Source organism: Rana temporaria, chromosome 3, assembly GCF_905171775.1.
Source record: "Rana temporaria chromosome 3, aRanTem1.1, whole genome shotgun sequence".
NCBI classification, from domain to species: Eukaryota; Metazoa; Chordata; class Amphibia; order Anura; family Ranidae; genus Rana; species Rana temporaria.
The window spans coordinates 450,568,500-450,629,447 of record NC_053491.1 but is presented as its reverse complement, the minus strand read 5'-3'; the positions used below and the strand labels follow the sequence as shown (position 1 = coordinate 450,629,447).

Here is a 60,948-nt window from a genome sequence, read left to right as displayed (position 1 = left end):
TAGGGGGCGTGTTTCATTTAAATGAAGCGCGTCTCTGCGCCGAACGAACTGCGCATGCCCCGTCCGTCAAAAGTCCCAGGGTGCATTGCTCCAAATGACGTCGCAAGGACGTCATTGGTTTTGACGTGAACATAAATGGCGTCCAGCCCCTTTTACGGACGACTTACGCAAACAAAATAAAAAATTCCCAAGGTGGGGCTTTAACGGTAACAATTGATTCAAATGGCGTAAATAATTACAATAAAAATATGTTTATTTAATACAAAAACTATAAAAACAAATTGTTTAAGAACAAAGGGCCAGATTCAGGTAGAATAACGTAACGTATCCCATTTATGTTACACCGCCACAGGTTTACAGCGTAAGTGCCTGATTCACAAAGCTCTTACCTGTAAACTTGCAGCGGTGTAACGTAAATCCGCTTGGCGCAAGCCCACCTAATTGAAATGGGGTGGGCACCATTTAAATTAGGCGCGCCGAACGTTCTGCGCATGCTCCGTTAGGAAATTTCCCGACGTGCTTTGCGCGAAATTACGGCGCCCCAATGTTTTTTTTGAACGGCGACGTGCGTTACGTTGTTTCGTATTCCCGGACGTCTTACGTAAAAAAAATTGAAATTCGACACGGGAACGACGGCCATACTTTAACATGGCTGTTCTAAAGATAAGCCATGATAAAGCAGGTGTAACTTTGCGACGGGAAAAACCGACTAGCGACGACGTAAGAGATTGCGACGAACACGCGTATCTTCGTCGATCGCCGTAACTAGTCATTTGCATATTCTACGCCTACCGCAATGGAATCGCCACCTAGCGGCCGGCCTAGAATTGCATCCTAAGATCCGACGGTGTAAGTCAATTACACCTGTCGGATCTCAGGGCTATCTATGCGTAACTGATTCTATGAATCAGCCGCATAGTTAGGACAGGCGGATCACAGAGATACGACAGTGTATCAGGAGATACGCCGTCGTATCTCTTTTGTGAATCTGGCCCAAAGTACATGGGTGCGTATTGGACTCAGGCCCTACACGTTTCGGAATAAAGTCCATTCTTCAGGGGCCCGTGTCCGTGTGGGGTTGCACTGTATACAGTATAAATAGAAATTATTATTATTATTTTTATTATTATACAGGATTTATATAGCGCCAACAGTTTGCGCAGCGCTTTACATCTAGAGCAGCCTTTTTCAACCAGGCACCCTGTGGTGACTTGAGGTTTCTTCAGCCATGCCTTGGCAAAATGCCTAAAAATGTATCAAAAATTGTATACAAGCCAGCAGGTGGATCAAGCCTGTCTTTTAGTTACACAAAGCTTCTCTAGACACTGGCACCCTAACAACCAATGACATCAGTTAATAAGGAGGATGTCTGTTGCCTCCACAGCATCCTTGTTTGACCATCCTCTGCCTCTCTCCCTTAGCATTGGGGTCACATTAGCTGACTGATAGAGAGAAACCGAGGGAGAAGAGAAATATTGGAATACTAGTCAATACCAGTGCGCAAAAGTGTTTGCTTTGGAAGAATAAATCACCTCTAGCATTGGGTGTAATAGAAATAGATCTTTCCTTTCCTATTCACTAATAGGGGTGTTGGTAACAGACAATGGTCTCCCTTACAGATGTCTCCTTTGTAACTTAAAACACTATGGTCTATAAATTGAAAAAAAATTGAGTTGGCTTTACTTAAAGCGGATGTGCCATGAAAAAAAAAAAATTAAAATCCAGCAGCTACAAATACTGCAGCTGCTGACTTTTAATATTAGGACACTTACCTGTCCTGGAGTCCAGCGCCGTCCGCAGCAGAGGACGAGCGATCACTCGTCACTCTGCTGCTCCCCCCGCCATCCACGGTGAGGGAACAAGGAAGTGAAATGCTCCAGCTTCACTGCCCAGTTCCCTATGGCGCATGCGCGAGTCACGCTGCGCCTGCCGATTGGCTCCCGCTGTGTACTGGGAGCCGAGTGTTCCCAGCACACAACGGGGGGCGGCAGGAGGTGACATCATGCCCGCAGTCTGCCCGAGACTGTTGTGGCCAGAAGTGGGTGCAAATACCTGTCTTTAGACAGGTATCTTCACCCCTCTCCCCCCTGAAAGGTGTCAAATGTGACACCGGAGGGGGGGAGGGTTCCGATCAGCGTGAGTTCCACTTTAGGGTGGAGCTCCGCTTTAAAAAAGCTAAGTTGAAAACATGAAAAGCATAAAGGGAAAAAAAAGTATTTTTGCTTGAAACACAGCAGGATAATGGAAGGCAGCAGTACTTCACCTCATTCACAAGCTAAGATAAAACTCCCTTGCAAAGTGAACAGTCTTTTTGCCTTTAGCAAATCAATTCCATGGGGTTTATGTATGACATCAAGTAGGAGAAAGGATAGATCATACAGTGTTTATGCATACCAAAAAGTAGGAGAAGTGATGGTTTCTTAGTGTGTAACAATATATTTTAAATAGTTAGGAGGAAGTGTGATGGTCTGGGGTTCTTTTGCTGAATCTAGAGCAGCCTTTTTCAACCAGGCACCCTGTGGTGACTTGAGGTTTCTTCAGCCGTGCCTTGGCAAAATGCCTAAAAATGTATCAAAAATTGTATACAAGCCAGCAGGTGGATCAAGCCTGTCTTTTAGTTACACAAAGCTTCTCTAGACACTGGCACCCTAACAACCAATGACATCAGTTAATAAGGAGGATGTCTGTTGCCTCCACAGCATCCTTGTTTGACCATCCTCTGCCTCTCTCCCTTATCATTGGGGTCACATTAGCTGACTGATAGAGAGAAACTGAGGGAGAAGAGAAATATTGGAATACTAGTCAATACCAGTGCGCAAAAGTGTTTGCTTTGGAAGAATAAATCACCTCTAGCATTGGGTGTCCTATGTCTGGATGCTGCATTATATGAAAGCTTTTGGAATAGCTTTTTACATTTTAAAGTGGGTGCCTTAGGACTGTCCATCAAGGGTGCCTTGATATTATCTATAATTTAAAGGGTGTCTCAACTAAAAAAAGGTTGAGAAACACTGATCTAGAGGCAGTGACTGTCACTCTGAACATTAGGCCTAAAACAGCATTGTGAAGTCCCTATGCAATACCAGTTTGATGAGTCAAACATTTAGACTATATTATGTTCAAGGGATTCCGTGATTTCATTTTTATCACTAAATGTTGCATATATGATTACATTCATTTTTATTAACTCAAGTGGAGTTTTCCTTTTCTTTTAAAATTACTCCCTGGGGGACCTTCGAGGGGGTCAATGTTCTGTGTTTTTTTAAATAGAAGCCAATAGGGAAATTTCACTTGCTGGCAATTTTAAACAATTTTTTCTTTGGAATTGCCAGTGCGTAAAAAGGCACTGCCCCTGGCAAAATGTTATTTTTTAATTTTCTTTTTGTACTGATAAAAGTTCCCCTGGGCAGTGCCCACCTCCATGCTATTTATTTTTTATAACCCTTTGCCTATTAGCCATAAAACGGGCATTTTTGGTTTAACTGATTCAACTAATTGATTTCAGTGGAGTTCAGGTTCTGTATCAAAATACTGCTTGAACCAAACCCAGGACCAGGGTCTGTTTGGCTCATCCCTACCTGTTACATTAGGAGGAGTGGCTGTGTTTGCACAGAAGCTGCACCTTCATAGACTTACATGAGCTTCCTGCATGCAGCACCCAACAGCCCTGAAAACAGCTGGCTGCATTATCAAACAGCTGATTCACTGTGTACTGGTCGAGACATAAATTCAAGGATTATTGACCATATTTATTTTACGTACATATTTATCAATGATTTTGCCTAATATTAACCCAAAGCTGGCAGATACATTTAAGTCAAGTCACATTGCCATGAAAAGTACATTCTCAGCCATCTTGCAGAGGGAGGCATACTTTGCAGTGAAAAACTTTAATACATTTTCAGTATACACTTCGCACAGTCAACGTATTCACATAAATCGATTTGTCGGTTAGCCAAATGTTTATTCATAATATACAGTAATTACATTTTTTTTCACAGTGCCTTTGATGAACCGTTTTGTGCTAAAACAGATGTGTCTGCTGTCTAAAGCTCTGATCAAATTTGGAACATTTAGTTCCCTTTTCTTATGTGTAAGTTTTTTTTGCGCTTTTCTCCTTGACTGTAAAACATTTTTGTTTTTAACCACTTGCCTCCAGTATAACAAAGAAATGGTGAGGCAAGGTGTCACTGTTGTACCGGATCACATACTAGGGGCTAGATTCAGTAAGGAGATACGCCGTCGTATCTATGAGTTGCGGCGTCGTACCTATGCGTCTGATTCTTATGCCGCGTACACACCATCACTTTATGTGATGAAAAAAAACGACACTTTCTGTGAAGTAAAAAATGACGTTTTTGAAACTTCAATTTTCAAAGACGAAGTTGCCTACACACCATCGTTTTCTCACAATGATCTTGCAAAGTGAGGTTACGTTCCACCACGTTTTACCATTGAAGCTTGCTTCATAAGTAGCTTCTGGGCATGCGTGGATGAAAAAACGTCTTAGAAAACGAAGTTTTTTGCTACACACGGTCAATTTCTGTGAAGTAAAAAGTGCACTTTTGAAAAACGACACATAAAATTGAAGCATGCTTCAATTTTTTTGGGTCGTTTTTTACAAGACATAAAACAACGTTTTCCCCCACACACGGTCAATTAAAGTGACGTTTTTAAAAACGTCATTTTTTTTCATCACATAAAGTGATGGTGTGTACGCGGCATTAGAATCAGTTACGCATAGATTTGACTAAGATCCGACAGGCGTAAGTCTCTTACGCCGTTGTATCTTAGTTGCAATTTTACGCTGGCCGCTAGGTGGCGCTTCCGTCGATTTACGCTAGGAATATGCTAATTAGGTAGATACGCCGATTCACAAATGTACGTACGCCCGGCGCATTTTTTTACGTCGTTTAGGTTAGACTTTTTCCGGCGTAGGGTTGCTCCTGCTATATGAGGCGTACGCAATGTTAAGTATGGACGTCGTTCTCGCGTCAAATTTTGAAATTTTTGCGTCGTTTGGGTAAGTCGTTCGCGAATAGGGCTGTATGTAAGTTACGTTCACGTCTAAAGCATTGACGATTTGCGGCGGTATTTCGAGCATGCGCACTGGGATTCTTTTACGAACGGCGCATGCGCCGTTCGTAAAAACGTCAAATACGTGGGGTCACACTAAATTTATATAAAATACGCCCACATCATCCAAATTTGAATTAGGCGAGCTTATGCCGGAGCACATACCTTATGCCGCCGTAACTTAGGGCGCAAGTTCTTTCAGAATACGGAACTTGCGCCCTAATTTACGGTGGCGTAATGTATCGGAGATACGTTACGCCCACACAACATTACGCAGGGCTATCTGAATCTAGCCCTAGGTGTGTAATCCAACACTTCTGGGTCTGGGGCATGCATGCAGGTTGCTGGCAACCCACTGGTGTTGTGATTATACACAGAGGGAGCTGATCTGCGGGATACCACATAAAAACGTCATTTTTTTTCATCACATAAAGTGATGGTGTGTACGCGGCATTAGAATCAGTTACGCATAGATTTGACTAAGATCCAACAGGCGTAAGTCTCTTACGCCGTTGTATCTTAGTTGCAATTTTACGCTGGCCGCTAGGTGGCGCTTCCGTCGATTTACGCTAGGAATATGCTAATTAGGTAGATACGCCGATTCACAAACGTACGTACGCCCGGCGCATTTTTTTTACGTCGTTTAGGTTAGACTTTTTCCGGCGTAAGGTTGCTCCTGCTATATGAGGCGTACGCAATGTTAAGTATGGACGTCGTTCTCGCGTCAAATTTTGAAATTTTTACGTCGTTTGGGTAAGTCGTTCGCGAATAGGGCTGTATGTAAGTTACGTTCACGTCTAAAGCATTGACGATTTGCGGCGGTATTTCGAGCATGCGCACTGGGATTCTTTTACGAACGGCGCATGCACCGTTCGTAAAAATGTCAAATACGTGGGGTCACACTAAATTTATATAAAATACGCCCACATCATCCAAATTTGAATTAGGCGAGCTTATGCCGGAGCACATACCTTATGCCGCCGTAACTTAGGGCGCAAGTTCTTTCAGAATACGGAACTTGCGCCCTAATTTACGGTGGCGTAATGTATCGGAGATACGTTACGCCCACACAACATTACGCAGGGCTATCTGAATCTAGCCCTAGGTGTGTAATCCAACACTTCTGGGTCTGGGGCATGCATGCAGGTTGCTGGCAACCCACTGGTGTTGTGATTATACACAGAGGGAGCTGATCTGCGGGATACCACATCCTCGATGTCCGCCGGCACCCACTGATTATTAGGCACAGAGCCAGAATGGCGATTTGCCTATGTAAACAAGGTAAATTGCCATTCTGTCAGTACAGAAGGCATGCATCCTGTGTTCCTGCAAAGCAGGAACATGCATCCATGCCTTCCCCTTGTAAAAGCACCTTCCACACAGTACCCAAACACTGGTTGCGCACACAGTTAATCCCTTGATCGCCCCTGATGTTTAACCTCTTCCCAGCGAGTCTCTTTAGTACAGTGGCAGTGCATATTTTTATCACTGATCACTGTATTAGTGTCACTGGTCCTCAAAAAGTGTCAAAAGTGTTAAAAATGTCAGTTAGTTTCCCGACTTTCTGCCGCAATATCGCAGTCCCTCTATAAGTCACTGATTGCTGCCATTACTAGTAAATATAAATTAAAAAAATATCCCATAGTTGTACATGCTATAACTTTTGCGCAAACCAATCAATATATGTTTATTGGGATTTATTTTACCAAAAATATGTAGCAGAATAAGTATTGGTCTAAATTGATGAAGAAATTAGATTTTTGTTATTATTTGATATGTTTTATAGCAGAAAGTAAAAAATATTGGTTTTTCTTTCAAAAATGTTTTTTTTTTTGTATATAACGCAAAAAATAAAAGTCGCAGTGGTGATCAAACACCATCAAAAGAAATCTGTATTTGTGGAAAAAAATGTAAATGTTGTTGGGTACGGCGCCATATTACCACACAATTGTCAGTTAACCACTTAAGCCTCGGACCATTTGGCTGGCCAAAGACCAGGCTACTTTTTGCGATTTGGCACTGCATCGCTATAACTGACACTTGAACGGTCGTGCGACGTGGCTCCCAAACAAAATTTACGTCCTTTTTTCCCCACAAATAGAGCTTTCTTTTGGTGGTATTTGATCACCTCTGCAGTTTTTATTTTTTGAGCTATAAACAAAAATAGAGCGACAATTTTGAAAATAATTCAATATTTTTTACTTTTTGCTGTAATAAATATACCCAAAAAATATATCAAAACTTACTATAAAAATTACACTGGCAATGAAGGGGTTAACCTGTAGGGGGCGCTGAAGGGGTTAAGTGTGTCCTAGGGAGTCATTCTAACTGTTATGGGCCATGTCACTGATCGCTGTTCCTGATGAGTGAGAACAGACGATCAGTGACATATCACTAGGAAGTAAGGGGAGATGTTGTGTTTACACTGACATCTCCCCACTCTTCAGCTCTGTGACCCGATCGCAGGACACCGGCGGGCATCGAGTCTGCATGTCCCGCGGGCACAGTCACGGAGCTCACGACAGGGTCGGCAAATTAAAGGGAATGTATATATACGCCCATTTTCCCAGCCGTGCCATTCTGTCGACGTATAGGTTTGTGCGACGGTTGGCAAGCGGTTAGAATAACGTAGCGCTGTATCACAAAAATGGGCCTGTCAGGAAGGGGAGTAAATTTTCCAGAGGTCAAATGGTTAAGAACAAGGACACAACCTCTTTACTGTAAGTCTTTTGATCACAAGGACGTTTTTTCTATTTGTACTAAGCACCTTCTGAACATCCAAATTACTTCCCTATGTATGTCTTTTCAGGTGTTGAGTCAGATTTTACTTTAGAGAGAAGCACTTTGCATATTTTGAACATCCAAATGGCTTCTCTCCTGTGTAGACCTTCTGGGGTTCATTCAGGTTTTTTTAATACATTTTTTTTTTTCATTCAGGTTGGATTTATTTCTAAAACAGTTATTACATTAACCACTTCCCTACCGCCTTATTGTGAAATGACGGCGGCAGGAACCCCTCCTCGATTCGGGTGGACGTCATGTGACATCCTGGGCTTTGTGGGGGGATATCTGAATGATGCCTGCAGCTAGAGGCATCATCCAGATATCCATGTCTTCTGCCGGCGATTCTGCACAACGTAAGAACGATCATAGCGGCGATTCCGCCGCTAGATCGTTCTTACAGGCGGCGGGAGGGGACATCCCCCCCCCAGATGGTCACCAGTCATCTCTATGACCGTCGGAGGACCCGGGCGCGATGTGATGACGTCACGCCCGGGTCCCCGTAAGTAAACAAAGCCGCAATTGCGGCTGCTAAGCAACAGCAAGCATGAGATCTGTGAATTTTTTTTCACCGATTTCATGCTTTCCAGCCTGGAGGAGAGATGTGGGGTCTTATTGACCCCGCATCTCTCCATAAAGAGGACCTGTCACACACATTCCTATTACAAGGAATGAAAGTGATAATAAAAAAATAAAATAAAAAAAAAAGTGTAAAAAAAGAAATAAATATGTAAAAAAAAAAAAGAAATAATTTTTTTTTGTAACGCCCCTGTCCCCGGTAGCTCGCGCGCAGAAGCGAATGCACACGCAAGTCCCACCGACATATGTAAACGCAGTTTAAACCACATATGTAAGGTATCGCCACGTGCGTTAGAGTGCCAGCAACAATTCTAGCACTAGATCTCCTCTGTAAATCTAAACTGGTAACCTGTAAAAAATTTCAAAGCGTTGCCTATGGAGATTTTTAAGTACCGAAGTTTGGCGCCATTCCATGAGTGTGCGCAATTTTAAAGCGTGACATGTTAGGTATCTATTTACTCGGTGTAACATCATATTTCATATTTTACAAAAAAATTGGGCTAACTTTACTGTTTTGTTATTTTTTTAATTCATGAAACAATTTTTTCCAAAAAAAAGGCGTTTGAAAAATGATTGCGCAAATAGCGTGCAAGATAAAATGTTTCAATGACCGTCGTTTTATTCCCTAGGGTGTCTGCTAAAAAAACATATATAATGTTTGGGGGTTCTGCGTAATTTTCTAGCAAAAAAATTATGATTTGTACATGTAGGAGAGAAGTGCCAGAATAGGCCTGGTATGGATGTGTGTATAACAGCCCTGTATGGAAGTGGTTAAGGACACTGATGTGGCTTCTTTCCTGTGTGAATACTCATGTGTCGAGTAAGATGAGATATAAATGAGAAGGACTTGTTACATTCTGAACATCTGAAAGGCTTCTCTCCTGTGTGAATCCTGTGATGTTTCACAAGATTTGCTTTAGTGCTAAAATATTTATTGCATTCAGAGCATTGATGTGGCTTCTCTCCTGTGTGAATCCTCTGATGTGTATAAAGACTGTATATTACAGAAAAGCACTTGTTACATTCTGAACATCTGAAAGGCTTCTCTCCTGTGTGAATCCTCTGATGACTTGTGAGGTTTGCTTTGTTGTTGAAATATTTATCACATTCAGTACACTGATACGGCTTCACTCCTGTGTGAATCATCTTGTGTTGAGTCAATGAATTTTGTTGTGAAAATTTTTGATCACATTCAGAGCATTGATGTGGCTTCTCTCCTGTGTGAATCCTCAGATGTTTCACAAGGTTGGCTTTATTGCTAAAATATTTATTGCATTCAGAGCATTGATGTGGCTTCTCTCCTGTGTGAATCCTCTGATGTGCATAAAGACTGGATATTTCTGAGAAGCACTTGTTACATTCTGAACATCTGAAAGGCTTCTCTCCTGTGTGAACCCTCTGATGTGCATAAAGCCTGGATATTTCTGAGAAGCACTTGTTACATTCTGAACATCTGAAAGGCTTCTCTCCTGTGTGAATCCTGTGATGTTTCACAAGATTTGCTTTAGTGCTAAAATATTTATTGCATTCAGAGCATTGATGTGGCTTCTCTCCTGTGTGAATCCTCTTATGTGTATAAAGACTGGATATTACGGAGAAGCACTTGTTACATTCTGAACATCTGAAAGGCTTCTCTCCTGTGTGAATCCTCAGATGATTTGTGAGATTTGTTTTTTTGTAAAAATATTTGTCACATTCAGTACACTGGTATGGCTTAACTCCTGTGTGAATCATCTTGTGTGCAGTCAATGAACTTTCGTGTGAAAACTTTTGATCACATTTAGAACAATGGTATGGCTTCTCTCCTGTGTGAATCCTCAGATGTTGAATAAGATGATCCTTTCGTAAGAAGCTCTTGTCACATTCTGAACACATAAATGGCCTTTCCCCTGTGTGAGTCTTCTGATGCAGAATAAGATGTTCCTTTCGTGAAAAGCTCTTGTCACATTCTGAACACATAAATGGCTTTTCCTCTGTGTGAATCCTCTGATGACAAATGAAATTAGATTTTGTTTTAAAAGATCTGTCGCACTCAGTGCAAGAAAATGGCTTTTCACCTGCTCCATCCATTATACTTTGCTGTAAAGCCCTTTCACAATTTCTTCTCTTTCAGCCACCTGAAATAAATATTTATATAAATAAATTAAATGCTAGTAGAAATTTTGTAACATTTGAAAGCAGGTGTTCTGACAAAATGTCAAACCCGGCAGAATATCGAACCACTTCACTTCCTGTGACGTGGAATCAGCTGTTGCAGAAAACCACATGCACTGCGCATGGGCACTACGTCATCTGCGCATGCACAGTTCATCATCGCTGATGTCAGGACACTGCATGTCAAATTCGTCAACTGATGGCCATCTTGCTACACCCATTTGGCCGCACTGAGCCTGCAGTCAGAAGGTGGCCGTGGACATGTTTTTACACCCAAGTCTTGCATTCCACACTTATTTTTAACAGTAAACTCAGCTTATATGCTGAAAAACAGTTTTTAAAAGTCTGTGACACTGTTTTGATGTCAAATTTTAAAAGCAGCGGAAATCCTGCAGATCTCAGAGGTTTGCTGATCTGACAGAACACAGCTGCTTTTAAAATTCAACATGAAAAGAGTGATTTGAAAATACAGTATCAGGCTCAGTTTAGTGCTAAAAATAAGTATGAAATGCAAGACTTGGGTGGGTGTAAAAAGATGTCCGCTGCTGCCTTCTGCAGGGTATAGCAATATGGCAGTCAGTCGACAAATTTGACATGCAGTGTCCTGACGTCAGCGATGACACACTGTGCATGCGCATATAATGTGGTGCGTATGTGCAGTGCGTGTGGTTTTCTGCAACAGCTGAATCCACATCACAGGAAGTGATGTGGTTCAATATTCTGCCGGTTTTGACATTTTGTCAGACCACGGACATTCACAGTGTTGGGAAATGTGCAATTTCAGAAATATAGTTGGTTTCATGTTGAGTAGCTAATAAAAAATAGAAAGTGTATTTTGCTATCCACTTTTCTTTAAAAAAAAAAAGGTAGGATACAACCCAATGTAATCTGCATGCTGTTGCTTATTATTAAAATATAGGCTGCAGTTTGGAGACTCCTGTAGCTCATAGACTTTTTGCTGCTCAAAGTAGCAGAGAATGTTGCAAAACTTGACTTTGACAGGCCCCTTTCACACTTGGCAAATTTGAAATCAATGACAGAATTGCTTTGATTCTTCCTGCGATCACAAATTGTGCAGCAATTGCTGCAAAACACACAACGTGCATTTAGATGCCATTCATTCATAATGGCAACCCAAAAGCAGTGTGATTTTTCCATGACTGTCACTCAACAGAATTGTGTGGCACTGGTTTATATATTTTCCCTTTGGTGAGCTTGCAGTGCACAGGGAAGTTGAGCATGGGAGATGTGGAAAATCTTATAGGAGTAAAAAAATAAAAAAAATGATGATGTAATGATATGTAAACATAATATATGTAAACATTTTTAAGGCTCTGTTCACATATAGGAATCTTAAGTTATGGGTGGAATTGCAGCGATTCTGCCCACGATTTCAAAACGCCCTGCTAAAATGTCAAATCGCACATCAGCCTGACACCTAAAAACACGGGGCTATTCTGCCTAGATTGTCACACTGCAATTGCTCAAAAAAATCATACCATGCGTTTCACCCAAAAAAAAAATCAGGACGTTTTTTCAAGGCAACACGTGTGGCGAGATTTGGTTTGCGCGATTGCAGTGCAATTTGGAGTGCAAGAATTGTGGCAGAATTGTTTTTGGGTGCTATTGAAATGAATGGCACCTGAACGAGCTGATGTGTGATTTGACATTTTACCAGTAAAAGACAGAATCACTTTTAAAGCACTCTGTCTAACGCATAGATGTATCTATGGGAATGCTCCCCATTATCTATGCGAAAAAATAAAAGCTCATAATCCCAATCGCGTTCTGCGATCCACCTATAAAAATCTCCTCCAGATACCGAAAGCCAACTACAAGTCCAAAGGAGAAAGGAGATTCGCAGGCCAAGGGCCTAGACCAGGGATATGCAATTAGCGGACCTCCAGCTGCTGCAGAACTACAATTCCCATGAGGCATAGCAAGACTCTGACAACCACAAGCATTAAACCCAGAGGCAGAGGCATGATGGGACTTGTAGTTTTGCAACAGCTGGAGGTCCGCTAATTGCATATCCCTGGCCTAGACTATCGCTTTACCAACCAGCATTCGGTTGGAGGAGAACCACTTGGCGTTCAGGAGAAAGATCAAGACTCATCTCTTTTTATACCAAAGGAGACAGGAACAACAAGTGCCCAGAGGCGATTAAGTTTGCATGTGTTGCGCTATATAAGTTTTTATTCATTCAACGGTGCGGTTTGAAAATGCAAGCAGAATCGCAGTAATTCCGCCCCCCTCAAAATGCCTATATGTGAACTATAGGTTAAAGGGAGCCTAAGTCTAATAAAAAAAATAAGTGCACTTAAATATCAACATCTGTCATAATTACGAATGAGCTGGGTTTAGAGGGAAAACAAAATGAGGGAATGTAAATGTAAAATCCATGGTTTGCACATCATTAGCATTTATAAGAGACGATACTGTGATTGTAATATCAATGACAGAGGAAGAGGGTATACAAATACTTGCAGACATTTGTTAGGTGCCAACATTTACAACACAGGTGTATGTATTATATAAAATCACTATTAACCTCCCTGGCAGTATGATTCTGTCTGGAATTACGTACCAAAAACAGTACAATTATTTTGCAAGGAAATTTGGCGTTTTATACTGTAGGCCTGCAATTCTTAGGAATAACTCATTTAAATCTGACCAAACAAGAGTCTAGTAGGCATCCCGGGTATGAATTTTTTTAAAAAAACAAAATTATAAATTATAATATAATAAATCATTATAAATAATTATAACAAATAATAATATAATTATAAAAAAAATATTCAATAATGTAATCAACTCAAAATCACTGAAATTTGCTCAGTTGCAGAATTGTCGCTGTCATTACTTTTATTTTTTATGAGGAATTTCCCCACAAATCGCTATCGCTCAATTCTGCAAGTGATTAAAATGTATTATCGCTGTTTTCTAGCTGCTCTAAAACCATTTTTGACATAAAGGGACACTTTTGGTTGCTATGGACAATCTACAGTTTGCAGTCAGAAAGAACAGTTTTTATTATATAAAAGAACACGTAGGACACTGGGCAGACCACTAGGGACAAGGGGGGTGTATTTTTTACATCTATAAGATTAAAGTATATTGTATGTAATGTGTTTGTTTACATTTTTGAATTTGGCGCCGTTCTCCGCCCCCATGCGTCGTTACGTCGCAGGGAACGGAGATCGGCGGCACACGGGGACACTGTGATTCGAGCGAGGACCCGCTCGCTCACACAGCGGGGATGCATCGCAGGATCCAGGGACAAGGTAAGTAAACCATGCCTGTGGATGCTGCGAAAGGTAAGCCATGCCGCTGCACGCTCTGCACATCTACCCCGAGCGTGACTCGGGGATACCGATCCTAGCATGGAAAAACCACCCCGAGTCACGCTCGGGGATACCGCTAAGGAGTTTAATACACACACTTGAATTTACAAATCAGACATTTTTAAAACCAATGACAACTGGATAAATATGATACATTTGTACCCTAAAACAAACGCATGTAATGCTTTAGCCACTTGACCACCGGGCCTATTTTGGCACTTCTCTCCTTCATGTAAAAATCTCAATTTTTTTGCTAGAAAATTTATCCGAACCCCCAAACATTTTATATATTTTTTTAGCAGACATCCTAGGGAATAAAATGGCAGTCATTGCAACTTTTTTTCTCGCACGGTATTTGCGCAATAATTTTTCAAACACCTTTTTTTGGGAAAAAAAACGGTTTCATGAATTAAAAAAATAACAAAACAGTAAAGTTAGCCCAATTTTTTTGTATAATGTGAAAGATGATGTTACGCCGAGCAAATAGATACCTATCATGTCATGCTGTAAAATTGCGCACACTCATGGAATGGCGCCAAACTTTGGTACTTCAAAATCTCCACAGGCAACGCTTTAATTTTTTTACAGATTACTATTTTCGAGTTACAGAGTAGGCTAGAATTGTTGCTTACGCTCTAACGCACGCGATGATACCTCACATGTGGGGTTTGAACGGCGTTTACATATGTAGGCGGGACTTGCGTGCGTGTTCGCTTCTGCACGTGAGATACCGGGGATAGGGGTGTTTTAAAAAAAAACGTTTTCATTTTATTTTTATTTTACTTAATTTTTATATTTTTACACTTTTATTTTTTATTTTTATTTTTTTGGATCACTTTTATTCCTATTACAAGGAATGTAAACATCCCTTGTAATAGGAATCAGTGTGACAGGTCCTCTTTATGGAGAGATGTGGGGTCAATAAGACCCCACATCTCTCCTCCAGGCTTACAAGCATGAAATCGGTGAAAAAACATTCACCGATCTCACACCCACAGCCGCGATTGCGGCTTTGTTTACTTCTGGGTACCGGGCGTGAAGTCATAACGTCGCGCCCGGTCTTCCGACACTCATAGAGATGACTGTGACTGTCTGGTCACCAGTCATCTCTATGGTTCTGCAGTGAGCGCCGGCCGATTCGCTCTCCGGGCCCCCGATGGCACGGGAGAGCCCGGAGAAACACCGGATGGCGGCGGGAGGGGGGCATCCCCTCCCGCTGCCTATAAGAACGATCAAGCTGCGGAACCGCCGCTTTGATTGTTCTTATGGTGCAGAGAATCGGCGGCTGAAGACGGTAATATCTGAATGATGCCTGTAGCTGCAGGCATCATTCAGATATCACTGCTCAAAGAGAGGACGTATATTCTCGTACTGCGGTGGGCAAGTGGTTAAATTAAAGTTTCATCTGTAATTTTCCTGTTTATGAATGGTCAGCATTTGTGTTTTAACATGTTTTGCTCTTGTCCTTCATCAGCAAACCACTTATGAATGAATGCAAACCATTCCAACCGCCTTCTTGGATAAACCAGAGAGCTCAAGGGTCCAACCCAAGGGGAACCCCAAATGAATTGGTGGATCCCATGTGCCCCACCCAAAGGGAAGCACAGAGTGGACCACTGACGGAGACAATAAGGAGTTGTGTAACTTCAAAACAGGGGGGTAGAACCAAGATCACACAGGGGCACTCAAAGATGTCTATCAAATGCCAAAACCCATGGAATTTTGTTAGCATTTGGTGTCATGCATGAGTTTCCCCTGACTTCAACCTATATTTTTTTTCCATTTTGTATAGCGTAGATAATGCTAGAACCCTTATCATTTTTATCTGGTCTGATTTCCATAAGGTATATTTACTTACATACTTTTCAATCACTTCCTGTAGTAAAAATACAACAAGAAGTAGAGGCCAGATCCACGTACAGCGGGCTTAACTTAAATATTGGGATTTAAGTTACAGCGCCGCAAAATTTCTACCTAAGTGCCCGATCCACAAAGCACTTACCTAGAAATTTTCAGCGGTGTAACTTAAATCCGTCCGGCGCAAGGCGGGCTCAATCTAATGGGGCGAGTCCCATTTAAATTAGGCGCGCTCCCGCGCCGGACGTACTGCTCATGCTCCCAACGCGATTTTCCCAACGTGCTTTGCGCGAAGTTACGTTGCGCCGAGTTTTGTGAATCGCGCCGGGTAAAAAAAGTTGTGTCGGGAAAAAAAAGAGATGCGGCGGGAAAAAAATAAAAATAAAAAAATTGAGAGTGTCGCGGGAAAGAAGGGTATACTTTTACAAGGTGTACTAACTTTACACTTTGTAAAAGCAGCCCTATCTTTGCGTTTGCAAACTAACAACTTACAGAGACTTCACGAAGGGAAACCGCTTTGTGGATCTCCGTAAGTGCTAATTTGCATACCCGAAGCGGAATTTCAACGAGAAATGCCCCCAGCGGCGGCCGCGGAACTGCATCCTAAGATCCGACAGTGTCAAACTATTACACCTGCCGGATCTTAGGAATATCTATGCGTAACTGATTCTCTGAATCAGCTGCATAATTAGAAACAGGGATACGACGGCGTATCAGCAGATACGCCTGCGTATCCCTTTTGAGGATCTGGCCCTAAGATCATATATCTTCAAAGTGAGAGGAAATTCTCTCTTATCACTTATCACTTTCACTTTCACCGTCAGCTGTCCCCATTGGAAGATTTCCACTGACCTACTGTTCTAATATTAACCATACATTTCTGGATTTCCCATCATTTCCTATTCTTTTGACAATGTCTTTCAGGACAAGTAAAAAGGGCAAAGCTCTTTAGTTTGGTCATTCACAGCGATAAAAAAATGAATAGGGGGTTCTACCATTCCACACTATATAACATTAAAATAGATGTTTTGGCTTTAGATATAATTGAAAATTCTGTTTGTATAAAACAAAATAAATACATAAAAATCTCTATTCACAGACAGTTAAATAAACAAATTGCACTTCATGTATTTAATTATATAAATTATCTACATTAAAAAAATATGAGCTTACGATGAACTTGGACAATTTTTTGGAAATGCAATACACAGTATTTTTCAGTATAAAAAACATTTTTTTTGATTAATATATCTTTCCTTAGGTTTTGAAAGATGGGACTTAATGGTTAGGAAAATACATTATTAAATATAAAAATGTAATACTGTATGATAATAAAACACCCAGATGAAAATGACAAAGACTATTCAATTTGATAAAAAATTATAATGCCTCGTACACACGACCAGTTTTCCCCTCGGAAAACTGCCATGACTGCTTTTGGCTGGGAAAACTGGGCGTGTGAATGTTCCATGGCAGTTTTCCCGACAGGAAAACTGCAGCAAATCACGGCGGGAAAAAAGAGAACACTCTTTTTTCCTACCACGATTCCCGGCTGTCTTTTTCCCGGCAGTTTTGCTATGGGAAACACTGAGGTGGAGCATACACACAGCCGGGATTCCCGGCCAAAGCTCTCATCACAGTTTTTCCGACGGGAAAACCTCTGGTGTGCACAGGGGGAAAGTTACCGAGCAGGTTCTTGGTTCCCCCCCGGGATTCCTAGCGGACTTTTTACCGCTGGGAATCCAAGTCGTGTGTACAGGACTTAAGAACAAAAAAATTTAAGTGGGAAATTCTATATGTTACCTAGTATGGTATAATATTGGGATCCTTCAGCTGCTCCTTGTTCTCCTTATCTGCCAGTAATCTTTCTACCTGTCCGAGTTCTGCTTCACCTTATATTCACTTCACCCCCATTCACTAACATGAGGCAGCTTTGGATTGGCTACAATTATCTATTCAGATAAGAACAAAGTAAGGTGTGTTTCCAATTGCTTAAAGGTCCACTTGCCTTATTATTTGTTATTACAACAAACAGATAACAAGTTCATTAACATTTGAAGGTTTGGAGGGAAGACAATAGCATGGAATCTAAATGTGAAATCCATGGTTTACATTTACAGTAGCATTTATTTAGTTCATGTGCATAAAGTAACTGGGATTTACAGGGGAAAAGCTTCTAGTGACACACTGGACACCAAACACAGAGCCGTAGAGCCTAAAGCCATAGTAAACTGCACTAGTTTAAAAAAAAAGTGCAAGAAGGAGACATCCTAGCACATTATGAAATACTTACCTTGCAAAGAAGCCCTCCAGCGGCGTGCTGTCATCACTGACAGGGCTTTCATTTAAACCTGGTCTTCCTTCCAGGTTCACGTACTCTGGCTGTATGAGTAGCCAAGCTGTGATGACATCACTCACACACATGCACCCTTGGTTCTGGCAGCAAGCTCTGAAGGTCTGGAACAGTATTCCAGACCTTCAGAGTGCATGCACCAAACATGTCACCAGCTGCATGAAGGTGAACAGTGCCCATTTAGGAGATATTCATTTTACCTACAGGTAAACTTTATTATAGGCTTACCTGTATGTAAAAATCACAAAGCGGTCTTTACTACCACCTTAAAAGGTACACCTTGTACAGTGCAATTTGTACAACACAGTATCATATTACACATCAATCAGAACACTTTTATAAATCCTGTCGGCTTTTTTTTTGCTTTCTGTAGCTGAAGAGGGTGAATTGATAATAGCAAGGGGGGGGGGGGCAGCAAAATGCATCTTTGCCTATGTACGATTTTGTTGTGGAAATATCTTTGTTGTTTTTAGACTCTTCCACCATGGAAATAAGGGCAAATAATTCCTGTCACCCATGATATTGCACCACCCGAACCTGTGACTATTCACTGAATGGTGTTCTCAGAATGAAAAAGAAAAAAAATCGTTCTCCCATTTAGCAGTTGCGATCTCCCTGGAAGGCTCTGGTGGTCAGCAGCTCTTAGACCCTGTCCGTATTACCAGTGCCTAAAGCAGACAGCATTAAAACACTGATATGGTTCTACGTTTCTACACTATTCAACATTAAGAGAAATGCCTAAGATATATTTCAAATTTCAGTTGTGTACTTAGTGACAGGGATGGAGGTATGGCCTTACCCAGCCTTTCATCAATTAAAGTCCCAATTCTAATTCCTCTCTGTTTTATAATAACCCAGTTGTGTACTTTGTTATGTCCAATTTAATGTTAACAAAAATGGAAGCTCATTTGTGTTTAAAGTGGTTCTAAAGGCTGAAGGTTACTTTTCTTTAATGTATTCTCCCCCTCCAGCCCACCCAATCTTGATCCAGCAATGTGCGCAAGAGCAGTGGCTCTCTCCCTCCTCAAAAGCTCAGAGACAGCAGCGGTAACCATTGGCTCCTGCTGCTGTCAAATCACAGTCGATGGGGAGGTAGTGTGGGGCTGGGTTGAGCAGGGCTCCTTGTTCCCATCTTAGGCACATGTCTGCAAGGGTGCCCCAATAGGATGGGGTTTGCAATGGTAAGCACTTGGTGGGGGGTAAGAGCCAGGAGCACTAGCAGGGGAGAAGGGACCTGATAAGAGGAGGATCTGGGCTGCTCTGAGCAAAAACATTGCACAGAGCATGTCATTATAACATGCTTGTTATTTAAAATAAAATAAAGGTTTACAATCACTTTAATGCTTTATAAGTATCTGCATTAAAAAATTATGGCTTGCAATGAACGGGTAGGTACATTTTCGAGGGGTAATATATTTTATGTATAGTAAAAAAATTATATTTTGGGTACCAAACTGTACATTTTCTTAGGTTTTTAAAACTGGGACATAATGATTAAAGGAATATATTAATACATTTAATCAGCTAATACAGCATGAAAATACAATACCCCACCACTTAGTTACAAATAAAACAAATTATTCAGCCTGATAAAAATGTATGAAAACCAGAAAAAGTTTTAATGAAAAGTAATTTATCTTACCTGGTATGATGTAGTATTGTGATCCTTCAGCTGCTTCTTGATGTCTTTGATGATAAACCTTCTACTTGGCTGAGCTCTGCTTCACCTTATATTCATTCCACCCCCATTCACTAACATGAGACGACTTTGGATTGGCTGTAGGGAATAATTCAGAACAATGTAAGGTGGGTTTCCTGTTGTTTAGAGGCCTTTTTTTGCATTTTCATTTGTATTCAAGTTCTTGCTCCAGTCAGGTGACATGCTCATTAACATTTGAAGGTTTGGAGGGAAGACAATAGGAGGGAATGTAAATGTAGAATCCATGGTTTTCATTTATCATTAGCATTTATAAGAGAAGACACTGTAATTATAATATCATTGACAGAGGAAGCTGTAAAGCGTATACAGATACTTGTAGACATTTGTTAGGTGCCAACATTTGCAACACATGTGTATGTATTACATAAAATCACTTTTACTACATACAGCTGAATTTACAATTCAGACATTGTTAAAACCAATGACAATAATTGGATAAATATGATATATTTGTACCCCAAAACAAACGCATGTAATGTGTAATATCAACATTTCATTTGTCATATTTCCTGTGTATAAACGACCATCATTGGTGGTTTCAACAAGTTTCAACCTTGCACTTCATCAAGAACCCACTTATAATGAATGCAAACCATTCCAACAGCCCACATGGATGTGGGTACAAGGGTACAACCCAAGGGGAAGCCCAAATGAATCCATGGATGCCCTGTGCCACACCCAAAGGAAAGTACACAGTGGACAACAAGAGGAGATAAGGAAATGTGCAACTTCAAAACAGGGGGGGTACAACCAAGATCACACAGGGGCACTCAAAAGGTGTCTATCAAATGCCACAGCCAATGGAACTTTATTAGCATTAGGTGGTTGTCTATTTATGAGTGTCCCCTAACTCCAGCCTAAATATTTTTATTAATTTTGGATAGTGTAGAGAATGGTAGAACCCTTATCAATTGTATTTGGTCTGATTTCCATAAGATATATTTACTTACATCAATTTTAATCACTTCCTGTAGTGAAAATATAAGATCAAATATCCTTATAGTGAGAGGAAATTCTCTATTAGATAGTTATCACTATCACTGTCACTGTCAGCTGTCCCCATTGGAAAATCCCCCCTAACCCCCTGTTTCAATAGTAACCATTCATTTTGGGTTTCCCATAATTTTCAATTTTTTTACATAGGTCTCTCACTGACAGAAATAAAAACTGATAGGGGTTGTAACCTTCCACACTATCTAACTTGAAAATAAATGTTTTGGCTTCAGATATACTTGAAAAATCTGTTTGCATGTAAAAATATCTATTCGCAGATAGTCTAATAAGCTAATTGCATCTCAGGAATTTAACTATATAAATGGTATACATTAATAAATATGAGCTTACAATGAACTATTGGACACATTTAGGAGGGCAATATATTTTTCAGCATAGAAAAAAATGTTTTTTGAATAATATATCTTTCCTTTTGAAAGGTGGGACGGAAAAAAACGGTTTCATGAATTAAAAAATAACAATACAGTAAAGTTAGCACAATTTTTTTCTATAATGTGAAAGATGCTGTTACGCCGAGTAAATAGATACCTAACATGTCACGATTTAAAATTGCGTACACTCATGGAATGGCGCCAAACTTCAGTACTTAAAAATCTCCAACATTTTTTACAGGTTACTATTTTTGAGTTACAGAGGTCTAGTGCTAGAATTGTTGCACATGCTCTAACGCACGCAACGATACCTCACATGTGGGGTTTGAACGGTGTTTACATATGTGGGCAGGACTTGCATGCGTGTTCGCTTTTGCGCACGAGATAACGGGGACAGGGGCGTTTTGAATTTTTTTTTTAATTTTTTTTATTTATTTTTTACTAAATCTTTTTTTTTGTTACACTTTTTTTTACATTTTTTTTATCACTTTTATTCCTATTACAAGGAATGTAAACATCCCTTGTAATAGGAATCATTGTGGCAGGTCCATTTTATGGAGATATGTGGGGTTAATAGGAATCCACATCTCTCCTCCAGGCATACAAGCATGAAATCGGTGGAAAAGAAATCACCGATCACATGCCGACAGCCGCGATTGCGGCTTTGTTTACTTCCGGGTACCGGGCGTGACGTCATAACGTCGCGCCCGAGCCTCCAACGGTCATAGAGATGACTGGTGACCATCTGGTCACCAGTCATCTCTATGCTTTCCAGGCAGTGCCGACCGATTTGCTCTCCGGGCCCCCGATGGCATGGGAGAGCCCGGAGAAGCACCGGATGGCGGCGGGAGGGGGTACGTTCCCTCCCGCTGCCTATAAGAACGATCAAGCGGCGGAACCACCGCTTTAATCATGCACAGAATCGGCGGCTGAAGACGGCGATATCTGAAGGATGCCTGTAGCTGCAGGCATCTTTCAGATATCACCGCACAAAGCCGAGGATGTCCCAGTATAATGTAATACAGCATGATAATACAATAATACAACACTTAGATGCAAATGACAAGAACTAGTGATAAAAATGTATAAGAACACAAAAAAAAAATGTGAATGAAAAGTGCAGTATCTTACCTGGTATGGTGTAATATTGGGATCTGTCAGCTGCTCCTTGTTCTCCTTATCTGCCAGTAATCTTTCTACCTGTCTGAGTTCTGCTTCACCTTATATTCACTTCACCCCCATTCACTAACATGAGGAAGCTTTGGATTGGCCAAAATGATTTATTCAGAACTATGTAAGGTGTGTTTCCAATTGCTTAAAGATAGATATATTTGCCCTTCTATTTGTATTCAAGTTGATTCCAGTCCGGTTAAAGTTCATTAACATTTAAAAGTTTGGAGGGAAGACAATAGGAAGGAATGTAAATGTAGAATCCATGGTTTGCACTTATCATTAGCATTTATAAGAGATGATACTGTGATTGTAATATCAATGACAGAGGAAGCTGTAGATGATACTTGTAGAAATTTTTGACTTTACAGGTTCATGTTTTAGTATATTGGTACTTTCATTCTGTGTTTTCTTTTTTAAATTCCAACTTCGGGCTACTGTTATACTGTAGCTATAATACCGTATGATCTTTTGGTGATGGGTTCCTTTAGATGAGGCACCAAGGGTTTAAAAGTCCCCTGGTGTCTCATCTGTCCTCTAATAAATATAATGCAGTACAATGTGCAGGAGAAAATGACACAAAAGTGCGATCTGCTAGCTGGGAAAAGGGACATGGCGACCCAGAAGTGACATTTTGCTTGTTGGTCAGTAAGAGGAAAGGGAAGAGAGTGAAAAGACATTTGCATGCATCTCTCCCCTCAACCCTGCAGCACCTGCCATGCCAAAACCCGAGCTACATGATGGGTCCACATGAAGGTGGGGGGGGGTTGGGTTGCACAGGGAGTGTGTTTAATCCCCTGCTGTCATCTCCATATGATGTATCCATGAGTTGTAGGTGGGGTGGCAAGGAGGTTCCCCATTTCATAAATTTGACAGCAGCACAGAATAAGGCTTTAATAAATTTATATTTTCCCCACTGTGGATTTATCACAACTATGCTGTTTACTTAACCCCTTGCCAGCCAGTTATGGGTGGGCATCATATGACATCCTCCTTTGATGGTACCTGTCGCTTGCCCGCTGCGGTGTGCGGGCAGGCGCTTTGTGATCTATGTGTCCTCCTGAAACTGCTGATCACAGATTGAGGTAAAGAGCTAATCAGTGGCTCTGCTGATCATGATGTAAACAGAACCCCTTTTATTGGTATTCCTTTCCACATGCTGACAGCGTGAGGAGAAGAGAGCAGATAACTGGCTTGTGTAAAAGGGACATGCACACTGATAATCAGGGCATTCATTCTCAGTGCCCACCATTGCTGCCAATCAGTGCCCACCAGTGCTGCCAATCAGTAGCCACCAGTGCTGCCAATCAGTGCCCATCAATGCCTCCTCATCAGTGTCACCTATCAGTGCCCCCTAACAGTGCCCAGTGCCGCTTATCAGTTCCCCTCTCAGTGCCTACCATCAGTGCTGCCTATCAGTGCTTTCTCATCAGTGCAGCCTATCAGTGCCCATCCATGCCTATCAGTGCCACCTCATCAGTGCCCATCAGTGTAGCCTAATCAGCGCACATCAGTGAAGGAGAAAGTACCTTTTTGCAAAATTTCATAACAAACAATTTTTTTTCCCAAATTTTTGGTCTCTTTGTAGTTTATTTAGAAAAAAAATCAATAACCCACGGGTGGTGATTAAATACCACCAAAAGAAAGCTCTATTTGTGTAAAGAAAATGAAAAAAAAGTTATACGAGTACAGTGCTGCATGACATGAATTGTCATTCAAAATGTGACAGCGCTGAAAGCTGAAAATTGGCCTGGGCAGGAAGGGGGTGAAAGTGCCCCAAATTGAAGTGGTTAAAACACATTTATCAATATATATTTTTTATATGCCCATGTGTTTAGTAACTGGGATTTACAGGGCTTATTTTGAGTTGGAACGAATGGGAAGTAAAAATTACAGTCACACGGCTGAAAATAAAGATGTTTATTCTTGTTTAAAGCTTTATTAGTTAAACGTAATGTATTAGGTTTTCTTACAGACACTGGACAGAATACTTTAATAATTTCCAACAGATAAAGAAGTCAGATTTGTTTCGAAAATTTGTTTGAACTAAACATGTATGCTAAATAAAGCATCCAAAAATCCGGATGGCTGTCATGAATAAGCACTGATATAGTGTGAAATACGTACATTTTTCTGTGTCCGCATTACAGAGGTACAAAATTGCAGCATATGGTTGACACAAAAGCACATTTTGCCAATCATGAGAGTGAGTCATTGAGCTTCAATGAGTTCCTTCCTGAGGGGAGAGAGTCTTCAAAAGCACAGGTGGTAAGTGGTGGAGGATTGTAATGTACAAATCCTACAATCTGTCTCAATGTGCCTTTATAGGATGCTATAGAATGTTTGTTTTTGTGTCTTACACTCATTTTTAATTTACAGGTCAGCATTTTAAAGCGGTGGTTCCCCTAAAAATTAAATTTTAACATTGCTTTTCCCAAATAAATTACGATTAGAATCGGCTGGTTTTATAAAAAACGTACATACCGTTTGTTATTTTCGTTCCCACCGCCACTTCCGGGTACGATGCTGGCGGTGGGCGTTCCTAATTGATGGACAGGCATCCGACCGACGCATACATCGCGTCACGAGATGCCGAAAGAAGCCGAACGTCGGTGCGGCTCTATACGGCGCATGCGCACCGACGTTCGGCTTCTTTCGGCATCTCGTGACGCGATGTATGCGTCGGATGCCTGTCCATCAATTAGGAACGCCCACCGCCAGCATCGTACCCGGAAGTGGCGGTGGGAACGAATATAACAAACGGTATGTACGGACCTTTTTTTTTTAATAAAACCGGCCGATTCTAATCGTAATTTATTTGGGAAAAGCAATGTTAAAATTTTATTTTTAGGGGAACCACCGCTTTAAGGGGTTATTAATTATTGTTTGCCCAATATTCACGCAACATTTTATGGTGAATGTTCTATTTAAGTAGTGAGGAATTGTCACCACTGACACCGGGGTATTTTGAGCAATGAGTGCCCCATGATTGCACATATTTGGACTTAAAATTTAGAAGAGATTGATTGTTATTAATTTAATTTGCTTACTTGTTAGCACTGTTAACAAGCTTTGGATTCAAGGGACCTATAAAACCAGGGCAGGTAAGTATTGCCTAAGCCTCCCTTGTCAGGACCCCCTTTTGGGCACTATGGGTGCCAAGAACCATCTGTCTGCTAATATCAGGTACTGATGTATTGGAATGTGGTTCTAGTGTCCTCAATAGATCTGGCACCTCATTTGTTAGAAAAAAATGGGGGTAGGGAATTGGGTTTATAGTGGTGCCTAAGCAGTAGAAATTACAGACAGTACTTAAAAATGTATATTATTTTATTGCTAAATTATTTGTGACATACAATACATTCATATGTGCATGAGAACAGCAGAGCAATAGAATATATTTAATACTGGCCATGGTATTGATGGCCTACTAAGGTTACAATTCAATAATCTCTAAATTTTTCGCCAAACATTGGCTTCTTCAGGGGAAATAGTAGTAACCAGTATTGTATAAATGGCTCTAAAAAAGCAATGGCAATTTGGACTTGTTGGTGATTCTGCCCATGATGCCAATTTGCATGGCAATAATGGCAAAACATGCAACGTGTTTTGTTTGGATGCCATTAACCACGTAAGACCCGGACCTTTAGGCAGCTAAAGGACCCGGCCAGGTTTTGCGATTCGGCACTGCGTCGCTTTAACAGACAATTGCGCGGTCATGCGACATGGCTCCCAAAAAAATTTGGCGTCATTTTTTCCCCACAAATAGAGCTTTCTTTTGGTGGTATTTGATCAACTCTGCGGTTTTTATTTTTTGCGCTATAAACAAAAATAGAGCAACAATTTTGAAAAAAATGTTTTCCTCAGTTTAGGCCGATACGTATTCTTCTACCTATTTTTGGTAAAAAAAAATCGCAATAAGCGTTTATCGGTTGGTTTGCACAAAATTTATAGCGTTATAAATAGGGGATAGTTTTATTGCATTTTTTTTTTTTTTTACTTTTTTCCGTGACTGCGACATTATGGCGGACACTTCGGACAATTTTGACACATTTTTGGGACCATTGTCATTTTCACAGCAAAAAATGCATTTAAAATGTATTGTTTACTGTGAAAATGACAATTGCAGTTTGGGGGTTAACCACAAGGGGGCGCTGAAGGGGCTATGTATGACCTAATATGTGTTTCTAACTGTAGGGGGTGTGGCTGTAGGTGTGACATCATCGATTGTGTATCCCTATAAAAGGCATCACACGATCGACGACGACGCCACAGTGAAGAATGGGGAAGCTGTGTTTACACACAGCTCTCCCCATTCTTCAGCTCCGGGGACCGATCGTGGGACTCCAGCGGCGATCGGATCCGCGCGTCCCGCGGTCCCGGTCATGGAGCTTCGGAGCGACCCACGGCTGGGCACTAGCACAGGACGTACCTGTACGATTAATGCTTTTGCACGGAAATCATGGCAAAAAAACATTTAAAAAACTTGCAAAGCATGTTGCCCAAAAAGGTGTATGAGCTTCTTTTGCACAACAAAGCACATAATGCAGCCCATTTACTTGAAAAGGCTGCCCAATGTACAACATGCAGAAATGTGTGTAAATCATGCTATCAAAAATTGTGAACGGTAACGCAAGTTGTGTGACAGGGCCTGAATATGCAGTATCTCTCTTTATTTAAAGCAATGGTATGGCTGTGGTATAGTAATTTCACAGATTTTTAACTGGGCCCCTTAGTGAGCTTGCAGTGCACTGGGAAATTAAGCATAAGAAGTGTGGAAAATATTACTGAAATAAATAAAAATCAATTATTATAGTGTAATTATATGTATGTCCACTAAACATGCAAAGAAAATCACAAGTGCACCTTCATTTGGACCGAGTTCAGACTGAACCCAGCTCATCCCAAATTATAATTGCCAAAAATTCTGAGAACATTTTTTGCATTCATTTATCGATCTCCCTGGAAGGCTCAGGTGAAGTAACCTTCCCATTAGTCCTTTACCCTGATCCATGATGCACTGGGTCCTCCAGATCACGGGCACTTCTGGGTGTGTGCCCCAGGGGGAGCGTGGGAAGCTTGTATTTGGGAGCATGTCATAGTACGCCGAACTAGCCGACCACGCTGTAGCCATTGTTTGGCTATGGCCTAATCGGCAAGTGGTTAAAAAATAAAAAAATAAAAACTTTATTCTAAGATCCCATGAAATTTTGAAAAATCTCCCATTTAGCAGATGCTCTGGTGAAGTAGCCTCGCAGCAGCTGTTAGACCCTGTCTATTTTACAATTGCCTGAAGCAGACAGCATTAAAACACTGATATGGTTCACTCCTGAAGAAGTCACGAGAAGTGACCAATACGCGTACGAGTGTAACAAAGAGTCCACCAAGAGGTACCGGAGGTGACGTTGGCGAACGCACTTTTTTATTTTTATCACAGCAATGTGAGTACCCTAGTGTATTATTTTGTTTAATAAACCTTTTTAAAACGATACTGCACTATTGGCACTTTATCTCCCTGGGTGCGAGTCACTGTCATTTTTCGGACGTGACTACCGAGAGGGATCTATCTCTTCAATTACAGTCTATCTGGATAACACCCTATGTGGATACGACCAGAAAAGTGTACCTGGGTTTATATGCTGTTACCTTACAGCAGTAAAGTAAGGGGACATCCTCACTTACTCTGAAGAGAACACCGGAAACCCACTTTCCTTTACGTTATCTCGGCATCTACACCAGCACTTTTATTTTGGATTTCTTCCTTTGTTATGCTAATTAGTTATTTGTTGCGTGGACATTTTACTTAGTCTATTTCAGTCACCGCTGTGTGTTGTGCTATGCACGCTGTACACCCTATTGTGTATTAGTACATTATTTATTATTGTATCACACTTATGATACCAGCACTGTCACTTTGTATTATCCCACACTATTGTGAGCTATTTTTAGCTGCACCATAGCACGTTTAATTTTGATGTTACTTATTTTTGATGTTATTATCATTCCCCACCATTGTCCTTACGATTAGTAGTCAGACTATATTTTTTCATATATAAGGATTTGCTCCACTTCCTCTGCATGCTTACCCCATTCCCCACTTACAGCGCAGCACTACCCTTTTTCTTAATTTGTTTCTGGTCTGATACACATTTCAGCGCTGCAGCTGTACCCCTCCCCTTTCCCTTTCCCCCACTTTCTTGGTAGCGTGGTAATACTCACCCCATCACTGATATGGTTCTACCCTTCTACACTCAGAGAAATGCCTAACATACTTTAATGCCTCGTACACACGACCAGTTTTCCCATTGGGAAAACTGCCATGACAGCGTGTGTATGCTCTATGTGTATGCTCCATTGCAGTCATTTTCCCGCGTTTTCTCTGCAGTTTCCCTACGGGAAACACTACGACGGAGCATACACATGGCCGGGTTTCCTGGCCAAAGCTCTCATGGCAGATTTCCTGCCAGGAAAACTGTCCATGTGTAGGGGGAAAAAGCTGCCAAGCAGGTTCTTGGCTTTCCCCTCGGGTTTCCCGGCGGTAAAAAGTCCACCAGGAAACCCGTACATGTGTACAAGGCATTAATTTCAGTTGTGTACTTTATGTCACATTTAATGTTAAAAAAAATAGCATATTTGTGTTTAAAGTGGTTACATAGTGTTTAAAGTGGTTCTAAAAGCTGAAGTTTTTTAACATTAATGTATTCTCTGCATTAAAAGGTAAAAAAACAGCTTACCCTCCAGCCCACCCAAGCTTGATCCAGCAAAGTGCATTAGAGCAACGGCTCTCTCCCAACTTCAAAACAAGGGCCCTATAACATGGGGGTTGCAATGATGGACACTCGGTGGAGAGGAGGAGCCAGCAGCGCCAGTGGGGAAACAAGGACCTGATAAGAGGAGGATCGGGACTGTTCAGAGCAAAACCATTGCACAAAACATGCAATTATAACATGTTTGTTATTTAAAATACAGGTTTACAATCACTTTAATACTTTGCAAATATCTACATTAAAAAATATGAGCTTGCAATGAACTACTAGACAAATTTCAAGGGGCAATATATTTTCTGTATAGTAGAAAAATTATAATTTGAGTAACTTTTCTTGGAAAGATGGGACATAATGATTAGAGGAATATATTATTAAATATAATCAGCCAATACATGAAAATACAATAGTAAACCACTCAGTTACAAGTGAAAGGGACTATTCAACCCTGTGTATGAGAGCCCAAAAAATGTAATGGAAAGCAATTCATCTTACCTGGTATGATGTAGTATTGGGATCCTTCAGCTGCTCCTTGTTCTCTTCAACTGTAATCCTTTTACTTGGTTGAGCTCTGCTTCACCTTTCCCTTGCGAAAGTATTCCCCCCCCCTGGCATTTTATCTTTTTTGTTACATTACAGCCTTTTGCTAAATGTTTTTTTTTTATCTGAATTATATGTGATGGATCAGAACACAATATCTAAGTTGGTGAAGTAAAATTAGAAAAATAGATACATAAAACTATTTTTCAGAAATAAAAAAATGATAATTGGCATGTGCGTATGTTATAAAGCCCATAAAAAGCTTTGGTGCAACCAATTACTTTCAGAAGTCACATAATTATTCACTAATTAGTGAAATGATGTCCATTATTTAGAGTGGAAGCACAGAGACCTAAGGTAAACCTGGAGGAGCTGTAGAGTTCCACAGCAGAGACTGGAATATCTGTACATATGACGACAATAAGCCGTACGCTCCATAGAGTTGGGCTTTATGGCAGAGTGGCCAGAAGAAAGCTATAACTTTCTAGACATGTGTAATTTGTTTAGTTTCCGGAATTTCGCTATTTCAGAAATTCTGAAAAATCCAGAATTTTGGAAATACGAAAATGTAAAATTCGAAATTGCAAAATTCCAAATTCAGAAATTCAAAGTTAGGAAATTCTTAGCGTTTGGGCTAGAGGTTTAAAAGGTTAAGGGTTAGGGGTTAGGGGTCAGGGTTTAGGGTTAGGTTTAAGGTTAGGGTGTTAGGATTGGAGGGTTAGGGTTATAGGGTTAGGGTTTATGGGGTTAGAGGGTTAGGGAGTTAGGGTTATGGCTAGGGTTTAGGGTTAGTGGTTTGGGCTACGGCTAGAGTTGGGGTTAGGGTTATGGGTTGAGGTTAAGGTTAGGGTTAGGGATTAGGGTTAGCAGTTAGGGTTAGAGTTAGAGGGTTAGGAGTTAGGATTTATAGTTAGGGGTTAGGGTTATGGCTAGGGTTTAGGGTTATGGCTAGGGTTTAGGGTTGGGGGTTCAGGTTGGGGGTTAGGGTTAGGGGTTAGGGTTAGCAGTTGATTGATTGATTGATTGATTTTAATATTTCTTTACAGCGCCACATACACCCTGAAGGGTGTGTCTAAGCGCTGGAAGGAGGTCCGCTGGTCTATTCTGGACCAAAAAGCAATCCTAGAGAAGAAAGAAAAAAGACTTCGTAGACGAACTGATGGCTCGTGTACATAAAAGAAAAGAGAAACCATATAAAATATCAACAATAAAAACAAACGGTAGCTAGGGGGTTTGGAGTGAGGGGGACATAGGATGAGGGGAGGAGGGGCCAGGTCAGTTTAATTAGGCGTGGCCATAATCAACTTGCCCCAAAGAGGAAGGTTTTCAGAGCCTTTCTGAAGGTAATAAGAACAGTGGACTTCCTCAAAGGCAACGGGAGAAGGTTCCAAAGCGAGGCGGCTCTGGCTCTGAAGGATCGGCCACCGAACGAAATCAACCTTACTAGAGGGATGACAGCAAAGTCCTGATCGGCCGATCTCAGTGCCCTGGGGGGGGGGGTGGTAATGTATGGCCATGTTATTAATGAACAGTGGGCCATGTTGTTTGAAGGCCCTGAACATAACACACAAAGCCTTGAATTCAATCCTCCTTGCGCATGGGAGCCAATGAAGTAGTCTGAGAATGGGTGATATATGGTCCCATCTTGAGGTCCCCATAATCAACCTAGCTGCCTGGTTCTGCACCAGCTGCAGCTTGGAGAGCCATTTAATAGAGAGTCCAAGGTATACCACATTGCAAAAGTCAAGACGTGAGATGACTAAGGCCTGTACTAGTGTATTTCTGTGTGTTTGGGAGAGCAGATGTTTTACCCGTCGCAGCATCCGAAGATAGTAAAGGGCTTTCTTGGTACAATTCCTCACCTGTGGAATCCATGAAAGTTTATTGTCAAATATGACGCCCAGGTTTCTTACTTGGCTGGATGGAGTGGGGCACGGGCCCATTGATACGGGCCACTCTGCAAGCAGGTTTAAACTTTGTGTTGGACCTGTAAGAAGTACCTCAGTTTTGGATACGTTCAGGGCCAAACGATTGTCCTTCATCCATGTCTGGATAGATGAGAGGCAGCAGGAAAGAAGGTGGGCTGCTGTGGGGTTGAGAGCATCACTGGCCACAATTTGTATGTTAAGGTTAGGGGTTAGGTTTATGGTCAGGGTGTTAGATTTAGGGTTATAGGGTTAGGGTTAGAGGGTTTGGAGTTAGGGTTAAGGTTAGGGGGTTAGGGTTAGGGTTGGCGACTAGGGTTTAGGGTTAGGGGATTAGGGCTACAGCTAGGGTTAGGGCTAGGTTAGGGGTTAGGGTTAGCAGTTAGTGTTAGTTATGAGTTAGGGTTAGAGGGTTAGGGTTGGGGGTTAGGGTTAGGGTTATGGCTAGGTTTTAGGGTTAGGGTTGTGGGTTAGTGGTTAGGGCTACAGCTAGGGTTAGGGCAAGGGTTAAGAGTTAGGGTTAGGGCTTATGGTTAGCAGTTAGGCTTAGGGGTTAAGGCTAAGGTTAGGGGTTGGAGTTAGCAGTTAAGGGTTAGTGTGAGGGTTATGGGTGAGGAGTTAGGGATAGGGGGTTAGGGTTAGAGGGTTAGAGGGTTAGCATTGGGTTTAGGGGTTAGGGCAAAGGCTAGGGTGAGGGGATTGGGTTAAAGGATGGGGTTAGGAGTTAGGGGTTAGGATTAGAGTTTAGGGTTAGGGTGTTAGGGTTAGGTTTAGAGGGTTAGGGTTAGATGGTTAAGGTTAGGGGGTTGGGGTTAGGAGTTAAGGTTAGAGAGTTAGGGGTATGGCTAGGGTTTATGGTTAGTGTTGGGTGTTAGGGTTGGGGGCTAGGGTTAGGGCTTAGGGTTAGCAGTTAGGGGTTAGGGGGTAAGGGTTAGGGTCAGGGCCAGGGTTTAGGGTTAGGGTTTTTCCTTGAAGAAAAAGGCTAGGACTCAGGAATTGGAATAGGGACCTCCCCCTGAGGTCTAATGTCAGAATTCATCCAAAGTTAACAAATTATCCAAAATAACTAATGGAACGTAACAATCTAATAATAATAATAAATATTATTATTATTATTATTTACTAATTTGTTCCATTCCATTGGTTTAGATGTTCCATTCGTTATTCTGGATAATTTGTAACTTCAGATAAATTTGTATTCGTTACATTCACTAACAGCCAATATTGAAAGGAAATTCCAATACCTGTAATTTAATAATTATTATAAGTTAGCTATTATTTCGAACTTTACTGATTTTTTTCAGATTTTCAAAAATTCTAAATTCCAAAATTTGAAAATCTAAAATTCAAAAATCTAAAATTCGAAAATGGGAAATTTGGATTCTCGAATTTCCAAATTCAGAATTTTTCTAATTTCCGAATTCCGAATTTTTTAAATTTCCGAATTCCCTTTTTTTTTTTAATTTCCAAATTCAGAGCTGTTAGAATTTCTGAATTTTAGAATTTCCGAAAAAAGCAAGAAAATGAATAAAACGAAAACAACAAATTTTTCGGTAGTGCACATGTCTATTACTTTCAGAAAAAAAACAAAATGACATGTTTTAGAGTTTGCGAAAAGGCATATGGGAGACTCAAAAAATGTATGGAGGAAGGTGCTCTGGTCTGATGGAACTTTTTGACCATCAAAGAAAATGCTATGTCTGGCGCAAAAGATATATAAGTGTAGCGCTTACAGTGACTAACAGTGACGAAAATCAAATACCATACAATGTGAAATTTTAACACATATAACAATAATGAATGAATGGGCATAAATCATATAAAAGTTCCTCTATTGAGAGAAATAAGAAATGTGCCTTGGTGGCATATGATGCTGGTGATCTCTGCACCTGATGATCGGTAATATAACACAAAACTGTAGTGAACCGATCAATATTAGAAAAAGTTCATCATCATCAAAAAATATGTGGGATGTTTTTCAGCAGTCGGCACTGGGAAACTGGTCAAAGTTGAGGGAATGATGGATGGTGCTAAATACAGGGATATTCTTGAGAAAAACATGTACCACTCTGTGTGTGATTTGAGGCTAGGATGGAGGTTCACCTTCCAGTAAGACAATGACCCCAAACACACTTCTAAAGCAACACTTGAGTGGTTTAAGGGGAAACCATATTGCAATTCAGAAGCGCAAACCATCCAACTTGAAGGAGCTGGGGCAGTTTTGCAAGGAGGAATGGGCAGTGGTAAGATGTGGCAAGCTCATAGAGATTTATCCGAAGTGACTAGAAGCTGTGATAGCCGCAAAAGGTGGCTCTATAAAATTTTGACTTTGGAGGGGGGGGGAGAATAGTTATGCACATTGACTTTTTCTATTATTTTGTCCTATTTGTTGTTTGCTTCACAAAAAAAAACATCTTCAAAGTTGTGGGTATGTTCTGTAAATTAAATGATGCAAATCCTCAAACAATTCATGTTAATTCCACACTGTGAGGCAATAAAACATAAAAAATACCATGGGGGTGAATACTTTTTCAAGGCACTGTCTTCATTCCACACCCATTCACTAACATGAGCTGACTTCGGATTGACTGTAGGGAATAATTCAGAACAATGTAAGGCGTGTTTTTCGTTGTGTAAAAGTCTATTTGCATTTTCATTTGAAAATTTCAGTTTGAATTTCGGCTGTCGTTTTTTTTTTAAATGGGGATACATCCCACTTGCCTGGCTTTCCTTAAAATAGTGACAGTTAACCCTTCTAGTGCTTAAACTTTGTATACAACCATCAAGAGTTATTGCTGACCGATTCTCATACACAATAAAAGCCTTTTTACATGTGACATGTTATGCCTTTCCATCAGATGTTGCATGAGTGTGACTGTGCAGAATCAATGACACTGAATCTCATTTGGGTTAAAATCAGTAAAGAATTAATTGGTTTCATTGAACAGTGAATCCTTGATAAATAGACCCCCTAGCCTTCCTAAGTTTGATCTTTTATTTGAGGTTTCTGGTTGAAACAAGATTTCAGAATTAATAGCTTCCAGTAAATAAAATCCATAGCTATAATTGCCTGGGGCACAAACCATTGCCCATGTAGTAAAAATTACACACAGGGGTTGATTCACTAAGGCCAACAAGTCTGCTGCGGACAATTTGCACTTTAGAAAGAACATTTCATTTAACTTAGTGAAAATAATGAAAATTTCCTTTCCAGTAAATAAAATCCATAGCTATAATTGCCTGGGGCACAAACCATTGCCCATGTAGTAAAAATTACACACAGGGGTTGATTCACTAAGGCCAACAAGTCTGCTGCGGACAATTTGCACTTTAGAAAGAACATTTCATTTAACTTAGTGAAAATAATGAAAATTTCCTTTGCAAAAAAACTGTATATATGCTTGCACACCATGGGATAATGGAAGGCAGCAGTACTTCACCTCATTCACACGCTAGGAGAAAATTCCCTTGCAAAGTGAACAACCTTTTTGCCTTTAGTAAATGAATCCAACAGGGTTTATGTATGCCATCAAGTAGGATAAAGGATAGTTCACACAGGATTTATGTATACCAACAAGTAGGGCAAGTGGTAGTTTCTTAGTGTGTGACAATAAATGTCAAACAGTTAAGAGGAAGTGTGATGGTCTGGGGATCTTTTGCTGAATCCAGAATCAGTGACTGGTACTCTGAACATTAGGCCTAAAAAGAATTGTGCAGTCCCTATGCAATACCCTCTGATCTATACCTAGGTGGTCAGAGGTTAATTCTGAAGCAAGACAATGACCCAAACCACACTACCAAGTTATTTCAGAACTACCTTAGAAGAAAAGGAGATGAGAGTAGGCTTCAAATCATGAAATGACCAGTACTGACTCCAGACTTACACCCTATCAAGCATAAATCATTACATTGGTTAGCCAAATGTTTATTCATAAAATACAGTAACTACAGTTTATTTTCACAGTGGATCTGATGAACCCTTTTGTGTTGAATCAGATGTGTTTGCTGTCTAAAGCACTGATCAAATTCGGAACATTTAGTTCCCTTTTCTTATGTGTGAGTTGTATTGCTCTATTCTCCTTGATTGTAAAAATATACGGCAACAAGTTTGCACTGCTGCACCATATCACGTTCTAGGTACGTGATCCAACACTTCTGGGTCTGGGGTGTGCATACCCACCACCGACGACTCACTGCTGTGAGTAGACACAGTGGAAGCTGATCTGCGGGCACCGCGTAATCCATGTCCACCAGCACCTGATGATAATTAGGCAGAGAGCCAGAACAGCTATCTGGTTATGTAAACAAGGCAGATTGCCGTTCTGCCTGTACAGAAGGCATGGATCCTGTGTCCCTGTAAAGCAGGAACATGGATCCATGACTTTTCTTAGTAAAAGCACCTTCCACACTGTTATATTCTTAATATCTAAAATGTTTTTTGGCTGTAAAACATTGCATTAAGAATATGAATTTCCTTTAATAATTGAGTGTGAATGGGAAGTCTTTCGCATTAATGCCTCCAGATGTGACATTTTGACCCTGAGTTTTCAATTTCTAGAAGCTGTCAGGTTTTTGATGGATATTGTAAATATTTTATATTTTTCAAAAGGTATTCCTATGTAAATGGAGATTGTGTGTTTTCTGTAGATTCATATATTTCCTGAGACTGGTCGTCCTCCCCCATATCCTGTGTAGAATGGAATTTGACTTACATCCTGTGTAAGCCACTTCCTATGTAATCCCTTGTATAAGTAAACCAGATGTTGAACATCCTATATCTACTCTTAACCCCCACCCTCCGAAGGGAGAGATGTGGGGAGTGGTTTTGGTTTTTGACCGCAAATTCAAACAAAGCAGACAAGCTCTGATATAAGGAGAGCTGTAGGAGGTGCTCGCTCTCTTGTTTCCTGCCTGCCGTTCTGTTCACATCTATCTGCGAATCAATCACCCCGTCACTGAGGACCCTTCATTGGCTAGTCGTAAAGGATCGAGTCACATTCATGGCCCTCTGCCACACTCACAAATGTACAAAAGGAATCGCCCCCAATATTTATGTGAGAAAATTAAATACCACAACCCCAATCGCGTTCTTCGATCAACCAACCAAAATCTACTTCAAATCCCCAAGTCCCGCTATAAGTCTAAAGGAGAACAAAGATTTGAAGTCCAAGGACCTCGACTGTGGAACGTGCTACCAACCAACATCCGAATGGAGGAAAATCATCGGGCCTTCAGGAAAAAACTTAAAACCCACCTTTTCTGAAGGATAAGGATGGAAATGGATACTAAACACCTTGAGGCGATTCAGTTAGCATTTTTAGCACTATACAAGTTATTCACTCACTCATCTCTACAGCACACAGACTTTCTTCAGTATACACATGGTTCATCGGCCACCTTTGAAGATTTAAAAACTCTTTTATATTTGAATTCTATCTTGGAACCTGTTTGAAGCTATGAATTAATGTACAAATGTATGTACTTATGATATTTTTGTGTGTATATTAAAACACATGGTTTGATTACTAGTGTTAAGCGCAATACGCCATATTCGATTTCGCGATATATCACGAATATATAGACGAATATTCGTGAAATATTCGCTAAAATCGAATATTCGTGATATTTTATCCAAAAAATATTTTTTGCGAAATTTCGCTTATGCGAATGCGAAATTGATTGCGAAATTTTGAAACATTCAATTTCACCTGCCCTTTGGAAAAAGTGTGGTTTTATGTAATGGACCCTGCAACTAACAACAAGGTATTAATAAAATAAATACATTATTATATAGATTTGAGGGTTTACTTTGACCAATTTGTATATTGATTAGTTTAATAAATATTGAATAACCATAGATTTGGAAAATACAGATCTCTCCTCTAGACTGACCTGTATTGAGTTAGGTAAAGATCAACCGCACACTGGGGCCCCTGATTCTGTTGAGTTAAAAAAAAGCCAAGTAAACCGTTTACGTTGACATCTCGTAAATGTCTTTATGTTAAACAGTTATTATTCTCATTAAAGAGGTGAAATGCAAATGATGACACGGGACAAAAGATGGAAAATTCTTTGAAGATGTGATACACTGGAAAAACGCACAGAAACACTCCACTCTCTCCTATGACAACTGTGGTAGGAGAACTCTGATTGGCTCTGATGAAAAAGAAGGGCGGAGAAAGTATTCGATTGCGAATATTCGGCAACATAAAAGGATCGCCTCAGCTTAGCTACTCGGCCCAGGGTCTCTAATCATACCAACAATGCTTTTAGACGTCAATGGAGATCACTAGGATGTGATCTGTTTTAAAAATAAATTTGAAAAAATACGAATATTCGAAATAGCGAATTTTGGCGGCGAAATTCGAGTTATTCGCGAATATTCGAATATGCCATATTCGTAACGAATATTCGCAATGTGAATATTCGTGAGCAACACTATTGATTACAAGCGGATTCAAAAATTTTGTCTCGCAATACATCAAGATCGAAGAGCATAATCTTTTAACAAAAAGATTGATTTTAACTAACACTGTGCACAAACACTAGCTAGGCACACAGTTAAGCCTTTGATCACCCCTGATGTTTAACCTATTCCCAGCCAGTGTCATTAGTACAGTGAGGCCGCGTACACACGGCCGGTCCAAACCAATGAAAACAGCCTGAAGTCCAGTTTCATTGGTCCAAACTGACCGTGTGTATGGCCCATCGGTCCCTTGTCCTTCGGTTAAAAATTTTAGAACTTGCTTTAAAATCTAACCAATGGACCGCTGCCCGATAGGTCCAAACCGATGGTTAGTACACAAAAGCATTGGTTCAAAACCCGCGCATGCTCAGAATCAAGTCGATGCATGCTTGGAAGCATTGAACTTCTTTTTTTCAGCACGTCGTGTGTTTTACGTCACCGCGTTCTGACCCGATCGGTTTTTGAACTGATGGTGTGTACGCACATCAGACCATCAGGCCACTTCAGCGGTGAACCGATGAAAATGGTCCGTTGGACCATTCTCATCGGTTTGGATGAACAGTGCATATTTTTAGCACTGATCACTGTATTAGTGTCATTGGTTCCCAAAAAAGTGTCCTATCACACTCCTATTATAAATTGCTGATCGCCATTATTACTATTAAAAAAGGAAAAACTAATAACAAAACAAAAAAACAACAACAAAAAAAATTATGTAAAAAAAAATCCCATAGTTTGCAGATGCTATAAATTTTGCATTAACCATTCAATAAATGCTTATTGAAATTTGAATAAAAAAGAAAATTGATTTATTCTTTTTTTTTTATTAGATATGTTTTTTGACAGAAAGTAAAATATATTGTTTTTCTTTTTCAAAATTGTTGGTCTGTGTTCGTTTATAGTGCTAAAAAAATCTCTATTTGTGAGAATAAAGGACATACACTTTGTTTGGGTACAGCGTGTGATGTGAGGTGAGACGTGAGACGTTGGAGGCGGGCCCTGTCTAGCATAGCTTCCAGCAGTATGCAGCGTGAGAGGCTAGCGTGAGACGCCAGCTCTAGTCGCCAGCTCTGGCCGCACTACATCGTGGAGCCGCTGCGATGTGCCGTTTCTAAACTCCAGCAGTGAGACACGGTACCAGATGCATCAGCCGCATTGTGGAATCACTGAGCCATGGTGCCGCTGCCCCCGCCGAATGACCCCTTCCGTGAAGCCGCTGAAGGACGCCGTCTCCCCCCGCTGAACGGTTCCATCAGGGATAGATCGGCAAAGACAAGGCAGAAGTGGACAGCTGAGCGGAGGAGAGGTAAGAGGGGGGATAATATACCAAGCAGTTGTGACAGCTGAGACAGCTGTGAGGACGGCAAAACAGAAAGGGGAAAGGGGGAGAGACTTTGAGCACTGGTACCCTGATGATTTTTTGGCGTTTGGCTATTTAATTTATTTAATGGGTAACCTCTCTGGCTCTTTGATCTGATTGGGGTTCGTGACTCTGGATGTCTGACCCCCCCCCCCTTTAGGTTCCGGGTCTCAGGAGCATAGGCATCAGGAACTTAATTTTATTTTCTCCAGCTATTGGCTACTAGCTATCAGCAGATATTACTTGATAAACAGCTAAATAATCCATTGCCTTTTTGAGAAGAGAAACGGTGTAGCTGTTTTTTTTTTTAGGATCCTGATCTATAACCTCGCAACTTTCAGGTCTGCCCTGTGGCTTATAGTCTCCATTTAAGGAGCAAATTTGTTAAGGGAGGAAAATATAAAGAAAGAATCAGCGAAACAATAAATGAATTGCTATGAGGATAAATGGCACTGAGTAAACCCTGTGTAAAACCACAGTCAGTGACTCCCTGCTCCTCCCCCTCTGCTATGGCAACAAAGACGATAAAAGTAACAGGGACTACAGCGAAACCTTCACAACCCCCATAACCCTCACAATCCCCTCAAAAATCCCCATCAAAAGGGATAACAGCAGAGACTCAACCCGGGGGTGAAGGGGAGGTGGAGTGTGTTCCCTCCGGGAAAGACATCTTGGAGGCGATTAAAGCAAGTAGTGAAGTGTTGTTAAACAAAATTGACGCCCTGGCAGTAGATGTGTGTTCAATAAAACATGAGTTTGATAAAATACAGAAAAAAACGGCAGAAATAGAAATCCGCGTTTCCAAAGTCAAAGAGGAACTAAAAAAGGATAATAAAGGATGGCACACATTAAAAAAAAACAAATAAAAGAGCTACAGGACAGAGCTATAGAAACAGAGAGCCGCTTAAGAAGAAATAATGTTCGAATTTTGGGTCTGCCAGAGCGAGCGGAGGGAGATAATTTAATCAAATTTGCAGAAAAATTATTAACAGAAGTATTGAAACTGACAGAGGCAACTACAATGTTTGTGGTAGAGAGAGCACACAGGATTTATTTTCGCCTCCCTAAACCAGGGGCACCTCCCCACCCTTTTTTTATATGTTTATTGAACTATAGAGATCGAGATCAAATCCTGTCAACAGCCAGGGCAAGGGCAGATATTCAATATGAAAACGTTAAGTTATTATTTTTTCCCGATTATCCGATTGAGATCCAGCAGCAAAGAAGAGAGTATACAGAAATCCGTAGAAGGCTGAGGGAGAAAGGGTTAAAGTACACTCTCTTATACCCTAGTAAACTACGAGTGATGGACAGGACACATACCTATTTTTTTGAAACTCCAACCCAAGCGGTGGAGTGGCTAGATACTAAATAGAGGGGTCGGCTGTGTGACTTTTTTTCATTTTAATTTTTTTTGGAGGCTAAATAACAGAGAACATCCCCAAATCATAGGGGCATCTTTTAGATTGACTTTATGTATAAATTAGTTCTATGGGGCCTCCGTGTGGTTTTTTTGGGGGGGGGGTGTAGATACATTGGGGTATATAGGACAACACTGTATAATAATGTTTTTTCTTCCCTCTAGGTAAGAAGGGGCTATGTACTAGGAATAAGTAATTAAAGGGGTTGTAAAGGAAAACATTTTTTTTCATAATAAGCATCCTTTACCTGCAGACATTCCTCTTTTCACTTCCTCATTGTTCGTTTTTGCTCAGAAGTTGCTCTATTTCTTCTCTGTTCTGTTCACTTCCTGCTTGTCTGATTGTTACTCACCACCCTGAAGGGAGGCTTTACTGCGGTGGTCAGTGATGTGCTTGCCCCCTCCTGGGAACTACATCTGTGCGGCAGGACGCTCTCTACGTGTTAGAGACTTCAAGGAGGTGTGAATTACTGGGCGTGCTGCAATGCATACTGGAAATTTTAGTTCTTACATGAACGAGCGCCGTAAACCAGGATGTAAATGAGAGAACAGAAACTAGAACGCCGGAGGTGATATAGATGAAGGAATTTAATAGGTATTTACTCATTTTTAACAGAATCATTACACTATTCTGTCTGTCTACCTTGCAGACATTAATTTTAGCCCAAAAAATTATTTCCTTTACAACTCCTTTAATTATGAGCACTAATTATTATAAAACATTGTGTGTGAAAATGAGAGATAAAAGCACTTAGGAATATGTGAATAATGGGAGGGAAGGAATTGGAGAGAATTTTTTTTTCTTTATTTTTTTCTCCCTTACTTGTTTTGGGGTGTCTCGATAGAGTGAGATGGGGTAAGGAATATAAAGATAGCACAAGAAAGGGAAAGGGGGCTTTTCTTTTTTTTGTTGTTGTTTGAATAAGACTAAATATATAATATATATACGTGACACAAGGAACCACAAAATTAAGCTAAAATTATGTTAAAGATAGATAAGGTACACATAAATATTTATTAACTTTATGTATTTTGTATGAAGCGATAATATTGAATGTAATAAGGGAAAGGAAGGGTAAAGGGTTGGTTTTTTTTGGGGGGGGAAGGTCCTAAGAAACATAATAATACAAATAAATAAGGTGTGAGATTTACAGCTGACTAGAGGAGCCCGCCGTACAAGGGAATGGGAGATTGGTGGTTGCTTCCCCTATGGTTGGGGGAAGGAGGGTGGGTTATGTTGGATACTGGACTCAAGATGGAGATTATGGTCAGTAAAATAGGGAATAGAAGAAATTCCTCTCCGCTCTTATCCGAGAATGGATGGGAATATATACAATAGAGGGGATCGGGGAGGGATAGGGTGGGTAGGGCGGAGGGAGGGGGAATGAGTGCAAGGGGGGGGAGTGAATGGGTATGTCAATGGTGTGGTTCAGGTACCCCATGGATACCACCCCAAAGAAGTGGGTGGTATAAGATACAGGTATAGATCCCTCTCATGCTCTAGGTATAATGCGCAGGAAGGATAATTGTTTTTCGATACTATCCTGGAATGTTCGAGGATTAAATTCAAAGTTTAAACGAGCATTAATGTTTTAATATATAAGAAAATATTCACCCCAACTGATTATACTACAGGAGACACATTTAATGGGTAAAAAACTAACAACGTTAAAAAAAGCCTGGATACAGAAAACATACCACTCTACATACTCTTCGTATGCTAGGGGGGTATCGGTCCTAGTAAATAAATCTTTTACAGGAGAAATAGAGAATAGTGTTGCTCACGAATATTCGTATTGCGAATATTCGGCTCGAATATGGCATATTCGAGTATTCGCGAATTTCTCGAATTTCGCGGCCAATATTCGCTATTCCGAATATAAAATTTTTTTTTTAGAAATTTCGCTAATGCGAATTTATTGCGAACATTTTGCAAATTTTTTTTTTTTTTCTGATTGCCTCTGATGCAAAAGAAGGGCGGAGAAAGTATTCTCGAATATTCGGAAATCGAATATTCGGAATATTTTATCAAAAAAAAAATGTTGTGAAATATTTTGACAACTGTGGTAGGAGAACTCTGATTGGCTCTGATGCAAAAGAAGGGCGGAGAAAGTATACTTTCTCCACCCTTCTTTTGCATCAGAGCCAATCAGAGTTCTCCTACCACAGTTGTCAAAATATTCGCAATAAATTCGCATTAGCGAAATTTCGCAATTTTTTTTTTTTTTAAATATCACGAATATTCGATTTTAGCGAATATTTCACGAATATTCGGCTATATATTCGTGATATATCGCGAAATCGAATATGGCGTATTCCGCTCAACACTAATAGAGAAGGCTCATATAGATGTAAATGGGAAATATGATATCCTGGTGTATAGGATAGGTAAACAGAGATATGTTACAGTGGCCGTGTACATTACAGCCCCGTTTTCTGTGAGAGTGCTGAATGAGATAATGGAAAAGAGTATTCAGTACATGCGAGCAAAACTGGTATTAATAGGAGATTTCAATGCTGTTCTATCACCAGAGTTGGATAGACCAAACCCCCCAAACAACATTCAACAGAATTGTATAACTGGGCACGGGTGATGGGGGTAACGGAAATTTGGAGATGGAAGAATCCGGAAGAAATAGCGTATTGCTGTTTTTCCACCTCCTATAAGACAGCATCCAGAATAGACCTAGCGTTCACTGATTCCACAATGTTAGCAGATATCGCAGAAGCCACATATCTGCCAAGTGGTCTTTTGGATCATTCTCCTCTATTTTTGTCAATACGTATTCCAACCCCAAGAAATGCATCCTTGTGGAGATTAACCCCGTAATGGGTGGGACACCCGGAAATAGTAGGAAAAATTACATCTATAATAACGGAATACTGGGAGAATAATGCAGGATCATCCTCGGTAGAGATTGTGTGGGATGCGTTTAAAGCTTATATACGAGGGCAATATATATCAAATATCTCAGCGGTGAATAAAAAACAGAAAGCTAAGGTACAAGAGTTGAAAATACAGATTGATGTACAGAGGAAAAAATACGGGCAAGACCCTAGTAGTACTAATTTTGATGAAATGATGGCGGCACAGAGAGATCTATACTTACATATGGAGGAAATAACAAGAATGCATAGAAATAGACAGAATATTTTTGAACAGGGGGATAAAGGGGGTAGATTTCTGGCAAGATTGGCGTAACAAGAACACCAAGCTACAATCATATCAGAGATCGAGGATCTAAATGGACAGATAGTAAAAGAGCCCAAAGAGATACTGGAGGCCTTTAGAGAGTATTATAGTGTGCTAAAAAATATGGAACATTAATAGCCCCCAAATTAGCAGAAGTATTTACAAGTGGGTTAATGAAAGGGGCCCTGCCAGAATCAATGAGAGAGGCACATATGACATTAATACACAAGGAAACAAAAGATCCAAAGCTATGCTCATCGTATAGGCCAATTGCATTATTAAACATAGACTTGAAAATACTGACAAAGATATTAACGCTTAGAGTACAACCTCTGCTCAGAAATATAATAAATTCTGACCACCGAGGATTCATGCCACAGAGAACAACAGATATTAATCTACGTAGACTCTATACGAATATACATGCTCACCATATGTAAGAGGGATCTAGGACAGTGGCTTCTCTAGATATAAAGAAGGCCTTCAATACAATTGAATGGCCTTTTCTGTGGGAAAAACTCAGAAGGATGGGATTCCCTTTAATATTTATTAAGTGGATCCAAACAATTTATGGGAGACCAATGTCAGCAGTGAAGCTGGGAGGAGGATTGTCATCGTTCTTCCGGTTATACAGAGGCACGAGGCAGGGCTGCCCTCTCTCTCCAGCGCTCTTCGCAATAGCAATAGAGCCAGTGGCAGAGGCTCTTAGGACTACATCAAATATTCAGGGACTGGAGGAGAGTGTAGCCCTGTACGCCGATGACATGCTGCTGTTTTTAAGGGGTGCGGGTACATCTCTAGAAGGAGCCTTAGAACTGTTGAATGCCTATTCAATATTTACAGGGCTTAAAGTAAATTGGGGGAAGTCCATATTGTTCCCTATAGATCAAGGAGCACAAAAAACGCTGCCCCAAACTCAGCATTGAAATGGGTAATGGAATTTAAATAATGGTAGAGTGATAGTGCGCAACCCACAAACCTAAAATTAAAACAATTCTATATATAAGGAAAAGGTAAAAATACCATCTAGTAATTTAAACCAGAAAAAACAATTCTATACTGCAAAATCCTGTGTTAAAAATTAATTCAAAAGCACATAAGGGCTGGTAGTCCAAAGCACATAAGCTAGTAATGAATGAAAGGAATCAATCATAGTCCATAAACCGACATTCCTAGCTTCTGACACCAACGATCCACTTGCTTGAACATAGAAATGTTGATACATCCATATAGTGCAGATAACACAATGAATAATGTAGATAGATGAGCCTCTTACCAGAGAGACATTTTCATGGGCATATCATCCCGGACCTGGGAGCCGTAGTTCATGCAGGTAGAAGATAAACTGGCGTGTCTGAACTTCTCAGGTGCAGCAGCGCTTGTAATCCACTCCTCAGTAGTAGAGCAATCAGCATACACAGCTCTCCCGGATATTTTAAGATTCAAGTAGCAGCAAAGTAGAAAAAAGAAGAGGACTTCATAGTGTGATACTTTTCAGCAAAAAAAAAAAACCCTTCTTTAATAAAAGAGTTTCTGAATACAAACAATATTGATACTTTCAAAGTAGCAATTAGAACAGAAACAAAAATAAAAAAGGAAGCGGTGTAATGAATCCAAATAGCCACGGTAGCAACCAGCAGGCTAATAGATATATAATGGCAACGTCTTTGAAAAATATACTCCAACCTACGCGGCGTTTCGCCTTTCTAACAGGCTTCAACTTGGGAAAGGAGGCAGTCTCCAGAGCGTTACCTGCCACTGGGTTTTAAGTAAGAGACACCGGAAACACAGGAAATTAATCGGTGTCACCGGGTCTGACGAGGAACTACAAAAATTGATTAATCAAAAGCTAGTCTGGATCACTAAATCTCAATTACATCCATATCATAGCATTTGCAGATCAAAGGGGATAAAAACATATATGATCGCAAATATAAATAAATAATATATATAAGAAGGGAAAGATTTCTCTTATACATCCCCGCGCTGCCCTCATATGAGAACCGGCATTTGCAGCACGGAACATGTAGACAGAAATCCTAAATACATAAAAACACATATATACACATGCATAAAGAAATCAGATGCATGGCTGCACTGTATCCTGACATAAAATGTATCTATGAGATGCAAAAATCCATAAAAAATAGCATTAAAATACAAGAAATATAAATAAAAAATAATGAGAATAGCTATTGCAAATAACCAATCTCCCTGTGGGATATGTACATATATATATAACAAATTAATAATACACTCCCTCTCATATTTATCCCAATAACCATGTAGATATTATGAGTGGAGAAAAATTGGAAATAAATGTAAACTTATTTCTGTCAGAAATAAGAAGCAAAAAGCTACCACATCAGTAAAAAAATATATCAATCGACAAAAAAGTTTCAAGCACTGCTATACTGAAACTTTGTTGCAGATCAGGAACAGTGGATGATCCTAGAATGAATATCACATAGGTCATCCACAAAGAAGGTGCATCAACAGGTAATCGAAATCAAAAAGATGTTCCAAAAAATAAAATTATATGGAAAACTAGGATATAAAAATAGGATATGTAGAGAAAAACACATATAAAAAAAAAAAAAAACCTACATTAAACATTTCATATGCCTAGCATGATCTTTTAAAAGGGGTAAGACAAGAAAGGAGGATCAATGATGTTCCCCCATGGATACATGCATACATCCACACCCAACATAATGTACTGGATTGGAGTGATGTTTTGCGGACAGGTAAGAAGGGAGAGAGAATGGGCAGGGATTGGATAAATTAGCTGTTATCAATGTAGCAGTTGATATCCCACTCCACGTTTAACCCATGCGGTGTGTAACACATCATATCAAATATCCATCTGGTCTCACGACGTGAGATCTGTCGCTTCATGTCATCCCCCCTCCAATGGCGGGTGTATTTTTCAATCCCGATGACATGAAGCAATGCTGGATTCTGATCATGATACTTTTTAAAGTGTAAAGACACACTGTGTTCCTCAAATCCTTTCCTTATATTAGCAACATGCTCCCCTACTCTGATCTTAAGAGCCCGAATTGTTCTTCCTATGTACTGTAAGCCACAAGGGCAAAAAAGGAGGTAAATAACCCCAATAGTATCACAGGTGATAAGATCACAGATTTGATAATCTCGGGAGGTGACTGAGGAGCTAAAGGTGCCTGTCCTGATGGTCGTAGCAGAAGCACACACCTTACAGCGTTTGCAAGGAAAGAAGCCCTTTAGGGAACCAAACATGGTTATTTTAGCAGGAGGATCAATCACACTGGGGGCTAAAAGATCTTTTAGATTTAGATTCTTCCGGAAAAGTACTTTGGGAGCGGGGGGTAGTTGGGGTCCCAGGATCTTATCGCTTTTGAGAACGTGCCAATATTTGGATAGAATCTTCTTCACCCACCAGAATTTGGAGGAAAAAGTAGTCAAAAATGACCATTGGAATTCTGAATTATTGTCATCCTTTTTCTTGTTTTTAGGGACCAATAACCTAGATCTATCCATCATCAACACACTTTCTATGTTGGTATCAAGGGTTGTACATTCATACCCCTTTTCCAGAAAACGTTTTTTCAAGGTGACAGCCTGTGATTCGAAATCTTCTATTTTAGAACAGTTGCGTCTGATGCATTGAAATTGGCCTTTCGGGATAGCGTCCAACCAGTTGGGATGGTGGCCACTATCCACTGGGATGAACCCATTCCTATCTGTGTCTTTAAAAAAGGTTTTAGTCATCAGAGCATTTCCCTCCCTAAAGATCACCAAATCCAGAAAGTTGACACTCATAGCACTATGTTCATACGTGAATCGAATACCCCAATTGTTCTCATTCAGGGACTTCATAAAAACTTCTAGAGATTCCTCACTACCTTTCCACAGAAAGAAGGCGTCATCTATGTATCTTCTCCATATTAGGAGGCGGGGGTCATTCAGGGAGAAGAGCCTGTCATGTTCCCACAGGGCCATAAATAGCCCTGCCAGGCTAGGGGCAAATTTGGCCCCCATCGCGACCCCGGTGCTTTGCAGGTAGAATTGTCCCCCGTAGTAGAAGTAGTTATGCTCCATTGCGAAATTTAAAAGTTTCATCACAAATTCACGAGTGGTAGTTTTAATTGAAGATTCTTTACGTAAGAAGAATTCGGCAGCTTGATAACCCAGCTCATGGGGGATGATCGTGTACAGTGAGCACACGTCTGCTGTAACTAACAGTACATCATCTATCTTACAGCAGACGTGTGCTCACTGTACACGATCATCCCCCATGAGCTGGGTTATCAAGCTGCCGAATTCTTCTTACGTAAAGAATCTTCAATTAAAACTACCACTCGTGAATTTGTGATGAAACTTTTAAATTTCGCAATGGAGCATAACTACTTCTACTACGGGGGACAATTCTACCTGCAAAGCACCGGGGTCGCGATGGGGGCCAAATTTGCCCCTAGCCTGGCAGGGCTATTTATGGCCCTGTGGGAACATGACAGGCTCTTCTCCCTGAATGACCCCCGCCTCCTAATATGGAGAAGATACATAGATGACGCCTTCTTTCTGTGGAAAGGTAGTGAGGAATCTCTAGAAGTTTTTATGAAGTCCCTGAATGAGAACAATTGGGGTATTCGATTCACGTATGAACATAGTGCTATGAGTGTCAACTTTCTGGATTTGGTGATCTTTAGGGAGGGAAATGCTCTGATGACTAAAACCTTTTTTAAAGACACAGATAGGAATGGGTTCATCCCAGTGGATAGTGGCCACCATCCCAACTGGTTGGACGCTATCCCGAAAGGCCAATTTCAACGCATCAGACGCAACTGTTCTAAAATAGAAGATTTCGAATCACAGGCTGTCACCTTGAAAAACTGTTTTCTGGAAAAGGGGTATGAATGTACAACCCTTGATACCAACATAGAAAGTGTGTTGATGATGGATAGATCTAGGTTATTGGTCCCTAAAAACAAGAAAAAGGATGACAATAATTCAGAATTCCAATGGTCATTTTTGACTACTTTTTCCTCCAAATTCTGGTGGGTGAAGAAGATTCTATTTAAATATTGGCACGTTCTCAAAAGCGATAAGATCCTGGGACCCCAACTACCCCCCGCTCCCAAAGTACTTTTCCGGAAGAATCTAAATCTAAAAGATCTTTTAGCCCCCAGTGTGATTGATCCTCCTGCTAAAATAACCATGTTTGGTTCCCTAAAGGGCTTCTTTCCTTGCAAACGCTGTAAGGTGTGTGCTTCTGCTACGACCATCAGGACAGGCACCTTTAGCTCCTCAGTCACCTCCTGAGATTATCAAATCTCTGATCTTATCACCTGTGATACTATTGGGGTTATTTACCTCCTTTTTTGCCCTTGTGGCTTACAGTACATAGGAAGAACAATTCGGGCTCTTAAGATCAGAGTAGGGGAGCATGTTGCTAATATAAGGAAAGGATTTGAGGAACACAGTGTGTCTTTACACTTTAAAAAGTATCATGATCAGAATCCAGCATTGCTTCATGTCATCGGGATTGAAAAATACACCCGCCATTGGAGGGGGGATGACATGAAGCGACAGATCTCAGGTCGTGAGACCAGATGGATATTTGATATGATGTGTTACACACCGCATGGGTTAAACGTGGAGTGGGATATCAACTGCTACATTGATAACAGCTAATTTATCCAATCCCTGCCCATTATCTCTCCCTTCTTACCTGTCCGCAAAACATCACTCCAATCCAGTACATTATGTTGGGTGTGGATGTATGCATGTATCCATGGGGGAACATCATTGATCCTCCTTTCTTGTCTTACCCCTTTTAAAAGATCATGCTAGGCATATGAAATGTTTAATGTAGGTTTTTTTTTTTTTTTTTATATGTGTTTTTCTCTACATATCCTATTTTTATATCCTAGTTTTCCATATAATTTTATTTTTTGGAACATCTTTTTGATTTCGATTACCTGTTGATGCACCTTCTTTGTGGATGACCTATGTGATATTCATTCTAGGATCATCCACTGTTCCTGATCTGCAACAAAGTTTCAGTATAGCAGTGCTTGAAACTTTTTTGTCGATTGATATATTTTTTTACTGATGTGGTAGCTTTTTGCTTCTTATTTCTGACAGAAATAAGTTTACATTTATTTCCAATTTTTCTCCACTCATAATATCTACATGGTTATTGGGATAAATATGAGAGGGAGTGTATTATTAATTTGTTATATATATATGTACATATCCCACAGGGAGATTGGTTATTTGCAATAGCTATTCTCATTATTTTTTATTTATATTTCTTGTATTTTAATGCTATTTTTTATGGATTTTTGCATCTCATAGATACATTTTATGTCAGGATACAGTGCAGCCATGCATCTGATTTCTTTATGCATGTGTATATATGTGTTTTTATGTATTTAGGATTTCTGTCTACATGTTCCGTGCTGCAAATGCCGGTTCTCATATGAGGGCAGCGCGGGGATGTATAAGAGAAATCTTTCCCTTCTTATATATATTATTTATTTATATTTGCGATCATATATGTTTTTATCCCCTTTGATCTGCAAATGCTATGATATGGATGTAATTGAGATTTAGTGATCCAGACTAGCTTTTGATTAATCAATTTTTGTAGTTCCTCGTCAGACCCGGTGACACCGATTAATTTCCTGTGTTTCCGGTGTCTCTTACTTAAAACCCAGTGGCAGGTAATGCTCTGGAGACTGCCTCCTTTCCCAAGTTGAAGCCTGTTAGAAAGGCGAAACGCCGCGTAGGTTGGAGTATATTTTTCAAAGACGTTGCCATTATATATCTATTAGCCTGCTGGTTGCTACCGTGGCTATTTGGATTCATTTCACCGCTTCCTTTTTTATTTTTTGTTTCTGTTCTAATTGCTACTTTGAAAGTATCAATATTGTTTGTATTCAGAAACTCTTTTATTAAAGAAGGGTTTTTTTTTTTTTGCTGAAAAGTATCACACTATGAAGTCCTCTTCTTTTTTCTACTTTGCTGCTACTTGAATCTTAAAATATCCGGGAGAGCTGTGTATGCTGATTGCTCTACTACTGAGGAGTGGATTACAAGCGCTGCTGCACCTGAGAAGTTCAGACACGCCAGTTTATCTTCTACCTGCATGAACTACGGCTCCCAGGTCCGGGATGATATGCCCATGAAAACGTCTCTCTGGTAAGAGGCTCATCTATCTACATTATTCATTGTGTTATCTGCACTATATGGATGTATCAACATTTCTATGTTCAAGCAAGTGGATCGTTGGTGTCAGAAGCTAGGAATGTCGGTTTATGGACTATGATTGATTCCTTTCATTCATTACTAGCTTATGTGCTTTGGACTACCAGCCCTTATGTGCTTTTGAATTAATTTTTAACACAGGATTTTGCAGTATAGAATTGTTTTTTCTGGTTTAAATTACTAGATGGTATTTTTACCTTTTCCTTATATATAGAATTGTTTTAATTTTAGGTTTGTGGGTTGCGCACTATCACTCTACCATTATACTTTTGTTTGCTGAATATTCCGGCAAACCCTATTTTTGCAGCACCATATTGAAAAATTTTTTCATTTCAAACCCTTTTTTTCTTTTCTTACACATTGAATCCAATTAGAGTCCTGAAGTGTCCTAATTTGGATTTTACCTTTTAGTATCACTCATTAATTGGTTACCTGCTATCACTAATTCATTTATTTTTATATTTGTTACTCAGGAGAAGCGCAAATTCACCTTGCTTTACAATGGAATTTAAATACCTGGGTATAATAATATCTAGACAGGTTGAGGATTATCGGAAATTGAATCTAGATCCAAAGGTGCAGGAGCTTGGGAGGAGACTAAAGATATGGGGGACACTGCCTTTGTCGCTGTCAGGACATATAAACCTGGTAAAGATGAAAGTCCTTCCTAAGTTTCTGTACGTATACAGGAATTCTCCACAGTGGCTGCCAAAAAGCTTTTTTACACAGCTACATGGAATGCTCTCTACATTTATATGGGCAAATAAACCAGCTAGAATTAAATGAAGTACACTTATGAGACCAGAGGCACAGGGAGGACTGGCATTCCCAGATTTTCATAAATACTACATAGCCGCACAATTAGTGACAGCAGGGAGATGGTTAAACCCGGACGGGTATGACCCGGCTACCATGTTGGAAGCAGCAGCGGTCCAATCGGTAGAGGCACTGCAGGGACTGTTGTATAGAGGGATAAAAACAAGGTGAGATCTAACCCCAGCAATGAGAACAACAGTTAAAATATGGAAAGCTGCTATGGGAAGAGAAGGAGATTTAAAAAAGAACCTATCCCCAAATACCCCACTGTGGAGAAATCCTGAACTACCACATCTGGATTCAATACAGGATCCAGGAACATGGACTAGATATGGGGTGAACTAACTATCACAGTTGGTACAGGGAGGGAAGTTTCTCTCATATGGGGAAATGAGACAGCTTTGGAATATTCCAGAGAGTTATGCGTTTAGGTATAGGCAGCTCATTCACGCCTTATCAGCCCAGTTTCCGGAGGGGACCCCGCAATTAACGGAATCTGGTGTATAGCAAATGGTAAAAAGTGGAAAAAGGACAATCTAAAACTAATATATATATTTAATAAATACTACATCCCCAGATATAAGCAAATTAAGTGAAAATTGGAAGAGAGAGGTTCCAAACTTGGGGAATCGGGAGGAAGTATGGAGGTTCCCACTGCAGATATTGGTATCACTTAGAGATAAATTGATACAATTTAAAATTATACATAGGAGCCACTATACACCATATAAGCTACATAAGATTTCACCGACCAGTCCTCAGAACTTATTGTAGAAAGAAATGTTTGGACAGCCGCACTCTGGAAAAACCTTCTTGGTTGCCTTTTATTGATAAAAGTTTTCAAACACCACACATCACAGCAAAAACAGGGGCATACAGCTGACGTTTCGCCCTACAATCAGTGCTTACTCATAGCTCAATCCTCAGAACTGCTGGAGATGCGCAGATACCCCAGGAGATTTCATGCATATATTTTGGCTCTGTCCAAAAATAGTGGTATTCTGGAGAGAGGTTCTTAGAATGATTGCTACAGTAACATTAATAACTTTGGAACAAGAGACGGAGGTCTGCTTGTTAGGACTGGTGGGGGGAAATATTGTCTCAAGGGAAAGGAGAACACAGGTCGGCCTGTTATTATTTTATGCTAGGAAAGCAATAGTGTTAAACTGGAAAAAGCTAGAGGCTCCCTCAGTAGCCCAGTGGAAAAACCTAGTAAACAGCAATCTGACATTGTATAGAGAACATGGGGAGAAATATGAGAGAGTATGGGCAAAATGGATAGAGAATTCTATGACAGCGTCAGGATAAAGGGGGTATACTGGGAGGTTAATCACACCATTGAGAAAGAGAGAGAGAGGAATGTATTGTATTGAGTGGAGGGATAACTGTATAGAAGCTCCAGAAGATTGCAGAGGAATGTAATTGGAATGCAATTGAAATGGGAATGTAATGTATATGTCTTCTGATCACAAGAACATTTTTTCTTTCTGTATTAAGCACTTTCTGAACATCTAAATGACTTCCCTATGTATGTATTTTTAGGTGATGAGTCAGATGTGACCTTTGTGAGAAGCACTTTGCACATTTTGAACATCTAAATGGCTTCTCTCCTGTGTGGATCCTCTGGTGATCGATCAGATTTGATTTATTTGTAAAACATTTATTACATTCTGAACATCTGTAAGGCTTCTCTCCTGTGTGAATCCTCTGATGTGTATAAAGACTGGATATTTGTGAGAAGCACTTGTTACATTCTGAACATCTGTAAGGCTTCTCTCCTGTGTGAACCCTCTGATGTTTATAAAGATGGGCTATTTCTGGGAAGCACTTGTTACATTCTGAACATCTGAAAGGCTTCTCTCCTGTGTGAATCCTCTGATGTTTATAAAGATTGGATATTTGTGAGAAGCACTTGTTACATTCTGAACATCTGAAAGGCTTCTCTCCTGTGTGAATCCTCTGATGACTTGTGAGATGTGCTTTGTTGTTGAAATATTTATCACATTCAGTACACTGATACGGCTTCACTCCTGTGTGAATCATCTTGTGTTCAGTCAATGAATTTTGTTGTGAACATTTTTGATCACATTCAGAACAATGATATGGCTTCTCTCCTGTGTGAATTATCTGATGTTTTGAGAGATTTGATTTTTTGAAAAAATATGTATCACATTCAGTACACTGATACGGCTTCTCTCCTGTGTGAATCATCTTGTGTTCAGTCAATGAACTTTGTTGTGAAAATTTTTGATCACATTCAGAACAATGATATGGCTTCTCTCCTGTGTGAATCCTCAGATGCTGAATAAGATGAATCTTTTGAGAGAAGCTCTTGTCGCATTCTGAACATATAAATGGCTTTTCCACTGTATGAATCCTCAGATGATTAATTAAAAAATGTTTTGCTTCAAAGGATTTGTCACATTCAGTGCAATGAAATGGCTTTTCACCTGCTCCATCCATCATACTTTTGTGTAAAGCCCTTTGACAATTTCTTCTCTTTAATCTGCCTGCAATGAAATTAATTGAAAATAAATATAATTTATATAAATGATTGGAATACTAGTAGGGTAGAAATTTGAAAGTATTCACAGTGTTAAGAAATGTGCAATTTCAGAAATATCGTTTGTTTCACGTGGCGACTTTATAGCCAATTTAAAATGGAAAATCTATTTTGCTATCCACTTTTCTTTAAAATTCTGAAATGGCTAGGTTACACCCCATTATAAACGGTATGTTGTGGCTCAATAATAAAATACAGGCTGCAGCTTTGAGGCTGCTGTAGATTATAGACTTTTTTTCTGCTCAAAGCAGCTCATTGGTATACATGAATTTGGCAGGTCAGCACATTACAAGGCTCCATTCACACTTGGAATCGCTGGCAGAATTGCCAGTAATTCTGTCCACGATCCCAAATCGCATGACATGTTTTTGAATTCCATTCATAACCACTTTGCCAACCCACCACAGCAAGTTTACTGTGACAGTTTGGCTCATACAGACCCCATAAGATACCTGTACATTGCGTCTTTTATCGGGTTACACTTGCGCATGCACACATAGAAGACCATGCCATCATTTGCTGCAGCACAAGCCAATCAGTGGGTCCCGGCCATTGATATTAAGTTCAGGACCCACTGATCAGCTGAGAGAATGACAGAAGAGACCCCTGTGTTGGTAAACAACACAGGACTTTCTTCATACAGCAGCGATGTGACATTTTTTCTTCTCTCTGCAGAGCAGGGAGTAAAAACCAGCACATTTCTAAGTAAAAAAGCATATAGTACACACGCTAAACATTGTCAGGCACGCATTTAACCCCTTGATCACTCTAAATGTTAACCGCCTCCCAACCAGTGTCATTAGGACAATGTATATTTTTAGCACTGATCACTGTATTAGTGTCACTGGGGATGTCAGTAAATCAGTTCCCCTCAGCGTTAGTGTCAGATTGACCGAAGCACTAACTATCGCTGCCCACTATAAGTTGCTGATCACCGCCATTACTAGTATAAAAAATGTCACACAAATTCCATCTGTACCATAGTTTGTAGACGCTATAGCTTTGAAAAAACAATCAATATACACATAGGATTTTTTTTAATTTTTTTTAATCAAAGATGTAGGCCAAAATCTTTGAAGAAATTTGGAGTTTGTTTTATAGCAGAAAATATTGGGCCAGATCCACAAAAACCTGGCGTAACTTAAAAAATCCCATTTAAGTTACACTGCCTTAAAGTTTCTACCTAAGTGCCTGATCCACAAAGCACTTATCTAGAAATTTCAGGCTGTGTAACTAAAATTCCGCCGGCGCAAGGCGTTCCTATTCAAATGGGGCGAGTCCCATTTAAATGAGGCGCGCTCCCGCGCCGGCCGTACTGCGCATGCACGAAGTTACGTTACGCCAAGTTTTGAGGATCGCGACGGCTTAAAAAAGTTGCGTCGGGGAAAAAAAAAAAAAAAAATTACAGCGTCGCTCGGCATGCATTCCTGAGAGGGAGAACTCCATGCCAATTTTCAAAGAAAAAACCGGCATGGGTTCACCCCCCAGGAGCATACCAGGCCCTTAGGTCTGGTATGGGTTGTAAGGAGACCCCCCTACGCCGAAAAATCGACGTAGGGGATCCCCCTACAATCCATACCAGACCCGTATCCAAAGCACGCTACCCGGCCGGTCAGGAATGGGAGTGGGGACGAGCGAGCGCCCCCCCCTCCTGAGCCGTGCCAGGCCGCATGCCCTCAACATGGGGGGGTTGGGTGCTCTGGGGCAGGGGGGCGCACTGCGGGCCCCCCCACCCCAGAGCACCCTGTCCCCATGTTGATGAGGACAGGACCTCTTCCCGACAACCCTTGCCATTGGTTGTCGGGGTCTGCGGGCGGGGGCTTATCGGAATCTGGGAGTCCCCTCAAATAAGGGGGCCCCCAGATACCGGCCCCCCACCCTAAGTGAATGGATATGGGGTACATCGTACCCCTATCCATTCACCTGTAGGCAAAAAGTTAGTTAGTAAACACACAACACAAGGCTTTTTAAAATATTTTATTATTCTGCTCCGGATGCCCCCCCTGTCTTCGTTATTAGCTCAATTACCAGGGGGGGCTTCTTCTTCCACTCTCCGGGGGTCTTCCACTCTCCGGGGGTCTTCTCCGCTCTCCGGGGGGGGCTTCTCCGGACTCCGGGGGGCTTCTTCCATCTTCTCCCCTCTTCCGCTGTTGACTCGGCGAACCCCGGTTCTTCTGCAGATGTCCGGTGCCTTCTTCTTCAGCGCTGGCTGCCTGCTATGTTTGTGTGTTAGCTCAATTTCTAACAGGCAGCCAGCGCGGTCTTCTGTGACGTCAGGGTCTTCTTCTCCCTTCTTCCGATGTTGCCTCGTCGCCTGTTGTCGCTGTAATGATGGAAGCGCGCCTTGCATCCCATTTATATAGGCATCACCATCCCATCATGCTCCGGTAGGTACCCACGTGGTGGGTGCCTACCCACGTGCACCCACCACGTGGGTACCTGCCGGAGCATGATGATGTTATGCCAAGTAAATTGATACCCAACATGTCACGTTTCAAAGTTGCGCCTGCTTGTGGAATGGCGACAAACTTTTACCCTTAAAAATCTGCATTTGCAACATTTAAAAAATTCTACAGGTTGCATATTTTGAGTTACAGAGGAGTGCTAGAATTATTGCTCTCACGCTAATGACCGTGGTGATACCTCACATGTGTGGTTTGAACACTATTTTCATATGTGGGCACTGCTCACGTATGTGTTCACTTCAGCATGCAAGTTCGGCGGGATGAGGATGCGTTTAAATTTTATTTCTTATTTTATCTTTTCTTTGAAAAAAAAATTGTGTCACTTTTATTCCTATTACAAGGAATGTAAACATCCCTTGTAATAGAAAAAAGCGTGAAATGACCTCTTAATTATGAGATCTGGAGTCATAAAGACCTCAGATCTCATATTTACACCAAAAAAAAAATGTAGTTTAGAAAGAAAAAAAGTTGCTTTAACCACTTCAGCCCCGGAAAGGATTTACTGCCTTCCTGACCAGAGCATTTTTTGTGATATGTCACTGCGTCGTTTTAACTGACAATTGCACCCAAACAAAATTTACATTCTTTTTTTCCCCAAAAATAGAGATGTCTTTTGATTGTTTTTTATCACCTCTACTGTTTTTATTTTGTGCGCTATAAAAACCAAAAAAAGAGCGACAATTTAAAAAAAATGAAATTTGTTTTACTTTTTGCTTTAATAAATATATATTCAAAAAAATTAATATATATAAAAACGTATTTCTTCCTCAGTATAGGCCGATATGTATTCCTCTACATCTTTGTGTTGAAAAAAACAAACAAAAAAAAAAACAATATATCTTAATAAGTATACATTGATTGGTTTGTGCAAAAGTTATAGCGTCTACAAAATAGGGGATAGATTTATGGCATTTTTATTATTAATTTCCTTTTACTAGTAATGGAGGCGATCTGCAATTTTTATCCTGACTGCGACATTGCAGCAGACAGATCGGACACTATTTTGGGACCATTGACATTTATACAGCCAACAGTGCTATAAAAATGCACTGATTACTGTGTAAATGTCACTGGCAGGGAAGGGGTTAAAAAACTAGGGGGCGATCAAGGGGTTAAATGTGTTCTAACTGTAGGGGTATTGGTTCACTAGAACATGACAGAGATCACTGCTTCCAATCACTGGGAGCAGTAGATCCCTGTCATGTTGCTAGGCAGAACAGGGACATTCCTTGTTTACATAAGCATCTACCCATTCTGTCTCTCCGTGTCACGATCACAGGCCACCAGTGGACAGACAGTCTGCAGGACCTGTGGGCACACGTCCACTAGCCTGCGATGAAGGATGGACATACGGGTACTCCCATTTGCGCACCCATTCCATTCTGTCGACATACATCAGCATGCGGCAGTCCGCAAGTGGTTGAAAGCTATGGGCGGAAGTGAATTTTTGAAGTTACTTCTGCCCTACAATGGTATAGAGCCAAACGGGGGGCTATCTTCCCCTCAGTCAGCTCCATACCACAGACCAAAAAGAATGTGATCGCTTCCGCCGCTATCGACGGCTCCGGTAAGCGGCTCAGTGGGAGGGGTCCCCCCTCTCCCGCTGCTGATAAAAGTGATCTCGCTGTGAATGTGCCACAGAGACCACTGTTATTCATAAAGCGGACCGCCCCCTGAAGAAGAGGATACCAGGGGATTTTCTTTAAAAGTGCCGACGTATACCGACGGCAGGCGATCTGTAAGTGGTTAAATATAATCAGCTAATACACCATGAAAATACAATAGTACGTTACACATGAAACAAAAACTATTCAATCTGATAAAAATGTATGAGAACCAAAATCATTTTTATGGAAAGTCTTACCTGGTATGATGTATTGGGATGCTTCAGATGCTCCTTGTTCTCTTTGACTGTAAACCTTCTACTTGTCTGAGTTCTGCTTCACCTTATATTCATTCCACCCCCATTCACTAACATGAGACGACTTTGGATTGGCTGTAGAGAATTATTCAGAACAATGTAAGGTGTGTTTCACATTGTTTAAAAATGGCCTGGTCATTGGGCAGCCAAATCTTCTGGGGCTGAAGTGGTCAACATTTCATTTGTCATATTGCCTGTCTATAAATGACCATTATTGGTGATTTCAGCATGTTTCACTATAGCACTTCATCAGGAACCCACTTAGCGTTATTGAAAACCATTCCGACCACCCACATGGATAAACCAGAGAGCTCAAAGGGTCCAACCCAGGGGAACATCAATTTAATACAAGTATCCCATGTGCCACGCCCAAAGAGACGCACAGAGTGGACCACAAGAGGGGATAATATGGAAGTGTGCAACTACAAAACTGGGGGGGGGTACAACCAAAATCACACAAGGGTACTCAAAAGGTGTCTACTAAATGCCAAAACGAATGGAACGTTATTAGCATTAGATGATTGTCCATGTATAAGTGTCCCCTCATAATTCCAACCTATATAATTTTTTCACTTTGGCTAGAGTAGAGAATACTAGAACCCTGGTCTGATTTAAGGTATATTTACTTACATACAGTTTAATCACTACCTGTATTGAAAATACATCAATAAGTAAGATCAAATATCTTCAAAGTCTCTTAGATAGTTGCCACTTTCATTGTCACTGTCAGTTGTCCCCATTGGAAGATTTCTCCTGACCCCCTGTTCCAATATTACCACATATTATGGATTTCCCATTATTTTCTAATTTTTTATTGACAATCTCTCCTTGACAGCCATCAAAATTGATAGGAGGTTCTACCCTTCCATATTATATCTAACATGAAAGGAAATGTTTTGGCTTTTTATAAAAATCTGCACAAAAAAATCTCTATTCACAGATAGTCAGATAAACCAATCGCACGTCAGGTATTTAATTATATAAATTATCTACATTAAAAAAATATGAGCTTACAAAGAATTATTGGACAAGTTATCGAAAGGCAATATAATTTTCTGCTTAGAAAAAAAAAACACATTTGAATATTATATCTTTCCTTTTGAAAGGTGGGACCTCATGATTAGGGAAATGTATTAAATATAATAATGTAATACAATAGCGCAACACCGAGATGCCAATGACAAGGGCTATAAATTATGATAAAAATGTACAAGAACAAAAAAAACGTAAATGGAAAGTTCTATATCTTACCTGGTATGGTGTAATATTGGGATCCTTCAGCTGCTCCTTGTTCTCCTTATCTGCCAGAAATCGTTCTACCTGTCTGAGTTCTGCTTCACCTTATATTCACTTCACCCCCATTCACTAACATGGGACTGCTTTGGATTGGCTAAAATTATCTATTCATAACAATGGAAGGTGTGTTTCCAATTCCTTACAAGGTCTATTTGTCGTTTTATTTGTATTCAAGTTTTTGTCTAGTCAGATGACAAGGTCATTAACATTTTAATGTTAGGAGGGAAGACAATAGGAGGGAGTGTAAATATAAAAAACAATGGTTTGCACTTATCATTAGCATTTATAAGAGATGATATTGTGATTGTAATATCAATGACAGAGGAAGCTGTAGAGGGTATACAGATACTTGTAGACATTTATGATTTTACAATTTTTATGTTATATAGTTTACTTGGTACTTTCATTATGTGTTTTTTTCTTCTCTCATATTCCCATTCCGGGCTACTATTATACTTTGTCTCTAACCAGTTCAGTCTTTGGGCATACTATGTATATCCAAAGAGTGAACATTTAATTACAAGTTGATGGCTACTTAAAGCGGAGGTT

At 40.4% G+C, this 60,948-nt stretch overlaps 1 protein-coding gene across 1 annotated transcript; it reads right to left on the bottom strand.

Annotated features, from left to right (window-relative positions):
- Nucleotides 1-9,204: 9,204 nt before the first annotated feature.
- Nucleotides 9,205-54,662, bottom strand: LOC120930562 (zinc finger protein 260-like). The gene is made up of 2 exons (XM_040341737.1): nt 53,731-54,662; nt 9,205-10,456 (listed from the first exon to the last, which is right to left on the bottom strand). The coding sequence occupies exons 1-2, from the start codon at nt 54,618-54,620 to the stop codon at nt 9,205-9,207; spliced, it is 2,142 nt and encodes a 713-aa protein (XP_040197671.1). The 5' UTR covers nt 54,621-54,662.
- Nucleotides 54,663-60,948: the final 6,286 nt, after the last annotated feature.

What these genes read in the sequence shown, in the direction of transcription:
- LOC120930562 (XM_040341737.1), bottom strand. Translation starts at nt 54,620, where the DNA reads ATGATGGATGGAGCAGGTGAAAAGCCATTTCATTGCACTGAATGTGAC. An exon ending in AGATGTTCAAAATGTGCAAA is followed by an intron (nt 10,457 to 53,730) that starts GTGCTTCTCACA and finishes TGAGTGCGACAG; the next exon opens with ATCTTTTAAAACAAAATCTA.